The sequence below is a fragment of the Camellia sinensis genome, chromosome 7 (genome assembly GCF_055761805.1).
Source record: "Camellia sinensis isolate YWXY chromosome 7, ASM5576180v1, whole genome shotgun sequence".
Lineage (NCBI taxonomy): Eukaryota > Viridiplantae > Streptophyta > Magnoliopsida > Ericales > Theaceae > Camellia > Camellia sinensis.
The window spans coordinates 49508537-49580625 of NC_138967.1; the positions used below are offsets into that span (position 1 = coordinate 49508537).

At 39.8% G+C, this 72089-nt stretch overlaps 2 protein-coding genes across 2 annotated transcripts; both read left to right on the forward strand.

Moving 5' to 3' along the window:
* Nucleotides 1-30131: 30131 nt before the first annotated feature.
* Nucleotides 30132-32503, forward strand: LOC145795785 (uncharacterized). The gene is made up of 4 exons (XM_082880689.1): nt 30132-30142; nt 31234-31748; nt 31818-32162; nt 32292-32503. Exons 1-4 carry the CDS (start codon nt 30132-30134, stop codon nt 32501-32503), a joined length of 1083 nt encoding a protein of 360 aa, XP_082736815.1.
* Nucleotides 32504-32515: 12 nt separating this feature from the next.
* Nucleotides 32516-33103, forward strand: LOC145795786 (uncharacterized). Its single transcript, XM_082880690.1, has 2 exons — nt 32516-32645; nt 32760-33103. The coding sequence occupies exons 1-2, from the start codon at nt 32516-32518 to the stop codon at nt 33101-33103; spliced, it is 474 nt and encodes a 157-aa protein (XP_082736816.1).
* Nucleotides 33104-72089: the final 38986 nt, after the last annotated feature.

Below are 72089 nucleotides of genomic sequence, written 5' to 3' on the forward strand. Positions count from 1 at the left end.
AAAAGTTTGGATTTGGAGCACGTTGATCTTCGAGTCTTCATCTCCTTTGTGGCTTAAACTTCGAGGTAGGGATACCCTACTCCTCTCTATGGATTTTTTCTTTAAATTTTGGTATTTTGAGATGTTGGGCTTGGTTTGGTAATTTTGTGAAAGTTTGGGGCTTTTGTGTAATTTTACAAAAGTTGGGGTTTTATTCATAATAAACCTGGATGCATGTTTGGCATAGAAAAATGGAATGATTGTTGAATCATTGATGAAAATGGAACCTAAGGGTTGAAATGTTAATTATGGGAATCTACCGAATTACATTGTTTAATTAATTGGGATAATTAATTGAGGAGAATGAAGAAATGAAATGTTGATTGAATATCCATTGTGCATTTATTTTCTGTTTAGAAATAACTGTTTTGGGCTATCGGTGGAGGATAGTCGTGATTGTTGTAGACAATGCATGATGATTAGGCAAACTGAAACTAATCAATGAAATGTGTCATGGAACTTGACGGTTGATAGAATACATTAACTGTATGTATTGGGTGATTGTATATAGAACCAATGTGTTTATATACGTTATGTGTAGAGGAGGAGATAGGGGATGTACTCCGCGGTTTAGGGGAAGATAGGGGATGTACCTCTAAACCGGTTAGTGTTGGGAGAAGATAGGGGATGAACTCCGTAGATACAGCTCATATGCTTGTCTAAAGAAGTGAAGATAGAGCTTATATGCTTATCTTTGTGATGTGTGGATATAGCTTTTATGCTTATCTGTGGATATTGTTGTTATACATATCTGTTATAGAATGTGGATATAGCTTATTTGCTTATCTGAGAATGTGGATATTGTTGTTATACATATCTGTTGAGCATGTGGGTAGTGCTTATATGCCTATCTGTTGAAAAAGGGGAAATGAAAAGTAATTGGGACTTGTAAGTCGTTTGACATAAATATATGATTTATGTGATTGTATCAGTGTTGACCATCTATCAATTGCTAATATTTTAGGCATTGTTCATGGTTGGTTTAGTGTATTTCTACTAGGCTGTGGCTCACCCTATATGGGAATATCATTTTCAGGTGCAGGAAGCATGCCACCTCCAAGGACATAGCTGGAGGCTAGAGGCGGACATACCTTTGTCGCCTAACTTTTGATGTATTACATGTAAATTCAAGCCAAGGGCTTTATGTGAAAACGAGTTAGTACTCTTTTGTTGTAACCAAGTTTTAACTTGGAAAGCTGTAAGCCTGTAAGGCATTTTGTTTTGATGTTAACATGTAATACCTATGTAATGGAACTCTAATGAATAAAAGAATGTGGTTAGTTTATATGTAAATGCATGTCTTATTTGATGGGTTTAATGCTGTTATTTTGAGGGCGTTACATTCATTTTATTTAGGGTTATTCATTGTTGATTTTGCTTGTTTCATAATGTTTTAGTATCACTCTCTGGCATCTAGGGTTAGTGTTTTGGGCTTTTTGTTAGATTTCTTTCTCTGGTTTCAATTGGGGATTTTTGTCTACCTAGATTGCCCTGTGATAATGTGATCTCCTCACTTGCATTGTTAATTGAGTCTCTAATCATGTTGGCTACATGTGTGCTTGATTAATGTTCCCTTAGCCCTGGTTGTCATTACATTTCTCTTATGCTAAGGTTCTTGATGATTTTGATGCTGCCTTGTTTACTATGAATCCTATTTTACTACATTGTTGCATCATCGTCTTATTTCCTTGCCTCATGTTGCTATATAAAACTGTGATACTAATGTTTTGTGTTGTCTCTTTTGGTTTATTTTTGGTCTTGGGTTGGGGGTTGTTTGTTTGTTTTCTGTTTTATCTCTTTGTCTTGGTTTAGTCATGTCCACCTTAAAAAGATGAAAGTCTACTACTCCTCGCCCTACATATAACACTGACCGCTTTCCATCGGCTGAGAAAGCCAAGTTGTACCGAGAGTCTTATCCAGCCTGCTCCATTCATCTTGAACGTAATGTTCAACCCTCCACATTCGAGTCTATCCCTATCCGTTCACCGTTTGATCCCTTGGGTGGGGATAATGTTCTGTTATTTTCTAGTTCTCAAAACCTATCTTGGGTGCGAGAATTCTATTGTAACATGGATAGTCTTGACAATATTGGGCCCTCCTTCAAGACTTGGGTCCGGTCTAAATCCATTACTGTTACCACCGACCTTATTCGAGAGATGTTAGGGATTATGGAAAGATTTCCTATCTACTATCAGTGCGCCCTACTTGTGACTTCGATGAGGTAGCCCATGTCATATGTGGTTTTCCTCGTTCTTGGCCTTTCGGTTCCTTGATCAAACAGAATGAGCTTCTCCCACAGTTTAGGTTGCTCAATCTTATTGTGTGTGCCAATATCATTGTTACCACCCATAGCTCCGAAATTAACCAGGACCAAGGGTTTGTCCTTCAGTGCCTTGCTCAAAATCGTTCCATAGATCTTGCCACATTGATCATTCAAAAGATGGTTGGTGCTTTTGAGCGCAACAATCTTGGTTTACCCTATGGCTGCCTCATAAACCGGCTTCTCGCCAAATTTGAGGTCCTTGCTTTCGATGAGGATGAGTTTGCTTTCCCTTCCCGGCCTTTTACCAAAAAGACTGTCTCCCAGAGTCAGTCTCACATTCGGGGGGTTTCTTTTGGTTCAGGTCGATCTGGTGCAGGTACTAGTGATGCTGCTGCCATGGCGGAAGAGGCTGAGTTTGATGCTGCTGCTGGCGGAGATATTGGTGAGGGGGAGCAGCCTCATCCAGTTTGTACGGTTCGTGGCCAGATACAGTCTTTCGAGCAATCTGTTACCTCCCAGTTTGATCGACTCGAGGGATGGATGGATATATTTGAGGCCCGGCTCACGGATCTGGAGACCACGTCTGATGCTCGATTCAGTGCATTGGGGGCTTCCTCCCAGCGCGTTGAGGCGTCCGTGGCCCAGTCGTCTTCTCAGCTGGATTAGATTTTGTCTATGCTTCAGATGCAGTTTCAGCCACCAGCTCCCTAATCTGTGTTGTTCCATTATGTTTCTCTTATTGTTGATCCCTTCCGGACAAAAAGAGTTGATACACATTTTCAGTTGATAATTCAGTTGATACACATTTTCAGTTGATACACAGTTGGTATAGTTGTTTTTGGTTTACATTGATGGTACAGTAGTTTTACTTTGGTTTATATCCTTCATTGGTACAGTTGGATAGCTGTTTGGTATGGTTGGATATGTTGGATATATATATATTTTTTTGATAACTGTTTTTCTTTTTGATGGATGGATTTATATTGTGTTAATACAGTTCCACTATTTTGGTTGGCTTGTGTGTTTGTGTTTATTTCAGGGTGATTGTTCACAAGCATAGATCTCAATTTTTTAGTGATTGATTATGGTTATTGGTGTTAGTTTTGTTTTGATGATTTTGAGAGGAATATTGTTTTAGAATGGTTTTGTCCGGGATTTGACAAAGGGGGATATTGTTAGGACCCTTAGTTGTCAAATTCCATGGAAAAACCAAGTTTGTAATCAACTTGTAAGTTTTCTATTTTTTTCAGGTTTTTGTCTTCTCGCTCGAGCGAGGAAAGTGACGCTCGAGCGGGGATTGCACTCTCACAGCATCTCTGCTACGCCTGCAAAAAATACTGGATGTGGTGATTCTATGCTCGAGCGTGGAAACTTCTGCTCGAGCGTGGACCTTGTATGAATCACGGAATATGCAGTCTCCGCTCGAGCGGACCACGCGATCTCAGATTCTATATATTCGCGTGCTGGGTTAATTTTAGGATTACTTCTCCTAGATCTTGTTTAAGGTTTTTTAGGGTTTTGTTTGAGGTTTTCTTCTAGAGATTTTTGTGAGTTTTCCTTGATAAAATTGAATGAGTGTTAAACTCATGAATTGAGAAGCACATATCAAGGAGGTAGATCGAATACACACAAGAGTGTTAATCTTCAGTGGATTCTGAAGATTCAAACGTAGAGTTTCAAAGGCATTTGATTCTGTACGTAGTCGTTGATTCGACAAGGGAAGTTGTGGATTCAACTTCAGATTAATCAGTTCCGAGACCAAGGCTTGGTGAAAGAGTTACAAAAGGTTTGAAGACAAATTGACTGAGTTGGGTAATTTGTGTATTATCTTTGTAATCTTTCTTTCTTCAGTAGTGGATTGATTTGTGGCGTTTCGCCCATGGTTTTTTTATTACAATTGAAGGTTCTTCAATTGTGGTTTTTCCACGTAAAAATCGTTTGTGTCGATTTATTGTTTATTCCGAAAAACAACAATCTAAATCACTTTCCTAAGTGCTTGATGATTTAGATTGTGTGTTTTGAATAATTAGGATTTAGAATATTTTAATCTTGATCTAATCACGAATCACTTTGAATTTTCAATGTCAACATTGAGCATATTAGTACCGATATGATGGTTGCAGACCCCATGACCAAAGATTTTCCTGTAAAGGTGTTTTCAAAACACGTTGAGGGCATTTGATTGATTGGTTAGCTCAATAATTTTCTAATTGTTGTTTTATTTTATTTTATTTTGTCATGACATTTTGATTATTATTAATGAAAAGCATCATTTTATGCACCTAAAATGTTTGTGATGCTATGCAATCCATTGAGACTATTGATCCATAGGGATCATTGGACCCAGATTAACTTATTATAATTTATTCATAAAGAATGACACCACATAAAGTTGAGAGTATCATACAATGTAATACATGGAAGGAAATATTCATTTGATATAATATAACCGCTATGATTCATGTATTGTGTCTCTTTGTAACGTTTGGGTATTTTTATTTAGTGGCCATAATCAATTTGTTAGTTACTCGAAAGCCAACAAAATGTGTCATATGTGCCAAGTGGGAGAATGTAAGCATATTCATAAAGTGGCCCATATGACACATGTTTGTTTTATTTATATTATTATATAAATATTATTTATATTTTTAATCAGTAAAATGTGTAACTAATGTGAATCATGTTCACTATCCCACAAAGTGGTTTCATGGGAAGTCTGATGATGGGAAGTTATGAGGAGTTATACTTGGATCATGGGTCCAAGTCTATCTATATATGCTTGTGATAGCTATCAAAACACAGACGTTATTTTTGTGAATAGAATAGGTTTAAAACTCTGTTCCTTCCACTTTTTCATATGGTCCTGTGAAAGTGTTTTGTGAGTGGTTTATTTATATATTCAAGACTTGATCAATCAAGAATAAGATTCAAAGGCTTGAACATCATGACAAGAGGTGTTCTTCTTTCTTATTGAATAATTTTAATTCTTACAAGTTAGACTCAGTCTTGTAAGAATCGTACTATACGAAATGGATATGCATCGTATTGGGTTTTATTTTAGTAGTTAGGTAGCACCATTTTATATGATGTGAGATTACCAGTTCAAAGCTTAATGTGCTTTGCTTTGTGTTGTTCCCTTTCGTTTCTATATCATACAATTTGATATCGTATTATACAATTACTTAATCTTGATCTTATCCTTATAATATATTTATATGTTATATAAAAATGCATCATGTTAGTTATATACCCTTAAAAGAAGGTGTACATATACAAATTATGACCACTCGGCCATCTCTCCTACATAATTTTTCATGATTATGACCCAAAAACCGAGTGAATAGTGGGTCATTCATATTCGATTATTGGATAGGTACAACCAATTAATTTGAGCTATGAAGAAAATTTTCATCAAAGAAAGATATTTTCTTCAGGGACAAAAATAATAATTTTTCTTTGGAAAAACTGAATAGCTAAAAAAAGTCTATGCATATTTGTGAAGACGATGTTTGTCTTAATTACATTTTTCAAATCATAACTAAATAAACAAATAAATAAATAAATCATAATCAAACACTACTGGTTATATCATAAAATATTTGTCCTAGACTATATTTTTACTAACAGCTACATAAAATATAATAAAAAACTTTTAAATGATAACAAAAATAATATCATAACTAACATCATAAGTTATAACTAATACACCATAATAACTCATAATCAAAGATTGCAAAAATCATAAAACATAAAAAGAATGCGTATGATATGTGAAAAACATCATAGAATGCAACACATGATATATATTTATATATATCTATATAATAAGGCAAGAGGCTTTTTGAAAATATCTTAAAATGTATGAGAGATACATTTTAAATCAAGGGTTTAGATCCATTCTAATAAATATCAATGGTTGAGATGTGTGTGATTCCCGCCCAAACCCTCATCTCTCTCTCACTCCCACGTCTGCCCAAACAGACGCCTCTCTTTACACATCTGGCCCTTTCTACACGTTCTCTCTCTACATGTTCGCTCATCGCCGCCATTGAAGGGGAAGATCGAACTTGGCTCATCGACACCTACCCTCCTCGCACTCGCACCCGCTCCCTTCAAACCCATCGTTGATTGAGTTTCGCTCATCGCCGCCATTTAAGATCGACACCTACCCTCCTGGCTGCACCCATCCCTCATTGCTCGGCTCCCCATCATTGCTTCAATTCAAACCCATCGTTCTTCGGTTCAACAGAGGTAAGCTCTTCAGTTCCAGAGGCTTCAATTGTTTATGGGTCAATTACATTGGGCTCCATAGTAAAACCCACAATTTTTTGAATCAACTGATCTGAATTAGTTTACAGAGGTAATTTTTTGAATTAACTAATCTGAATCAACTTATCACAATTTTTATTAGTTTTTGGTTGTGGTGAACATTCTTCTTCCAAGATTTATAGAGAGTGTGTGCTATATATATATAAAATCTGCATGTTGGATAGATTGTAAATTTGTAATTCTTGGTGGCGTGAAGTTCTGGTTTTCTTCCCTTTTGGGGCTGTTGAAATTGAATTCAAACAAAAAGAAAAGGGAAAAGAAAAAGAAAATATCAGAAGAGGTTTCTTGAGAATACCCTTATTTTTTATTTTGTGTTTATTTAAATTATTTATTCAATAGATTATTCACATTGTTTATTCAATAAATGATGCAACACTCCAGTAGGTCATATTTGATGACTCCCAGCTGGAAAAACTACTTCAACAAAACAACTATATTGGATACAATCATGTTGAAATAAGCAAGCATAAGCATATACCATCTAAATCAAATTCAAACATATAATGAGGGTAAATTCATATCCATTCATATCTCATCAAATAAAATTTCAGAAGCATATGAGACAAGGAACATACACTTCTTTGAATTCTTTAAGTTTTTCCTGAGAATGAATATCTTTGGTGAACAAAATGCATGAATCTCCATCTAGTGATTTTCTCTTTGACCCTGAGATGTTGGAGGGGCAGTGAACACCATTCGGCAGTTCATGCCTATTGGCTCCTCTTTCTGTTGTCAACCCATTTCTTCCATGACTATTTTTAGGCATGCCTGCTTCTGCAAATTTAACAGGTGCACTCTGGCTTTTACCATTCCCATTTGCTGAAGGAAATGCATGGCTGTTCTCACCATCAATTGCTTCAACTGTTTTACTTTTTGTAACACCATTTCCATTTACTGATGACATATTCTTCTCACCCTTCTCCATAGAAATTGAGGGTTTTAGATCCCCACTCTTTCCGTTGGATTTTGATTTTATTAACAATTTTTCCATTAACAGTTGTAGGAAACTTTTTGGTAGCAGAATTTCCAAAGCCACTCAAGTTGTCCTATGGACCAAAAAGCACTTTATTGACCTTAGATCTGGTCAAATTATCCTTTACAAAAGAATGATCAACAGTTTGTTTCGTAGACACTACTTTTGTTGAATGAGCTACCTTTTGGCTTTTAGATGCATCACTACCATTGCACTCTTGAGATTTCACACCATTCGAAGCCAATGCAGTGTTGGTAGGTACTGGTCTTTGTTTAGTACGAGAAAAGAAAAGGATGTAAACCTTCTTTGACAAAACTACTCAAGGTAACACATTGTTTCTCTAGAACTGTTTTGTTTCTGTTTTGGGAAATGACAGCCATAAGTTGGTGGATTGCTAAGGAAAACGATCAGATTGAAGAGTTGTTCTTCTTTTCCATACAATGAATTTTGGGTTCAAAACTCAATTCACACAGAAAGCTTTTCTTAATGCTGGACTGAACAATGAAAGAATAAAAAAATCAAATCTCTACTGCTTGGAATTTTTATGTTTCACATCTATTTTTAGTTTCTTCATTGGTTTCTCTCCTATAAGAAACAATGTTTCTTTTCAGTGGTTTAGGCAAAGACGCAAGAAACCTATGCTGGAAGCGCTCGAGAAAATTAAAGCCGGTAACTACATGAGCACTTGATCCTAAGATATAATACTTTAAAAATAGTTATGAAGTTATATGGGTTGTTGGTTTTTGCAATTGATTTTTTTCGTGTGTTTCTCTTATTCTTAGTAAGCTATGTTCTTCTTGATTAATTTTTGCAGAGCTTATGGTTCTTGGATTTATTTCCCTACTCTTGACATTTGGGCAACACTACATTGCCAACATCTGTATTCCCATAAAGCTCGCAGACACAATGTTGCCATGCCCCATGAAACATCCTCCCCAGCACCATGGACCAGAGCTTAATTTGCCTCATGAGCCTGATGAGCTTAATGTGCCTCATGAGCCTAAACATGTGCCTGATGAACATAATTTGCCTTTTGAGCCTAAACATGAGCCTGAACATGTGGCCGAACATCATAGGAGGCTTCTATGGTATGAGCATAGATTTTTAGCTGGTGATAGTCCAGCTTCAGGGTGCAAGAAGGTTAGTGTCCTGTTCAGTAGGTGATTTTTAAATCTCAATTTTGATCTTTTTGGTTTGTTGCAACAAAAAGATTGTATCTTCAAGTATATCTTATGCATATGCACTAAATTTATAGAAAAAAGGGAATTCAAAGGTTCAAGTACTGAACAAATTTCAAGATGAAACTTCTTTGTTTATACAATTTGTGGATAACTTGACGTTGATATATATATGTATATAAAAGACTAATAGAAGAACTACATTACATGTTCTCTTTTCTTTCATCACCCACACATCCCCAGCCATATTTGCTCCATTTTGACCATGCCTCAACATTACCATTTCCTGTAGGCAAATGGTTTAAATTCATTCTATTTTATATAAAGTGAGTGGGGGTAAATGGAGGAGTGTCTTGAGAAGGGGACTTCCTAAAAAAAGTGTATGGGTTGATGGCATTTTAAGTGTGAAATTGGTCCCTCTTTTTTATGAGTTTTATGGGTCTTCTTAAAGTGAAGAGCATGCCCTAGATTTATGTGTTTTTGTAGTTAGTATAGGAAAGGTAAAAAGAAAGTAGAGAAGGATTTGGAGACAAAGGGCATGTGAAATTTTTTTTTGGAAATGTTTATTTTTTTTTTTTGTGGTTAAATGGTATCTTTGTTGCTATTAATAATCTACAATATATTTGGGTTTTGATATATTGCTTACAACTTTTTTAAATCTATATAAGTAACCAAACACCATAGAGAAAGGTTGATCATCATAGGATTTCTGAGAACCTAAGAAAAGGAGAAAAGAAAATGGAGAGAGAGAGAGAGAGAGAGGAAGGTGGGTATGCTTTTGAATACTACTTAAATTGTAGAAACATACATACATCTGTATGTATGTTTTTTTGAATATATTTGGTGTTTGGTTACTTCTATTGAATATTTAGGTTTTGATTTCTATTGAATATATTGTTACAATTTTTATGATTTATTTTTTTTAGAAATTAGAGAGCTTAAAAAAAATGATTTGGAAAAAATATTTGACTACAATATATGGTTGTTAGTTTGTTTTAAGATTTTATGAAAATGATTGAAATTACTTGGTATATGCGAAATACATACATCTCAAGATTAGTTGGGATGTAATTTTGAATATGTTGGTGAGCTAAAAACAAAAAATAAAAAAAATTTGTATTGTCACATTTAATTTATCAGTATTCTATATCTTAACCAGTATTTATATATAAATTCATTCTATTCTATATAAAGTGAGTGGGGGTAGATGGAGGAGTGTCTTGAGAATGGGACTTCCTAAAGAAAGTGTATGGTATAAGTTGATGGCTTTTTAAGTGTAAAATTGGTCCCTCTTTTTTATGGGTTTTATGAGACTTCTTAAAGTGAATAGCATGCCCTATATTTATGTGTTTTTGTAGTTAGTATAGGAAAGGTAAAAAGAAAGTAGGGAAGGATTTGGAGGCAAATGGCATGTGAAATTGTTTTTTGGAAATGTTTTTTTTTTTTTTGGGTGGACAAATTTAAACTCAAAATTTGAATTGAGTTCTGTTAAAAAAAAAATAGTAATCAAAGTAGTTTATGTTTTACTATTAAATGTAATCTTTTCACAAGGTAAGTGAAAAAGAGAGAGAGAGAAGAGAGATAATAGGGGTGATGTTATTTGTTTAAAGACTGCGAAAAGGAATTTTTTTTTTTTTTTAACAAAACTTTGTTATCCATCTCGGTGACAAAGCCCACGGGACATATTCTTACAATAAATTATCTTTTCCAGTTTTTACTTTAATTTTATTGGGGTGCATTTATGGCCTAATAATTTTACAAAATTCATTTAAAAGTTGAAACCAACAATTATATTTTAACCTCAAATTTTTAGCAATGAATTTAATAAATTACATTTTAATTTAATAATTTTATGTTCTGGTTGTGGTTTCCAATTTTCCCTTTTCTCTGCAACAGAAACGGTGGTCTCGCCATTGATCAACATCAAGCTCCGTGACTGTCCACCCTCCCTCGGCTCCCACCCTCCCAATATGAGAGGTATTTTATTTCTTCAGTTCTTCAGTTCTTATGCAAGTGATATACGCAAAAGTTATAAGTTGATGTGAGTCATGATCGATAAAGCATCATACTCCTATTTTTTTATTTTTTATTTTTTTTATGGAATCTGAACAGTGTTGTGGAATTAAAGGTCTAGCAAGAGTTTGAAAAAATAAATTATAAGAAATCAACAGGGCACTAATCGATCCCCAGGAAGGACTAAAGTTTTTGCTAATTTAAGGGAGATTTCTTTTTCTTTTTCTTTTTTTCCTTCAGTTTGTGTATTGGATTGTAAATATTTACTTTTAGATTTGTGGATTATGCTGATTAGGTTATACAACTATTTCTCTTTTGGTCAACAAAACATGCTAATGTGTTTTTATCTTTATTAGTTAAACATGCTGAAAGTCCAATTTTGTCATGGTTTGATTCTAGGCATGTAATTCTTTATCTTTGTGTGGATGTTATGTTATTTTCTTGAGTACAGTAATTCATGGTCTTCTTTGTTTTATTTATTTTATTTTTTTTGTTAAAAGTAAATAAAATAAATAAAATTGACTGACTGAACGGGATTGAGCTTAGGTGTTAATATTATATCGTATGGAGTCAAGACACTTTTTCCATTGATGTAGCAGAACTAGGATTTATTGAATTGTTAAGCTCTTTCGACCTTCATATTTGTTGTTTTGAAATTCTTTCCATGTCCTTAATATATTGCTTTTTAGGATGTTAGTTTTGATGCTCATTTTCTTTGGAAAAATTCACATTGATTGAAGTTTGTAATTTTTTTATTTGCCAGTGTGAACTCTTCCAGATTGAGGCATGAGTTATAGTTATAAAGGTAAATTCATGATTTAATTATTGAGCTTCGTCGGAGGTTTTATTTAATATGATTTGAATTTTCTGGCTAGGGGATCATGTATATTTTTGGATCTGAATCAAAATATTATATTTTTTTTTATTTTTATTCTTATCATTTATATTTATTTTATATTTTTTAACCTTTATAATTAACAATGTTTCCAACTGGTTTGTTTTCTTGATGGGAACTCAAAGCAACATATTCATCCAAAAATGAATATTAAACACAAGGTAAACTTTAATTGCTTTTTGAATTTAATTATGTGTCGGTTTACAATCTTAAAAAATTCTTATCCATTATAACGTTGTTTAATCATGTTTCAATTAATAATGTAACTTTTCTTTTCCATGAAATACATGTCTCGCATTCCTTTTTTTGGGTTTCCATTGAACAATACCCTCAATGAGTTAGAAGAGTGTAGGAATAACCTAAACTCTTACATTAGGAAAAAATACACAAATACTCTCCAGGTTTTGCTTTAAAGTTCATGATTTTGGTGTAAACTATTTTAATTTGTTGGGGTTTGATGGGTTTTGATTGATGAAATTTGAAATGGATTTGATGGGTTTTATTCGCAGAAATCCATAGAAATTCAAAGTTGTTTCGCTTGAGACATCACCCCCAGGAACAAGTTTTCCGGCCTCGGCGCTTTCTGGCACATCCCCGTGAGTTTACTTTCTCTATCTCTCCTAGAAATGTTTATAGATATATGAATATATAAACATGTGAATTTGTGAGCAGAAATGGTATGCTCTCTCTTATTTTGCTTTCTATGGATATCTATGAAAAGCCATGAAATTATTGTTGTATTTTTGTTATCAAAATCAGACCAAATTGAACAAAAGATTCTGCCATGAATACTTAAACTTCCATCAGATTTTAGATTTTAGATTTTTCAAACTTTCCATTGTTTTTTCAATGTGTTAGGTTAGTTTTAGGTTTCTTTATCAGTTCAAATATTTAAAATTTCATCAGATTTTTAAACTTTCATCCCATAAATATGTCGAGTATTCCACCATAAATCGGCCCATAAATCAGTAGTTTCATCATATTTTTATCAACCCATAAATTAGTAGTTTGTACCAAAAAAGTTTGATGGGTTTTATTCGCAGAAATCCGCAGAAATTCGAAGTCGTTTTGCTTGAGACACCATCCCCGGGAACAAGTTTTCCGGCTTTGGTGCTTTCCGGCACATCCCCGTGAGTTTACTCTCTCTATCTCTCCTAGAAATGTGTATAGATATATGAATCTGTAAACATATGAATTTGTGAGCAGAAATGGTATGCTCTCTCTATGTCTCTCTCTTATTTTGCTTTCTATGGATATCTATGAAAAGCCATGAAATTATTGTTGTATTTTTGTTATCAAAATCAGACCAAATTGAATAAAAGATTCTGCCATGAATACTTTCATCCCATGAATACTTAACCTTCCATCAGATTTTAGATTTTTCAAACTTTCCATTGTTTTTTCAATGTGTTGGGTTAGTTTTAGGTTTCTTTATCAGTTCAACTATTTAAAATTTCGTTAGATTTTTAAACTTTCATCCCATAAATATGTCGAAAATCCACCATAAATCGGCCCATAAATCAGTATTTTCATCATACTTTTATCAACCCATAAATCAATAGTTTGTACCAAAAAAATTATATCCTGTTTGATTGGAAAGAAAGTGGGGGAAATGGGTTATGCATTTGATGATGGTTGTGTTCCATTGTATTTTCAATGTGTTGGGTTAATTTTATTTGGGTTAGTTTTATTTAGGTTTTCTATGCCATTTGTGGAATACTTGATAGTTTTACTTGGGTTTTTTCCTTGCTGCACTTCCTTGCTGCACTTGGTGTAGAAACTTTTATCTGATAAAATTTCTGCCATGAACACTTTCATCCCATGAATACCTAAACTTCCATCAGATTTTAGATTTTAAATTTTTCAAACTTTCCATTATTTTTCAATGTGTTAGGTTAGTTTTAGATTTTTTTATCAGTTTAAATATTTGAACTTTCATCAGATTTTCAAGCTTTCATCCCATAAACAAAAAATTTGAATACATTCCTCTATAATATACATTCCTTTATATTTTAATCTCATAATTAATTGTACCGTGCCTTCAGGCACGGGCATACGCTAGTATATATATATATTATATCAAGAAAATGAAGTTTCTAACTCACAAGTCTTGTGAGAACTCAAATATCTCAATCTTAATTTTCAAATATTTTGAGTTAAAAATAAATAAATAAATAACCTCAGCATTTACTGACTTCTCCAAACCTACAAGCCTTTTTGACTTCTCTCATAGTTATTGCAGCATCCTTTTCAACTTCTCCCATACACTATGGTTAGTGATGAGATCGTTAAATTATTTTTATAAAAAATCTAAAAAAAATAATTTGTATATTAAAAAAATATCTAAAACAAAGGGGGTTTCTAACCCACAAGCCTTGTGGGAGATCCAATATCCCAATCTTAAATTTCTAATTTTTTGAGTTAAAAAAAAAATAATCTTAACATTTATTGACTTTTCTCAATCTACAAGCCTTTTTGACTTCTCTCATAGTTACTGCAGCACCTTTTTTCAACTTTTCTCATACATTATTGAGAGCGTAATTTATGTTTGTTCATGGGCTGAGCTAAGACTAGATGGGAAATGGACCGAACTATGGGTTGTGGTGTTGGCTTGTTTAGCCTGGTCCTTATCCCGTCGGTTTTGTCAGAGCTGTTTGCCAGAAGACTATTCTTAGTGTCCTGAACCGAGATATAGAGAGAAGAGAACCGAGCTGAAAGAGGACAAGGCGGAACCGAGCTAGGTGAGCTCGGAGAAATCTATCGTAAGGCATGGTGGTGTTAGCTCGGTTGTTTGCTACCAGACCATGGTAGGACCATCTCACTTGGTTAAGCAGTGAGGAGGGTGTAAAAAGGTAGGCATTATCTTTGTGATTCCTAGGAGGATTCTACTAAAGAGAGTTGGAATCCTACTAGGATTGTGCCAAGCAGAATCTATAAAAGCTCATAGCAAGACCTATGTACAGGTATCACAATTTTGACTCTAAAAAACACAGAGCTTTTTGTCTATTGTCTATTTGCTAACTTAGGCATCGGAGAGGTATCCGGCGCACACCTGCCGAATAGCTCACGTTTGTGTTTTCAGGAAGTAAAGCGACGACATTTGGAGGAGTGAAAATTTGATCAACAAGATTATACGAGAAGATTATTGTGTGCTCGTACAATTGGCGCTATCTGTGGGAAGTGCATAAAGATCAAAACCTTTTGATCGAGTTTTTCTCTCTAGTTAAAATCAATGGCACACAATGAAGACTTGCCGCAATCTGCTATTGATGGGAAAACCCTAGAGGGGGTGGGAGGTGCGAAGGTTTACCTTCTATCCCACCCATGGCAGAATTAGAACCCCAGCGACAGAACTCCTAGAGGGACACACGGGAGAGTCGGGGCACCAGTCCCAGTCGCTCTCAAAGTCCTAAAAGGCAGAGGTGGAAGTTGGATCCTCAAGTTTTGGAGGACCATGTGAGGGAGCAAGACGAGTTAATAAGGAGGATGGCGGCATACATGAAGACAATGAAGCGCCAGATAAAGGAAAAAGGGGTGGCAACGAAAGAGGGGCGCAAAGGCAACACGCCCTCTTACCACTCAGAAGATCGTGACAGATATGTCACACCATCGCAAGCAGAAAGTAGGAGCCTTAGAATAGGCGAGACTCTATCAAGGGCTTCCAGGACTCGTTGCTCTAGGTCTGAGAGAATGAGGACTGAAAGGTCGTATACAGAGGGGAGCAGCTATCGGCCCTCGCATACGCACCAAACGACATCTAGGCACACGGAGCTGCCTAGGTCAGCGAACCTGTGAACAGTGCTCGAGGAGAGGGCCCGATGGAAGGAGGACACTAGGGCTCGTGACTCTCTCAGAGTTTCAGTCGTACAGTGATTGGCCCCTAGGACACACGAGAGTGTTGAGGTAGGGATGCCAATACCGCGCCTTGCTTATGAACCAGCGGATAAAGTATTAGCAGGATTACAGAGTTCGCCGTTCGTTTCGGCAATTGAGAACGCACCTCTACCTTCAGGCTTCCGCCATCCCAAATTCACCACTTATGAGGGGAAGTCAGACCCCTATATGCACTTAAGCCACTTTCGCCAGGTTATGGCAGTATACCGGCGAAACGAGGCCCTAATGTATATCTTGTTTCCATCCAGCCTTGGCAACCTAGGTCTAACCTGCTTCGAAAGGCTGCCAGAAGACAGCATAGCCTCATGGGCACAGTTGGCAGAAGTGTTTGTGACTTAGATTCAGAATGAATACCAAGACACCAGTGGAGACTGACCAGCTACTCTCCATTGACATGGCCAAAAATGAGACATTGAGGTCTTACAACAGTCGATATTGGGAGATTTTCAATCAGATTGGGGATTGCCCTACAAATCTCGCCATCGCACAATACAAACGGGGTTTACCAGTCGATAACAAATTGAGAGACTCAATGACAATGATGCCACCCCTCACGATGGAGGCCCTAATGGAGAGAGTGCATCAACATATCCGAGTAGAGGAAGATAGCACCCGTACTAAAGCAAAACCTAACACAACAACGATGCGAGATAAAAAGACTACAGCAAAAATCAACATGGTAGAACAACCAAGCAAGAATGGGTGAGGCAGGCGAGCCAACATAGAGGACCCAAAAAAAGGAAGTTAAGAGTCTGCACTGCCATTACCACAGTATTCAATAAACCTATCTACCGGATTCTTAACGAGATACGTGATGAACCCTTCGTTCGGCGGCCAGCCAAGTTGGGAGAAGCACAAAGAGGCTATGATGAGAGGTCCTGTTGCACCTTCCATGATGAGAAGGGGCACCGCACTGAAAATTGCACACCATTGAGGCAACATTTGGAGGAGTTACTGGCCACTGGACACTTGGACCAGTATATAGAAGGGGGAACACAGCCAGCCCCCTAGGACCTTAACAGACCAAACGGAATGCCGATCGACGGTCCACTCTAAGGCATAATCAACGTTATACATGGGATCATCGAACTTGAGCGGGTATGTGAGCTCAGGGGGATAATCAAAAAGGCTGAGCACTTGAGAGAGGTATTAAGTGCACAACCTACTGTCAAAAAGGGCAGAACAGAGGCTACGAACGTCATATCCTTTTAAGATAGGGATCTAGCAAGGCTACATTGCCCTTACAATGACGCACTGGTGGTCACTTTGTGCATCAAGAATTTTGACATTAAGCGGATTCTAATTGACTAAGGAAGCTTATGCGAGATAATGTACTACGAGACCTTCAAACAACTGAAATTAGAGGACAAAGACTTGGCACCTGCGATATCTCCCCTTGTCGGTTTCAACTCAATGCCAGAGTGGCCAGTGGGCAAGATAATCCTCCCAGTCAAGGCAGCAACCATGACAAAACAGGTGGAATTCTGGGTATTGAAGGTCCCTTCCACTTACAACATAATCTTGGGAAGGGCACGGCTGCATGCTATGTGCTCAGTGGCGTTAACCTACCATCAGGCATTACGATTCCCTAACGAAACTGGCATGATTGAAGAAGTCTTAGGAGACCAAATCATGTCAAAGTAGTGTTTCGCCACAGTAAACGGCAGCCATGCTGCAAAAGGGTTTGTCCAGATGGTAGAAGAGCTAGAAAGCAACGAACTGTTTGCAGATGTCGGCAAAGCAGCAGAACAGAAGGCAGTGGAAGACTTGGTTGAGGTAAGGATAGATGAAAAGAACCCAGAAAAGTTCTTTTTGCTCAGCTCGTCTTTGTCCAGCACTGAGAGAATAGAGGTCATGGAATTCTTAACCTCTAACATCGAAGTGTTTGCCTGGACACCATACGACATGCCTTGGATTACCCCAAATTTCATCTGCCATCAACTTCATGTCCACCCAACTGCCAGGCCAATTATTCAACGAACTCACCGATCATCACTTCACCACACAAAGATAGTAGCAAAAGAAGTAGGAAACCTGCTGGAGGCAGAAGCCATCAGAGAAGTACACTACCCTAGGTGGATCTCCAACACTGTAGTAGTGCCAAAGAAGAACGGCAAGTGGCGCATTTGTGTGGACTACAAAATGGTCAACAAAGCATGCCTAAAAGACAGTTTTCCCCTACCACGGATAGACCAACTGGTGGACCTGACGGCAGGGCATAATCGACTTAGCTTCCTTGATGCGTATTGAGGTTACCATTAGATCGCTATGTATGAACTAGACCAGGAGGTCACGTCATTTACAACGCCCAGAGGATTGTACTGTTACAAGGTCATGCCTTTTGGCCTAAAAAACACAGGGGCTACATTCCAACGGATGGTCACAAAAATGTTTGAACCATTGTTAGGCAGAATAAGGGAGGCTTACATAGATGACATGGTGGTCAAGAGCAAGGATAAGAAGGGCCATCTCAGGGACCTAGATGAAATGTTTCAGATTTTGAAGTCCCACAAGTTATGTCTAAACGCATCTAAGTGCGTATTCGGCGTAGGATCAGGCAAATTCCTAGGCTTTCTAGTAACCAACCGGGGTATAGAAGCTGATCCCTCTCAGATCAAAGCAATCCAAGATCTTGAGAGGCCCAACACAGTCAAAGAGGTACAATATCGCACTGGCCTAGCAGCCGCGTTCAACCAATTCATAAGTTGGTCGTCAGACAGATGTCGACCATTCTTCCAAGCACTAAAAGCCAAATTTGAGTGGGATGAGGAATGTGACCGCGGCCTAGAAAGCTTAAAAGACTACATGACCTCTCCACCGTTGTTAGTAACCCCGATACTAGGAGAAGAGCTCTTTTTGTACTTAGCAGTTTCACAGCATGTAGTCAGCGCAGTGTTGGTCAGAGCGGAAGGAATCCAACACCTGCCTATCTTTTATGTTAGTAAAACTTTGTTGGGCGCTGAAACAAGGTACCTACCATTGGAAAAGCTGGCATTAGCTTTGATGATGGCCTCAAGAAGGTTGTCACACTATTTCCATGCCCACACCGTGATCGTCTTAACAACTTTTCCATTAAAAGCCTTGTTTGAGAGGGCGGATTTTTCTGGACGAATATTAAAATGGGCAGTGAGTTGGGGCAGTTCGATATCAAGTCTCAACCCAGAATAGCAATAAGAGCCCAAGCTTTAGCAGACTTTGTGGCTGAGTTCACACCAGGAAGTCATCACATCTGCCCGGTCGATTTGACCTACGCAACCGAATTAAGGGGGGAAAGTGCCATAGGAACTGCGCAGTCCCTAATGCAGGATGCCCATCTACATGGCAAGCCATACAGGATTGAGGATAGGAAAGAAGGAACAAACCACACTACTCCTAGTGAGGACTCATCAAAAAGTAAAGACTTGAGGCAGTCAGACAGTGAAGATCAAACCCCAACAACAGGCATGGACTTGGAAGAAAACACCAGCAACACCCATGATCCTAAGACATCATCCAACCCGTCTATCTGCTGGAAGCTATTCGTCGGAGAGATGTAGAAACTCTTCGTGGATGGAGCATCCAATAGGCACAGTGTAGGACTTGGCATAGTCCTCATCTCACCAGATGGCCTAACAATTGAACAGAAAGTCAACCTCGACTTCCCAGCATCCAACAATGAGGCGGAGTATGAAGCACTGTTAGTAGGCTTAAAATCAGCACTTTTTATGAAGGCCACTGAGCTGATGGTATATAGTGACTCCCAACTGGTAGTAAACCAGATTTCAGGAGACTACAAGGCGAAAGATGAGAGGGTGGCTAAGTACTAAGAGTTAGTCAGAAAGGAGATCATGAAGTTCAAAGTAGTTTGGATAGAGAGCAAATCGGCTGAGAAGAAAATAGTAGAGCAGACGAGCTGGCAGTTTTGCTTTAATGGCAGATACATCTATCCTATACCCATTACTGATCGATTTCCTACCTAGACCAAGTATTGAGGAACCTGAAGCAGCGGAGACATGTTGTGCCGAACTAGGCCCATTCTGGATGGATACCATTATAATATTTTTAAAAGATGGCATATTACCTGAAGAAAAGAAAGCGATCAACAAAATTAGGACAAAATCACAACGATTTTGGCTCTCTTCATCACTAGCATTGTACAAAAAATCCTTCATAGGACCTTACTTGAAAGGTGTCCATCCCAACAAGGTTGAGGCATTCTTGTTCGAGATACATGAAGGCGTATGCGGAAGCCACCAAGGGGGAAGATTATTGGCTTACAGGGCAATTTCACAAGGATATTAGTGGCTATACATGCAAGCAGATTTAGAGAAATATGTCAAGAGGTGTGAGAAATGTCAGAAGTTCGCACACCAAATACATCAACTAGCCAGAGAACTCCTACGACTAACTAGTCCGTGGCCCTTCGCAATGTGGGGCCTGGACATAGTGGGACCACTTCCAACGGCACCCGGCAATAGAAAGTTCTTTCTTGCAGCAATGGACTACTTTACAAAGTGGGTTGAGGCAGAAGCACTCGCATCTATAAAGGAGAAAGACATTAAAAAATTTGTCTAGCAGAACATCATTACTCGATTCGGCATACCTAAGGCTTTAATATCCGACAACGGCACTCAGTTCGATGGCAAAATCTTCAGGGGCTTTTGTGAAGAATACAAGATAGAATTTTACAATTCTACACCAGCATACCCTTAAGCAAATGGCCAGGCAGAAGCTTCAAACAAAGTCGTCTTAGATGGTTTGAAGAAAAGGTTGGAGAGAGCAAAAGACAAGTGGGCAGAGGAACTTCCACATGTTTTATGGGCTCGGCGGTCAACTGGAGAAATGCCTTTTTTATTGGCATATGGCATGGAGGCAGTAATCCCACTGGAAGTAGGCCTCCCCACTATTAGAAGTGAAAACTTTGACCCAAATTTGAATGAAGAAGCCATAACCTTGGAACTCGACCTTGCAAAAGAGAGAAGAGAAAGAGCACTAGTTCACATTGCCTCATACCAGCAGGAGTTATCCAGAAAATATAACAAAACAATGCATCCAAGGTAATTCAAGATTGGAGATTGGGCACTGTACAAAGTAATGGGCAACACTTTGGTACCTGGAGATGGAAAGTTAGGACCTAACTGAGAAAGACCATACAAAGTGGTTGATTTAGCAGGAAAATGGGCATATCACTTGGAAGATGGAGACAACAAGGCTATTCCCAGGCTGTGGAACGCTGCCAATCTCAAACTATTTTATATTTAGCTTTTCCTTAAAATAATTTTAATTTTTCCTTTTTCAAATAAAATAAGTAGTTTTTTCAGCATAATTATTTCTACTGTAAAAGTTGTTCTTAGTCATTGCCAGCAAGGGGCAATGAAGAAGGTTGGCAGGTATGACAACATTTTGCTCTTCTTCAGCCGAGATAAGGATCTAGGCTGAAGAAAGTTGGCAGGTATGACTAGTATTTAGCTTTTTTCAACCGAGATAAGGATCTAGGCTGAAGAAAGTTGGTAGGTATGACCAACATTTTCTTTTCTTCGGTCGAGATAAGGATCAGGCTGAAGAAAGTTGGCAGGTATGACCAACATTTATCTCTCTTCAGCTGAGATAAGGATCTAGGCTGAAGAAAATTGGCAGGTATGACCAACATTTAGCTTTCTTCAGTCGAGATAGGGATCTATGCTGAAGAAAGTTGGCAGGTATGACCAACATTTTCTCTTCTTCAGCCGAGATAAGGATCTAGGCTGAAGAAAGTTGGTAGGTATGACCAACATTTAGCTCTCTTCAGCCGAGATAAGGATCTAGGCTGAAGAAGGTTGGCAGGTATGACCAACATTTAGCTCTCTTCAGCCGAGATAAGGATCTAGGCTCAAGAAAGTTGGTAGGTATGACCAATACATAGCTCTTTTCAGCCGAGATAAGGATCTAGGCTGAAAAAAGTTGGCAGGTATGACCAACATTTAGCTCTTTTCAGCCGAGATAAGGATCTAGGCTGAAGAAAGTTGGCAGGTATGACCAACATTTACTTTTCTTTAGCCGGGATAAGGATCAAGGCTGAAGAAAGTTGGCAGGGGTGACCAACATTTACCTCTCTTCAGCCGAGATAAGGATCTAGGCTGAAGAAAGTTGGCAGGTGTGACCAACACATAGTTCTCCTCTTCAGCTGAGATAAGGATCTACTCTGAAGAAGGTTGGCAGGATAGTCTGGCTTGGCATGGTGCAAAAACATTAAACATAGCAACCGAACAAAGAGTTCAAACTTGACGCAATTAAAGTTGAAAGATAATTACAAGTAGGGCATGAACCGAACAAAAAGATTGAAAAATTACAGATTTCATTCCATTCCACTTTTAAATATGCATTACAAGAGGAGGGGCTTAAGACTGGTTACAAATTCTTTGAAAAGTAAACATCAAAAGAAGAAAAACAAGATCAAGCAAATAGATCGTCCAAGTCAGCATCCAGGTCAACCCGAGCTTCGCCACTTGGTAGTTCGGTTCTAGCAAGTAGGTCGATCACAGACGCATCATCAACCATACTTGACACCGGTGGTTCCACTCGAGCTGTCTGACTTGTCTAGAGACTGCGATCATTGGTAGCAGATGGGGCATTGATTGGATCAGGGGATCCTTCTTCCTCCTCCTCCTGTTGGAGAAGCTTCTGCTGGATAGCGTTGGCGTAGTCCGCCATATAGCTTGGGATGAAGTGAGGGAGAGGGTTCTGGAAGACCTCAGTTTCTGGCCCCTGACCGAGCTTCACAACAGCTGCCTTCCATCCACATTTGAAGAAGATGTCTTTCGTAACTTCACACTGCAAGACATAAGCGGCCTCCGCTTTTTTGTAGCCACAGTCTTCAGCGTCTTCCACTTTCTTTTTCAGCTTGGTGATTTCAGCATCTTTCTTCTTCTCGAGCTTGGCCAGTTCACGTAGATACCAGTTTTTTTTCTCGGCTAAAGCCTTTTGCTTATCTGCTTCAGCCGGGTTAATCGGCCCGACCAACCGTGCATTTTCTGATTCTAGCTTGGCTAAAGTGGCCTTCGCCTCTTTTAGCTCGGCTGCTTTCGCATTAGCATCTGCAACGGCCAATCGAGCTGTCTTTTGAAGCTCAAGTACTCGTTTATGAGCCACTTGGCTCTTTTGTAGGGCCTATAAAGCTCAAAGCGGTTAGAAAATCATGCACTGGGACCGTAACAAATGTTACTCAAGTTTTAGGGATTTTTGGGGCTTACCAGTATCATCGATTTAGAGGCCGAGCGAATGGCCTTCAGCTCGGTCAAACCATCATGTCGTTCCATGTTGGCAGGCAGGCAGACACTCTTGGCTAAATTAAAGGCCAGCAGGTGATCGTTCTCGGCGCTGACAGAGTTGCAGGCCGTTATGGCGCGACCCCTGAAGGTGATAGATGGTGCCCACACTGGCAGCATGGAAGGGTTTGAAGGGCTAGGTCGATCATGACCTTGGGTATCAGTTGCTTCTTGGAGCCCGATTTCGGATGGCTCATTATCATCCTCATCCCTCAGGCGTTGTATGCGCGGCCGTTTGCTTGGCCGAGATGACGAAGCTCGAGCTGTAGGGAGGGCTACCACTACCTCATGTGTCTGATTGGCCTGTGGCGCCTCGGTTTGAACCTGAGCAATTGGAGTGGTGGTTTGTTCGGTGATCAGGGCTCAAACAGCTCGGCGCTTGGCCATTTCTTATTCTTCAGTAAGTGAAATGAGGTTGATTTGTGGCAAGTTTGGGTCCGGTTCTAGTGATGGTTTCAGAAGAAAGTCAGTTACCTTGATCTTCCTCCTTCCACTATGCCGGTTGGTCGGCTCCAAGTTAAGCAGCTCGGCCCAACCTCGATGACGGTACCGAAGCGTGGCGCGAAGAGCGTCATGGTTGGCGTATTGGTTTTGTATTTTAGCTGGTTTAAGTCTGCATAATGAGAAAGGCAACAATTAGCATGGTGTAAAATTATAACCTGGAATAGCAAAGCAAAAACAAAATCGGGGTATCCTTACCAACAATCCCCTTATTCCAATTGATGTTATAGCCCGGTATTTGGGCTTCCTAGTCTTCGAAATTGCCCGAAACCCAGAAAAAATCATCGTCATTTAAATCTTTATCCGGTGTATTTTTTATGATTTTCTCTCGGCCTCTCCGTACTCTTAAATAGTACACCCAACCGTCATCATTTTGGCCGAGCAAATATTGGTGAAAAAGCTCGGCCAATCCAAGGTTGAGGCCAAGCCGGCGGTTTAGCTTGGCGATGCCATTTATTATTCTGTAAGTATTGGTGCTGAGTTAGGTTGGGCATAGTCTTGTCTGCCTGAGGAACTCGCATATCTGTGGCTGTACAGGGAATCGGAGACCGGCCTCTACTATTGATATTACAGTGAAAGGAACAAAGCTCGATTTTCCCTAGGGCGTGGTAGTTCGACTAATGCGAGGTGGATGTCGTCAGGTATTTGGTAGTCCTTCCGGAACTTGGCTATTGCCCCAGGGGAGTCAACTAGAAATCGATATTTACCCATGTTAACTTAAAAAGTTTTAAATGGAGTTCACAAGTTGCCTAGCTCGACGTGGTTGAGGCTTTGGTCAGCTAGGTTAAGCAAAGCCGCGTAGGGGCAGGTTACAAAGGTGTGCCTGACCAACCTAGTCAAGTCCGCAAAGGGGAAATAAGAAGTGTTATGCCCAAACAACTGGACCGGGCTAAGTAAATAGTCAATTTACAGAAGAATAGTAAAAGCTTAGCTCGGCTACATCTGGGTGACAGGGAGCTCTTAGATCGGTCATGAAGAAGGGCCAACTCAGGGCCTCTAGCTCGGTTAAAGGTTAGTATGCAAGGTTATAACCGATTTCTTAGTTCGGTCGTGTTTAAGCCTAAAAGTTGCCTAAACAAATACCTAGTTCGGTTACAGCACGACTTTGGATTAAATATCATGTTTTTTAAAAAACTAGTTGGTGTGCTTCTGAGCTTGATCATAAAAGTTTTGGGTTTATGGTATTTGCTCAAACGCTCTAGTGTATATAAACACGCATATATCGAGATTCAGGATTGAACGTATAGAAATAAATGAAAAGGAAACATTAGAAAGAGGAACTAAAAAAACTTACCAGTCTGAGCGTGTGAAAACCCACCAGCAATGGAGCAAATGTTGCGTTAAAAGCTGAAGCACAAAGGGATACAGAAGCAGGGGTAGGTCTCAGAAGCACAAAAACGAAGAAGATGAACAGTGGGAGTGAGATTCAGAAAATGGGTTTTGAATTGGCGTAAAAACGGCGGGACTTTTCAAACGTTTTTTGATAAGCGTCGGACGGCTGTCGCAATTTGAAGAATCAATAGACATGTGCCACGTGTCACAGACAGGACATGGTGTCAGGTATGTGAAGCAACGGGTCGTGGTAGGTACAGAGCTGAAGACCGAGCTTATCCATCTCGGTGGGGTTAAGTATTTTAATCCCGGTGGAGTTACTTATTTTAGTTTGGTTGACTTGGATGTTTTAGCTCGGCTGGAGAAGAATAATCCCAAATCACGCATTGCAGATGTAATTAAGGGGCAATTGAGAGGGTAATTTAAGTTTGTACATGGGCCGAGCTAGGACCAGATGGGAAATGGATCGAGCTATGGGTTGTGGTGTTGGCTTGTTTAGCCCGGTTCTTATCCCGTCAGTTTTGTCAGAGCTGCTTGCCAGAAGACTGTTCTTAGTGTCCTGAACCGAGATATAGAGAGAAGAGAACCGAGCTGAATGAGGACAAGGCAGAATCGAGCTAGGTGAGATCGGAGAAATCTGTCGTAAGGCGTGGTGGTGTTAGCTCGGTTGTTTGCTACCAGACCATGGTATGACCATCTCACTTGGTTAAGCAGTGAGAAGGGTGTAAAAAGGTAGGCATTATCGTTGTGATTCCTAGGACGATTCTACTAAAGAGAGTTGGAATCCTACTAGGATTGTGCCAAGCAGAATCTATAAAAGCTCATAGCAAGACCCATGTATAGGTATCACAATTTTGACTCTAAAAAACACAGAGCTTTTTGTCTATTGTCTATTTGCTGACTTAGGCATCGGAGAGGTATCTGGCGCACACCCGCCGGCTAGCTCACGTTTGTGTTTTCAGGAAGTAAAGCGACGACGTTTGGAGGAGTGCAAACTTGATCAACAGGATTATACGAGAAGATTATTTCGTGCTTGTACAATTATGGTTAGTGATATAGTGATCCCGGTTTTCCCCATTGCTTATAGTATTCCGGACTTAGGTTCCATGGTTGAGTATTTTTGTATATATCTCTTTTCCATCCTTTAATTCCTTGTATTTGAGTTTTGGGATGTGTTGGGTAAGTTTGAAACAGGTTGGTTGTGAGTTGAAACAAATGGTTGCTACCCAGGTTTTTCCTTCTTCGCTCGAGCGAGCCTTGGATGTTTGCTTCTTCAGTCGAGCGAGGGTTTGTGCGCTCGAGCGAGTATTGTGGGTCTTCAGGTTTCTTTTTCAGGTGCAGCTTCCGCTCGAGCGAGCTTTCTTGCGCTCGAGCGAGCCTTGTGTTTTGTGTCTCTTTGCTCAAGCGAGCAGTCTTGCGCTCGAGCATGCGTATGCGTCTTTTTTAGACTTGAAGGTTGGTATTCTTCGCTTGAGCGAGCCTTCTTGTGCTCGAGCGAGCGAGCCCTATGTTTGGTATTCCTTCGCTCGAGCGAGAACTCTTGCGCTCGAGCGTGCGTTTAGGTTGCAGACCTGAAGCTTCGCATTGTTCACTCGAGCGACGCTTCTTGCGCTCGAGCGAGGGTTTATTGTGTTTGGTCGCTCAAGTGACCACTTCTTCGCTCGCGCGAGCCTTGAATATATCAGTTGGCAGTAGCGTGATATTCATCACTTTTTCATCCAAACCCTAACACGGTTGTCTCTCTCTCTAAAGTATCCCCTTCTTTCTACAAAAGGTCTTGATCTAGAGTGTCTCAACCTTACTTCCTTTGTTAAAAAGGTAGAGTTTCGTGTGGGCTATCATTTGATTCGAAAAAGTTGGACTTTGGAGCATCTTGAATTTTTCTCCTCTTCTCCTTTGAGCTTCTCCATTTAAGGTAGGGATAAACTACTCCTTTTTATGAGTTTTAACATAAATATTAGTCATTTTGTTTAAATGGAGAGATTGGGAGATTTTGGGAAGTTAGGGTTTGAAATTTGAAATGTTTGAAAGAGGGGTTTTCTATGTTTGGGTTTCTTTGTGTGTGTGAGGCCTTGAGATGGGGTTTATTTGTGTATAATTGATGAAATTGAGCCTTAAGGTTGGAGTTTGAAAAAAATGAGGAAAATGCCCTAATTGTATTTAAATAATTAATTTGTATAATTAATTTGATAAATTGTGGGAATATGAAATTGGGTTGAAAATCTTGAAATTGTGATTGAATAGTGTAGTTGGCTTGCTAAATCACTTACCGATGGAAAATGTAATAAATTATCTGTTTGATATATTTATTTATCTGTTTAGAAATAACGGCTTTGGGCTATCGGTGGAGGATAGTCCTGATTGTTGTAGACACTGCATGATGATCAGGTAAACTAAAACTAATCAATTGGATTATGTCATTGAATGTGACGGTGGAATTAACACATTGAATATGTGAATTGTTGGGTCATTGTATATAACTATGTGTTTAAATACATTGTATATGTATATTGTGTGGGAGGATATAGGAGATGTACTCCATTTGTTTGGGAGAAGATAGGGGATGGACTCCATTGATAATTAAGTTGGCCAGAGTGTCCTGGGTGAAAGTCCCGAAATCTTATTTGTTTGGGTGCCGGTTCCCTCGGACGTAGTTCCGTAAAATGGCAAGAAAATGGAAGTGTTGAATGTTGTTGATTATTGAAGTGTTGATATATGAGTTGTAGTCTCATTTTAAATTGTTTGGGATAATGTTGGATAATATAAGTGGATTGATTTGGTTAAATGAAAGGAAGTGGTTGTAAATGTTGATTGATTATGAAAAGAATGCAAGTTGGTTTATAAGTGTTAAACATTTATCAAATGCTACTGTTTAGTTAATTCTCATATTTGGTTTAGCATATCTCTATTGGGCTTTGGCTCACCCTATTTGGGACACCATTTTCAGGTACAGGTGACATGCAGCCTCCAAGGTCTTAGCTTGAGAGGTTTAGGAGTTGAAGACTCCCTTTTTGGTTATTTTGTTTTGATGATTACATGTATACTCAAGCCAAGGGCTATCTATGTATAGAGTTAGGACTCTTCTTTTGTTGTAACCAAGTGATAACTTGGAAAGCTGTAAGCCCGTTGGGCATTCACTTTGTTGATTAACATGTAATACTTTTTGTAAAGAAGACTCTGATGTATGAGAATGTATTATTTCTTTATGTTCATGAGACTTGTGAATGTATGATGTATGTCTTAAATTGAGGGCATTACAAGTGATGAGATTGTTAAATTCATTTTATAAAAAATCTAAAAAAAATAATTCGTATATTAAAAAAATATCTAAAACAAATTTAAATATCTATATCTGTTTATATATTATATAAGGAAAATGCGATTTCTAATGAGAAGTCTCTTAAGAGCTCTAAACTCTCAATCTAAAATTATTGATTTTTCAATTTATAAAATAGATTAAAAAAACTTATTGGTTGATTTATTTATTTAATTATTTTAGAAATAATAATTATCATTAATTTATGGATTTTAAATGGGAAGATAACAAAAATATTTAATAATCTCCCTATCATAATCTCTCTCGCCAATTTTCAAAAAAAAAAATATTAAAACTTGCATTCTTTTTCTCTCCTCAAAAAAATCAAATAACATAACATAACAAACAAAAAATTAAAATAAGATATACAAATAGATAAAATTAATAAATTTGATTTTTAATTATTCAGTTAAAATATTTCTTTTACCTCGTAATATCGAATTTTAAATTTTAAAAATCTTTAAAATTTTTCAAAAACAAATCTAATTTGTTCTCTCCCATTTCCATAAACTAATAAATAAACTGCTTATTTTCTTGGAAATTAGAGTCAATTTTGGAGTTTCCAAAATTAACCCTTCCCTCCTAAGCCTATAAATAGAGGCTCTCACCATGAGGATAGGGAGACATTTTTTTGGCTAATGGTCTTGCAAGCTCCAATGCAGTCTCGAGACTCAGCCAAATTCGTTTCTTAAAATTCTCTCTAAAGTTCTTCAAACTTAAAAGAAAGGATTATCAAGCACTCTAAACCTGTGCCAATCCTTTCAAGTTACAAATACGAATTTGTTCTCTCTTTTCAAAGGGGATCGTTTCAAGACTCGCTCGAGAGCAAGCCGTTTAGGCCTTCGATCAAGCCTATTTTCTCCAAGTTTCTCCTTTAGAAGACTTGAAGAAATCCATCAACTTGTTCGATTCAACAACAAGCTTTTATAGCCGTTGGATTGAAGCCCATTTCAGAGATCGAATAAGAGAATTTGTTCTTTTTATAATAGAGCAAACCACAGAGGCTTGTACCCATTTATTATAATCAAAATAAAATTAATTATTTGTGGATTTATTTTGCGTCTTAATTGCAGGATACGAAATTTGTGTTTACAAATGTAATAAAACATCTCCATTGGTTAAACTATTAAAATGGCACATTAGGGTATTAAAGTTGGCCAATTCTATTTACTTATCAAATTAAGTTTTCTATTTATATAAATATAGCCAATTTTAAAGGACCTTACAATTTTCCTAATCTAACCATCTATTAAACTAAAATTATTTAATTCTGTTAATAAGAATAGCCAATCTTCGAGTCTCAATGTTTGATCGCATTGAAGCTCCTACACCTCAAACCTCAATTTTTAATAGGTTGGGCACTGTTGATAAGACAGATGAAGGTACAACTTCTCAACTTTCAGGTTTTAATAGAATGGGCACTTCCTGGTCACGAAAGTCCGTTTTTGCTCGACTTGGTGACATGAATACATCACCTAGAAAATGCAAGAACAAGAGAAACATATCAACAATTAAGTTGAATTCTACAAAGAATGATGATGAGACTTGAAGTTTGATTTCTTCTCGCATGAAAAGCATGACGTCACTTGAAGTTAGTATTGAAGGCCCACTCAAGGTCAAAAGGCACACTATCATACTAACTGGAGAAATTAAGACTCATGCAGAAAGTAAAAGAGAAGAAGAAATTGAACATGTTGCTTCTCACCATGTAATAGTTAAAGAATATTCTAGCTCAGATTCGGAGGATGATGATCTCCAAGAAGCTCCTTTAGAACTTGAAGATGGGGGACAATCAACTGTTGATAATTTGAAAGAACTCAACTTGGGAACTCTTGATGAACCTTGACCAATCTTTGTGGAAAGACTCTTAACGTCCGAGGAAGAAAAGGCATTTTTCGTACTGCTCCTCGAATATAAAGATGTCTTTGCATGGACGTACAAGGAGATGCCCGGTTTAAGTCCAAAAGTTGCTGTCCATCACCTTGGGATCAAACATGGTATGTGACCAATAAAGCAAGCTCATCGATACATCAAACCTAAGCGCATCCTCAAAGTGGACGAAAATGTCAACAAGTTGATCGAAGTTGGGTTCAAATGTAAAGTAAAATATCCGACATGGATATCAAGTATGGTCCCAGTAGTCAAGAAGAATGGATAAATTAGAATATGTGTCAACTTTCAAAATTTGAACGAAGCATGTCCCAAGGATGACTTTCCGCTTCCTATTATGGAATTAATGATAAACACCACTACCGGACACAAGTTCCGCTTCCTTCATGGATGGGTGTTCAAGATACAACCAAATATGGACGGCACCTAAAGATGAAGAGTTAATTGCATTTCGTACCACAAAAGACATTTATTGTTATGAAGTGCTGCCTTTCGGACTCAAGAATGTCGGTGCCACCTATCAACGTGCCATGCAAAAGATCTTCGATGGCATGCTCTATAAATTTTTTGAGTGCTACGTTGATGATTTTGTGATCAAAACTAAGAAAAGGGAAAATCACCTAGAGGACCTTCGCACAGACTTCAATCGGCTAAGAAAGTATGACTTTAAGATGAATCCACTCAAATGCGCATTTGGAGTCACGTCTGGAAAGTTCCTTAGCTTTATTGTTCGATAGAGAGGCATTGAGGTTGATCAGTCCAAAATCGATATTGTACAAAAGATGCCACCACCAAAAAACCTGAAGGAGCTTAGAAGCCTCCAAGGTCACTTGGTATATATCCGCAGATTCATTTCAAACTTGGCAGGTCGTTGTCAACCTTTCAGTCGACTGATGAAAATGGAGGCTCCATTTTCTTGGGATCAAGCATATCAAAATGCTTTCGACAATATTAAGAGATACTTGCTTCATCCACCAGTAATATGAGCTTTTATTCAAGGGAAACCATTGATACTTTACATTGCTGCTCAAGAAGAGTCTCTTGGAACAATGCTGGCCCAAAATAACAAAGAAAATAAAGAGCAAGCATTCTATCACTTGAGTTGCAGATTAACTGAAAATGAACTCAAGTACTCATCTATTGAGAAGATGTGTTTGGTGCTTGTTTTTGCCACTCAAAAATTGAGACATTATTTCCAAGCCCATACAGTGCATCTCATTGCAAGAGCTGACCTAATAAAGTATGTTATGTCTAAGCCCATCCTCTTAGGATGCTTAGCAAAATAGTCTCTCATTTTTAATGAATTTGAGATAATTTATGTGCCAAGAAAAGCGGTGAAATGGCAGGCCCTTGCAGACTACTTGGCCGACCATCCCATCCCTGCTGATTGGGAAATTTCTGAGGAGTTTCTTGACGAGGATGTATTGTTCATAGAAGTCCTACAACCTTGGATGATGTTCTTTGATGGGGCTGTAAGGAAGGAAGGGGTAGGAGCAGGTGTCATTTTTGTTTCACCACAGAGACGCATTTTGCCTTACTCATTTATTCTTGGCGAAAATTGCTCAAACAATGTTGCTGAGTACCAGGCCTTGATCATTGGTTTACAAATGGCAGCAGAGCTAAAAATTGTTGACCTAGATGTCTATGGGGATTCTAAGTTAATAATTAATCAACTTTGGGGGGACTATGAAGTCAAGAAAGACAACTTAGTCCCATATTTTCAGTATGCAACTCATTTTATTAAAAAATTTGAGGGGGTCGTATTCAAACATGTTCCAAGGAAAGAGAATCGCATGGCTGATGCACTTGCCAATCTAGCAACTACACTTGCATTGTTAGAAGGTGAACAAGTTAGTGTCCTTGTATGCCAACGATGGGTATTTCCATAATTGTTGAAATGTCACCTTGTAGAAACAAACGCAAGTTCAGTATTAGCTGTCAAAGTCGATGATTGGAGAATGCCAATTATTTACTACCTTGAACAGAGGAAGCTCCCTGATGATTCTCGCCATAAAACTGAAATAAGACGTCGAGCTCGTCAATTCATCTACTACAAGGGAACTTTATTCCGACGATCATTTGAAGGATTTTTTCTTCGTTGCCTAGAGGATGACGAAGCTCAACAAGCCATGGAAGAAGCCCATTCCGGGATATGTGGAGCGCATCAGTCTGGTTCTAAACTTCACTTTCAAGTAAAAATGATGGGTTACTATTGGCCTATGATGGCTAAAGATTGCTTGGACTACTCAAGAAAGTGTTAACCTTGCCAGTTTCATGCAAACTTTATCCATCGACCACCAAAACCTTTACACCCGACAATTGCTTCTTGGCCATTTCATGCATGGGGTCTAGATGTAGTTGACCCATTGACCAAGTCTTTTGCAGGCCACTTATATATCTTGGTCGCCACATATTACTTTTCCAAGTGGGCTGAAGCCGTCCCACTTAAAGAAGTCAAGAAAGAAATTGTTGTCAACTTCATCAAATCCCATATTATTTATCGGTATGGTGTACCTTACTACATCATCATTGATAATGGAAAGCCTTTCTACAACAGTCTAATGGACAAACTCTGTGAAAGATTTGGATTTAAGTAACGCAATTCCTCAATGTACAATGCACTTGCCAATGGTCTGGCAGAGGTGTTTAACAAAACTTTGGGCAACCAATTGAAAAAGGTAGCTGCTAAATCAAAGCGGGATTGGCATGAAAGAATTGGAGAAGCACTCTGGGCATACCGTATGACACATCGAACCCTAACACAAGCCACCCCATACTCCCTTGTGTATGGTGTTGAAACGGTTCTTCCTTTGGAACAACAAATTCCTTCATTAAGGATAGCTATATAAGAAGGTCTCACTGATGATGAGAATGCAAAATTATGCCTTGTTGAGTTAGAAGCATTAGATGAGAAGAGATTGGAAGCACAACAAAAACTTGAGTGTTACCAAGCTCAGCTCTCTAGAGCTTTCAATAAGAAGGTTAGACCCCGGTCTTTTCAAGTTGGAGAATTGGTGTTGGTTGTTCGAAGACTTATCATCACTACCCACCTAATCGACAACAAGTTCTTGTCCAAGTGGGATGGTCTATACATGGTGACTGAAGTCTACACTAACGGAGCATACAAGATTGTTGATGAAGAAGGTATAAGACTTGGCCCAATCAATGGCAAGTTCCTAAAGTGCTACTATCCATGAGAATGTAACGCTCCTAATTGCATGAGCATAAACTGCATGATGCACTTTTCCCATATGAAATAAAGTTATCAAAAAAAAAAAAAAAATGTACTACTCTTGGCCCGCATGAGTATAAACTGTGAACGACTAATAAATCAATAAACCAAACGTGTTTTACAATAAGAGTATTTTGCTTCAAACTATAATATTTATTTCATAAATAAAGTGTTTGCTAGAGCAATTATTTATAATGAAGTATTTGGTTTCGAGCTACATTTCATTAAATATAAAAATGAAATAAAATAATAATAAATAAATAAATAAATCATGGCAACCATGATAAACTCTAGAGCTCGCCTTGTTTAACCTTCAAAAGCTGCTCCAACTTGTTGGCGACTTCGATATCCTTGTTTCTTATCACCTCAGCTGCTTCTATTGTAGCTTGTTCATCCTTTAAAGTGGAAACAATGGCTTGCCTTTGAACTACTTCAACTTCAACAACACTAATTGTAGTCTCTAGTTATTGTGATTGTTCATCTAAATGCTCCAACAACTTTAATAATTTGCCTTCTTTGCTGCAAAGCTACCCAAATTAGACTTCAACAAGTGAACCAGCTCAATTCCTTCATTTCAAGAGCTAGAGCATGAGCAACACGTTGATTGACATCCGCCAAACACTAATCCTGTAGTTCTGAAGTCATTCCTTGAGCAAACACTGATTTCATAGAGATGTACATAGTAGCATTTTGTACGTACTTCTCATTCTGGCTCTGCAATGGAAAATAGTCTATTTGAAGCTTTGAGAGCTCATCATAAAGCTCTTGGAACTTTGGGCCCAATGTTGGAACTTTTTAAATAGGAGTTTTGCTTAATAAGCCTTTAATATGGTTATCAAGTATTGAAGCTACTGAGCGACGAGCATTAAGGATCATGCTTCTTGTATCAATGGTAGTAGCCACAGAAGGCGGAACTTGACTCAATGTAGGAGCAGTAGGTAAGAAAGAAGTTTGGACAATTGAAGTTAGGTCAACTGAGAGACAACTCTTACAACCAATCACTAAATCAAAGGCTAATGGCCCATAAACTGATTCTTCATTATTTAACAACTCATCAAGAAGTCTCATGTCCTCATTGCTAGACGCCAAATCAAAGTCATCATTTGGCAACTATCAAAACGAATTAAAGATGAGTCATTAAAAAAAAAAGAAAAAGAAAAAGAAAAAGGCACAATAAATTGAAATTACAAATATAGATTTTATCATTACCGGTACAACACTAGGAGCCATTGGTTGAGAAGTGTTAGGAACGCTGATAAAAAATGACTCCATATCATTTAAAGTAGTGATGTTCCTTCCAATGGTGCCAATACCAGATTTTCTCCTTAAGTGACACCAATTACGATCACCGTTACTATGGTCCTCGTCTGTTACTCCACCAAAAGTCCCATCAACACTTCCTTGAAACATTTCTTTAGTCTTAAGATTAGAATTTTTCTTAGCAATTGCATTTTTCTTTGCTTTAACCATCTCTTGATTCGGTGAAGCAGAGGTTTACTCCTTGGGATAGAATTTTCTTCATTGGTGAAATAGCCTACATAAAGCTGGGACCACCACTCCAAATAAGCCTCTGTAGTGGAACAAGATGGGAAATCAAAATGCGCTGGTAACCTCAATACAAAATGAGTACCATCACAAACACAAGAATCCCAATGCTGAATAATGTTCTGTAAACTACCATTCTGAAGATCAACCTTAAGTTTACCAGGGATGGCTTGAATAAAACCAAATTGCCTACTAAACCTGTGAGGACTGTATGGCTCAATGACCATAGTGGATGAACTTCGCCAAGTCAAATAGCTCGAGCAGGTACTGATGAAATACTCCAAAACTGAGTTAGAAAGATGACCGTCATCAATCAATCCCTTGGGATTTCCCTCGCTATACGCCAAACGATGCAAGGTCATATCTTTGCATCATTTAAATAAGTCATAGGCTTCTAACTCCTCAAAATGTTTGGCCGTCCTTTCACCATCATATCTCGTCATTCGGGGCTTCAGAGCAGAATCAATATTAAAGTGTGTGTTAAAATACTCTGCTAACCAAGCATAAACATAATGGATAGGGAAGTTGGCATCTCACTTTCTAGGATCAGAAGAAGAAGCAATTCTATTCAACCCTTTGTAGATGCTAGCAAGTACAGGAATGGCAAGGCTGGATGAACGACCATGAGCCATCATACTAGCAACCTTAAACACCCTAGGTCTAATCAAATCACCATCCCCACGGTGTAGAACAAATTTGCACAACCAACAGACAAGGAAAGCTGACAAATAAGTCTCACCTTTTGCTGCACCAGCAATCCCCAAGTCACTGAAGACTTTGTCCCCTTGCACAGTTCGAGACTGAGTTGTGCATTGAGTCTTGTTCCTCGAAGCCTGGTTTGTTGATTTATGATACCTGACTTCCTCTTTGAACGAAAATTGTATCCAGCTAGTAATCCTCACCACATTCTTCTTCGACTCCTTACAATGCCAATGGTAAACAAGGAATAAATTACTGCAACTAACAGGAAGAAGGAAATTCTTATCCCTCATATTGCTGGCCAATTCTTGGGCATTTGGCACCACTTCATCATATATTGCACCCCTAATAGGAAGACCACCAAGCTGACATAAATCCCATAGCGAGATAGACATTTCGCCTATGAAAGTGTGAAGGGTATTAGTGGACGGACACCAAAGCTCACAAAAGGCCCGCATAACACCATGTAGTTGGTCATACGAGAACAATGAGGCATAAATTGCATCATAAATGCCCGCCTGATGTAGTACCTCTCGATGTTGCCCCAGTGCATCCTCCAACCACTCCTAATATCTTTCACAAAAAGAAGGTTCTGCTATGGCCTTGAAAATAGTGCCCCATGCCACCTTATGAGCCCGAACCGCACTCCCAAGGATAGGAAATGAGCTAAGATCCTCAATTTCTTCATGGTTAGATGACTTTAATAATAAAACCCTAGAATGTGATAGGCCTTCAACCAATTGACTTGAAGTCTCACGAGCCCATTGTGCCAAATGAAAAGAACCATCAAGAGGCTCGAACTTTAAGCCCCAAGCACCAAGAAAAGGAGGGTGAATTGGAAGAGTAGTCCCCTCCTCAATAGCATCACTAGAGTCCTTGAGAATGATTAAGTATCCCTTCTTGAAAGTCTTGAATTACACCATCACTGAGTGACAAAGCCAAACAATTAAAAAAAGAAAGAAAGCATGTGTTGTGGTGAGACATATATATGATCATGACATGAGTCAAAACAATCATCTATGGTCAAATGGGTGGTGGTGGAAGTGTCTACTTCACTAGCCCAATATCCAGGCAGCCAGCTCGATAGGTGCATTCCTCCACATAAGTCATACTAATCACCTATGGTCAAATGGGTGGTGGTGGAAGTGTCTACTTCACTAGCCTAACATTAAGGCGACTAGCTCGATAGGCGCATTCCCTCATATAAGTCAAACTAATCACCTATGGTCGAATGGGTGGTGGTGGAAGTGTCTACATCACTAGCCTAACATTTATGTGGCTAGCTCTATAGGCGCATTCCTTTACATTAGTCAAACTAATCACCTATGGTTGAATGGGTGGTGGTGGAAGTGTCTACTTCATTAGCCCAACATCAAGGCAACTGGCTCGATAAGCGCATTCCCCCATATGAGTCAAACTAATCACCTATGGTCGAATGGGTGGTGGTGGTCTAAGTGTCTACTTCACTGGCCTAATATTTAGGCAGCTAGTTTGATAGGTGAATTCCCCCGCATAAGTCAAACTAATCACCTATGGTCGAATGGGTGGTGGTGGAAGTGTCTACTTCACTAGCTTAATATCTAGGCGGCTAGCTCGGTAGGCGAATCCCCTACATAAGTCAAAACAACCAATTTTGGTGAAAGGGTAATAGAGTATATTACTCAATTATTCTTACAAAATCATTATTCTTATGGGCAATAATAAAATGCAATTTGCAAAGAAGGTTTTAAAAAAGAAAAAAAGAAAAAAAAGACATTTGGTGCATAGGTTGATGACGTAGTGCAGATAGTAAAGAAAAATGTTCAAGACATGTGAAATTTATGGTGACATCACACCAAGGTGACATCATACCCAAAAAAAAAAAATGTTTGTGTTGTTGAAGCAGGCTCACATCAATGAGTTTTGGGCATAATAAATATTATATACATAAATATATAAAAGTCTTACCTTCTTGTCAAGCAGAAGGAAATAGTTCATAGTCTCTAGCTCATCGATGTGGCTGGAGGGTCCATGGACAGAACAACAGCACAGACTTAGCTAGGCATAAAGCAACCCATCATCAATCATTTATAGAGAGAAGTAATACATATTGGGCGGCGAAAGGAAAAGCTAAAACCCTAGTTGTGCTAAAACCCTTCGCAATTAAATCCTTACATTGTGAACATGACCAAGCTACTTCAAACCTCACCTTTGATGCTAGCAAGCAAGCATCAAACCAGAATCTTGAAGTGGGGGCAATTTGTAGACACTTAAATTTTCACGTGTCTTGATCACCGTCTGATTAATCAAGGAAAATAAATTTTCTTGATTGGTCAAAATTAAGATGGTCAAAATTTTCAAATGGATATGGATCCTACTAAAATTATGGATCTTAACCCATTTTAATTTATGGGTCACACCAAAAGAAAAGTAAATTTATTTTGACAATTGGGTCACACCAAAAGAAAAGTATGGGGCCCACCAAAAGTATGGGGCCCATGAAGACATTTTGCCAAAAAAATTAGTGGAATAATTCAAAATTTGAATGCAAATTGTTTCCATAAAGTAATAAATAAATTGCTATTTTTCTTAGAAATTAGAGTCAATTTTGGAGTTTCCAAAATTAACCCTTCCCTCCTAAGCCTATAAATAGATGCTCTCACCATGAGGATAGGGAGACATTTTTTTGGCTAATGGTCTTACAAGCTCCTAAGCAATCTCGAGACTCTGCCAAATTCTCTTCTTAAAATTCTTTCTAAAATTCCTCAAACTTAAAAGAAAGGATTATCAAGCACTCCAAACTTGTGTCAATCCTTTCAAGTTACAAATACAAATTTGGTCTCTCTTTTCAAAGGGGGTCATTTCAAGACTCGCTCAAGATCAATTCGTTCAAGCCCTCGATGAAGTCTCTTTTCTCCAAGTTTCTCCTTTAGAAGACTTGAAGAAATCCATCAACTTGTTCGATTCAACAACAAGCTTCTATAGCTATTGGATTACAACCCATTTTAGAGATCGACTCAAGGGATTTATTATTTTATAATAGAGCATACCACAGAGGATTGTACCTATTTATTATAATCAAAATAAAATTAATTATTTGTTCATTTATTTCGCGTCTTAATTGCAAGATACGAAATTTGTGTTTACAAATATAATAAAACATCTCCATTGGTTATACTTTTAAAATGGCACGTTAGGGTATTAAAGTTGGCCAATTCTATTTACTCATCAAATTAAGTTTTCTATTTATATAAATATAGCCAATTTTAAAGTACCTTAAAATTTTCCTAATCTAACCATCTATTAAACTAAAATTATGTAATTCTGTTAATAAGTTTTCATTCTCATATACTGAAGCTTTTTTTTTCCATGTATATTTAATGCTTTGTTTAAACATTAATTTTATGAACTAATTAATTGCAAGTTAATAAAACTTACAATGTTATAATTTAATATTATATAAAGTTATCATATCTATTCATTTTAATTACGTTTTCTATAGCATAATGTGTAAGAATTTTCTTTTGAACTATACGAATGTCACAATATATTTTTTATTCAACTTGTTATAGATAAAAGATTATTCTACTACATTGTATAGGTCGCAACATAATTTTCAAATAATTTTAATTAAAATTATTAATATATTCTTTTAATTTAGACTTTCATAGTTGTTTGCACCATATTTTATTTTTCTGTCGATTATGGCTTGATTGATTATGGCCAAGTTTGATTATGGTCTGTCGATTAAGACCATAGACTATTTTTAAGAATAACCTTGGCTACACTTGTTTTTATTATTTCTGTTGACAAGTATGCTGACATGGCGTGACAAGTATGCTAGTAATGTGGCATAGAAGAGATGATGATGTGGCTTGAAAAGATTAAATAAAGCCAATAAAGATATTTGTTAAAATCAATTAGAAACCATATGCTAAAATCGAGGGGGATCAACATTAAGTCAAAACACAAAATCTACGAGTAGTTCCTATGAAGATATGGGATATGGTTGAGTGGTGCAAAGATCAAGGAAGATCATGAATTGATAGCTACGACATGAGGTGGCCAAGCAAGTATAAAAGGACTTGAAGAATGAAAAAGATATCAATCAACAACCACCAATCACACTCGCAAAGAGTTTATCTAGGAGTAGTTTAACTTAACATTTTAGGAATAGTTTTAAACCAGTAGCTTTTTTCAAACCCCCACTTCTTTTCCTTCTGTCGATTGTTGTATTTCTTCAATTTTTTGTTCTTGTAACTAGTGACAAGTGAAAATTTATTCGAATTAATACATATGTTTTTCTGCTCTATCTCTTCTTTGCCTAATTACCTTTAAGGAAGTCCTTAATCTGTTTAAGACATAGAACTCAACCACAAAGCTTGATTTTTATTTGTGTTTACTTAAAGATTGGTTTAAGTCTGTCGACCAAATCATTGTCGATTAGGCTTGAATTAGATTTTTACCAACGATAGTATAATAGAGTTAAAATTAGATTAATGATTCGCCCACACAATTTTCTCTCGCAAATCCCCCCAGAATGTGTTTTTGACCAGTAAAAAAATGACTTGGTGAGAAAATTTCATATTCGGAAGGGATTGAAAAGAAGTAATTGTGTGGTTATCATATTTTTGTTAAAATTATTCTTTTATGTTGCATATTTCACAAATAATTAAACACTATATATATATATAAGATCATTGTGCAATACAACCCGTCATAAATAACAAGTCGAAATGACAGTGATCTTATATATTTAGGTATACGTGGTGAAAGCTTATTTAGTCACACATTTTTATGCATTGCCTATTTTTATTGTTAACTTGGTTTTTCATACATTGTGTTTGACAATTTGGAGTCTTCTACCTACGCCACACGAACGAACCAGAAGATAATAAAGTGGAGGCTTTATGTTCAATATATTATCGTTTAATAATTTAAGTCAGTTGATTCTTTGGAAGATTCGAAGCGCTATGGGTTCACACTAACCTGAACTAGACCTCTGTGGTACTGCCCCAATGTTGTATTGCTCTTGAGTAGTTTATTTCTTGACTTTCAAATATATATGTGTTAGTAAAAATTATGTTGGGCTTAGATCGATAGTAATCAAATAATAATTCAAACTGAACAACTTAAATAAGAATAATCAAGCAATTGTGGTTTTGGTTCTAATGTTTCAAGAGAATGAAAACTTTTTTGGATCAACTGATGACAACAAAGTAAACAAGAGGAAAACAAACTGTTTTATATCAACTGACGGTAACAAAGTAGATTAAACAAACAAAAAACAACTTTAGATTGAAATCACCTATGTTCATTCAACAAGTACGAATTACAGTGGAATAAATTACTCGTAAGTTACAACCTGAACTACTCCTAAGTCTAAAAGCTAAGTTGTTTTGTTGTTGTTGATGTCCCTTCCTTCTGCAAACTTGTGGCCTCTTATAGTTCTTCTTTCCCATGGCCCCATGATCTCCTCAATTTGCAACTGCTGCTGTGTAACTGCCACAACTGCACTGTCACTTCCCAGTCTTCAAACCACATCACGCCTTCACTTCCACCTGTCGAACTTCATTCCTTTTAAGTTAACACATGTCCCTGAGTTCTTTTATCCCTCCTTCGAAAAAAGAAAACTCCCACTTTGTTCATGCTTTCTCTTGAAAGCAAGCCACTAAGTCCATGACCACATTGCCAGTAATTGCTCTACCTTCCAAGCTAGCCCCACATGCAAACCTCACTTCTAGTTGATGGCCCTTGTCTTCTGATGCTAAACATTTACTTTGGACTTCGCCACGTGTCCCTAATTGATTAGAACACCTTGAAGTTTGTTGGCCAATCATTTCCAAATTGTTACAACTGCTTCTCCATCTTCCTCCAACACTTCACACAAACCTACCACATGTCCCCTATGATTTCTAGCACTACCTTAGAACGAGGAAAACATTTTACTAAGGCCCATAATTGCTGGTAACCTCCTTTGTTTCTTTAAGCTTTTTATCATAACTCCACTTTTAAACCTCTAGCCACATCATCACACAATTTCCCTTCAATTAATGAGCATGATCAACAGAGAAAAACTTTCCAATTTGCAAATATGGTCCCCTATAAATCAGTCCACCAAGCCAATTAACCAATTGATAACTAGCTCATGACCCTCTCAGCCAATTGATGCACATAATCAAGTCCTTCACACCATGTAGCCCATTGATTGCTAAAATACTTTATTTTGACTTCTCTGTCACATGTCATAAGAAAACATTTCATTCCCTGTTAACAGAAGAGTTACAAAAATGGGTGCAAACAATATGCGATGAACTCTCATAGTTTTGGATTAAATTGCAAATCATAACTCTCTTAAAACTAACATAAAAAATGACAATTGTACCATCATTTAAATATTTAACTTTTAGTAGCCATTTTTTTCCCCATTATTTTCTCCACTTGGTGTTCTACTGATCAAAATTTGGAAAAAATCTAAGGGTTCCAAAAGCGAATTGATTTTGAGTAATATAGCCAAGATCACCACAGAGGTTTGGTAATAGTGAAATCTCATCAGTGGTGATTACAATCTCTAAAATATTAAAGGGAAAAGGTAAAAAAATTGAATGGTTATTTTTTATCTAGGTTTTGCATTTGCTGTGTGCATGGTTATCAGAATCTTAATCCGGATCGTAGGATCTTACGATTCTACAATTTCAATTGGGTCAAACGATTCGGATCACACTAGGATCTTAAATTTAGTACAATCTTAAAGTGACGACGATCTTATTCATAAAATTGTGTAAAATCACATAAGATTCCGATTCCATTACAATCCTGATCCTATACATTTTTTTGTTATTATTTGTTTCTTATATATATGTATGTATATGTGTGTGTATATATATATATATATATAAATTGACTATAAACTCTTTTTTCAAGCGTCCTTTCTAAATTATGTTAACTTAAAAAATGCATTATATCAAATTTATCATTTTTCTTTAATCTTTTGAATATAACATAATCGAGGCGCATAAAGCTAACTCGACCTATGGGGCTACCATACAGAGTTCAAGTTGGGGTGGTTTTGAAGCAATCTCCACACCCTTGGGTATTTAAACCAGACTGTAGTCTCGGAAATTCCAAACCTTTGTGTTCTAGGCTTTGCCATTCGAACTCTAGTTTCCACCGTCTCAGTTGGTCTCCTAGGAACTCACTACAAACACGGTTAGGTGGCTATACCAGACCGTCAGATGTCGTTCGGGCACGGCTAACACCAGAGGAATTACACCTTTAGAGGATTTAAAGTCTCCTAGACGCAAATAAAGCACAACAAGAACAAAGAAAAATAGAATAGAATAGAAGGGAAAGAAAAAAGAACAAGAAATCAATCTATCAATCATAGTAAAAAGGGTTCATCAAAGCAATGGACTCAGTCATTTCCCCATTCCCAATCCCTTCTATATACGGCTTCAGTTTTTGGCCATTCACTTTGAAAGTGTGGCCAGTCTTCAGATCTTGCACCTCAACAGCGCCATGAATAAATGCCTCAACAACCACAAAAGGACCATCCCATCTTGATCTAAGCTTACCCAGAATGAGTCTTAATTTTGAGTTAAAAGCCACACTTTTTGGCCAGGTTCAAAGGATTTTCTATTAATGTGCTTGTCATGGAATTCTTTAGTCCGAGCTTTAAAAATTCTCGAACTCTCATATGCATCATTTCGGATTTCCTCCAACTCATTGAGTTGCAATTTCTGATTGAGCCCAGTCGCGGCCATATCAAAGTTAAACTTCTTTATGGCCCACAATGCTTGGTGCTCAAGTTCAACCGGGAGATGGCAAGCTTTGCCAAACACCGCCCTATATGGTGACATCCCAATGGGTGTCTTATAAGAAGTGTGGTAGGCCCATAATGCATCAATCAACCGTTGTGACCAATCTTTCCTATCTGGCCTCACCGTTTTCTCTATTTTGTGCTTTACCTCCCTATTCGAGACTTCCACTTGGCCACTAGTTTGAGGGTGGTATGGAATGCCAACTTTATGGGTGATAGAATATTTCTTAACTACTGACTCAAAGAACCGGTTACAAAAATGCGTACCCTGATAACTTATTATGGCTTAAGGAAACCCAAAACGACTAAAGATGTTTTTATGCAAAAATTTGATTACAACTCCATGATCGTTCGTTCGGGTAGCTATCGCCTCCACCCACTTAGACACATAATCCACTGCCAAGAGAATATTCTCAAACCCGAACGATGACGGGAAAGGACCCATAAAATCAATCCCCCAACCATCAAAGATCTCTACCACAAGAATAGGGGACATTGGCATCATGTCATGCCGAGATATCGAACCCATTTGCTAACAGCGCAAACAAGTTCTACAAAATTGATGGGCTTCTTTAAAAATTGTGGGCCAATAAAACTCGCTTTGTAAAATCTTGGCGGTCGTTTTATGCCCACTAAAATGACCGCCACATGTAGAAAAATGACAAAAAGTAAGAATGCTATGCACCTCACTCTCTGGCACACACCGTCGGATCATTTGGTCGGAGCAATATTTAAACAACTCCGGATCCTCTCGAAAATAATACCTGACCTACGAAAAGAATCGGTCTTTGTCATGCTTAGACCAATTTTGTAGAATTTGCCCAATGGCCAAGTAATTCACAATATATGCAAACCAGGGGGGCTCGCTCATGACAGCTCAAGGAGTTGTTCATCTGGAAATGAATCATGCAAAATAAGAGTGTCACTAGTATACTCAACGAGGATTCGAGAGATGTGATCTGCCACCACATTCTCAGACCCTTTCTTATCTCGGATCTCTAGGTCAAATTCCTGAAGCAACAAAATCCATCTAATTAACCTAGGTTTGGTCTCTTTCTTTGATAGTAAGTACCGTAAAGCGGCATGATCAGTGAAGACTATGACCTTGGAACTTAGGAGATAGGACCAGAATTTATCTAAGGCAAAGACCACAGCTAGTAACTCTTTCTGGGTGGGAGTGTAATTCAATTGTGCATCCGAGAGAGGGCAACTAGCATAGTATATAGAAAATAGTGCCTTGTTGACTCTTTGGCCCAACACTGCCCCGACAGCATAATCGGAGGCATCACACATAATTTCAAAGGGAAGCGACCAATATGGTGATTTCATGATTGGGGCTGTGGTCAGGGCCATTCTCAGTGTTTCAAATGCCTTCAAGCATGCCTCATCAAAGACAAAAGGCTCGTCCTTAACAAGTAAACTACACAAAGGACGTGATATTTTACTAAAGTCTTTGATGAACCTACGGTAAAAACTTGCATACCCTAGGAAAGACCTAATTTGACTCACAGAATTGGGTAGAGAAAGGCCTGCAATGAGGTCAACCTTAGCCTTGTCTACCTCTATACCTCGAGGGGACACAATGTGTCCCAACACTATACCCTCACGAACCATAAAATGGCTCTTTTCCCAACTTAAGATTAGGTTTGCCTCAGTACATCGTTCCAACACTCTAGTCAAGTTCCTAAGGCATTCCTCAAAAGACGGTCCAAACACCGAAAAATCATCGATGAAAACCTCTAAGACTTTCTCCACCATATCGGAGAAAATGGCCATCATACACCGTTGAAAAGTTGTCGGTGCATTACATAGCCCAAAAGGCATGCGCCTGTAAACAAAAGTGCCAAAAGGGCATGTGAATGTGGTCTTTTCCTGGTCAATGGGGTACACTGGGACTTGATCCACCCCCACCGTCACCATCTTCTTCTTCCTTCTTCTTCCTTCTCAACCCTCCTTCCTTCTTCCTCACCATCATCTCACCGCCGGCATCACTATTTCCTCTCCGTCCGTCGAATCCCCAGTGACCACCATTTTTTTCGGCGAATCATCCTTCTTTTTCCCTTTTTCCACTCTTTTAAGGTAACTTCTCTTCTTTTTTTTTTTTTTTTTTGTGTAGATTTGTGGGTGTAGGAGTAAATTTGTAGGGTTTTTGTTTTTGTTTGTTGTTAATCTATGGTTTTTTATTTTCCATCAAAAAAAAAAAATTTCTGGGTAGCAAGAAGATGACAGCCGCACGTGCGGCCCAATCCGGCGCACGTGCGGTACCTTTGCATTCAAAAAAAAAAGAAAAATAAAAAAGAAGTTTAGTTTAGTTTATTTTATAGTTTTGTTATTTTATAGTTTAGTTTAGTTTATTTTGTTTTATAGTTTAGTTTATCTTATTTTTCTGTTATTTTATTTTCTTACTTCATTCTTTACTTGATACTTTAGGTTATTTAAATAGATTAGTTCTGTTAGTTTAATTATTTAGCCATTATAGTTATTTCAAAAAAAAATTGTACTGTTGTTCAGTAGTTAATATCATTTAATGTCATTTTTGTTCATTTATTTAAAATACAAAAAACAAGAAAAAATAAAAATAAAACAAAAATCTAATACCTAGTTTTTTTTTTTAATTCATTCTATTTTCCATCTATTTACTTGTTTAGATATATTCTATTATTTTAGTTTAATTGAAAAAAAAAAAAAAACACAACTGGAAATTGCATGGGGTATATTAGTGGGCAAACTTGTGCTTTCATATTTTGCTTTATTCTCATGATTGGTTTAACGGGTTTGTGTGTATTTGCTTTTGGTGTGTACAGGATATGAGTAGATGGCTATCCACCTGGGCCTCCAAAAAGGCCAGAGTTTCCACCTCCTCGGTGCCACCGCCGCCACCGTCACCACCATTGTCACCACCACTATCGGGTGACTTACCACAGCCAGAGTGGGCTTCACGGTCGCTTCACAAGCTCACGCAGTTCAACATTGCATATTTTTAGCATGATCTGGCCACTTCTTGGGCTATTGAGTAGCTCCAACTCCGGCTGTAGTTAGGCCTTTGTGCGGTTATTGCGCCTACTTATCCTCGTCTGGTATGACTATTCTACCAAAACCTATATGAGTCACTCACAGAGGACGGATTGCTGTCCATTATTGATGGTCATCTCGTTTGCGTCACCGAATCCATGATTGCCAACGTGTTAGGGTTCTTTTCCAAGACGAAACACCAGCCCTTCCCGGGAGTTGAAGACCAACAACTCATACACAGCCTCATCCGAGAGTACTTCCTGGGAGCCCACGGTGACGCAAGTTATACATGCTTGCATTGGAGCAAGCTGCCTGGTCGCTTGTTATTCATTGATTCAGTGGTACATAAGAATGCCCTTCCATTGGGGCATAAAACTGAGCGCCATTTGGAGTTTGTTCAGGTCTTACATGGGTATCAACATGGCTATCAGGTCTCGTTTGCGCACATCATCTGGATACATATGTGCAAATTTGTACGAGAGGCAGTTTGGCCTCAACCTATACAGAACCTGACTTGGCCCCTGCCATTTGCCAACATGCTCACACTTGTCTTCGAGCTGAACGGCCTCCCCATTGCTTCGACTGAGGAGATTGATCGAGCTTATCTGACTTTCGGGCAGCGGGAATGGTAGCATAGCATATCTCGCTTTTTGCAGTAGGTTGGTGTCTCGGATGATGAGGCCTAGGACCCCGTCCCCGACCAACCACCTCATCCTGCCCTCCTTGTGCCTCCCCAAGGGGACCCATTCTACATGACTCGTGAGAAGTACTTACAGCTTCAGCACTCTATGGATCAGGTCCATAGTACTCTTCATGATCATCACCAGAGTCTCATGGGGTTGCGCATGAATTTTCATGCGCATCGAGACTATTCTAAGGCGACCTTCGACCAGCTACACGCCCACCAGCTCAACATTCAACAGTCAGTTGCATCACTGCAAACTGACTTTTATACATATCTGTAGACACCTCATTTTTGACAGTCCTCAAGACTTGGACGTCACCGTTTGAACACCCGGTGATCATCCATATTTGTGTTCGTTTGGAGTTCCCGGAGGTCTCGGCTACGTGCCTTGCCTCAGGATCTCCGAACTCGACCGTTTAGTGTCTGGTTTTGCACCAAACACTTGCATTTTGCCTTGGAGGGGCAGGGAATGCCTTGTGAGGCATCCCCCCACACCACCGGCCATGGCCAGAGGCCACCGGCTGGTTTTCGCTGGGTCGGCACTATTTGTTGCCGGTCGGCACTCAATTTTGCCAAAATGGCATCTTTGGCCAGCCGACTACTGTGCATCTGCTTTTGCAGATATTTTGTCACAGCTGTCTTGCATTTGGCTCCCCTCCATACACGTGTATGGAGGGATCTCCCTCTTTAGAAGCTTGTCTTGTAAGCTTTACAAGACAAGGGGCTCTATAAGAGGAGCCCTTGTCTCCTTTGTTTAAGGTTAGAGACTTTAGACATTTTTGGGAAGAGAAACACAGAGAGAAGCTCTGGTTTTAGGGTTAGGGTTCATACATATCTCCTATCTCTCTTTTTCTCTCTTTGTGTTCTAGGTGTTTTAGTCCATACTATTGCACACAAACACCTAGTGTTTCACCTTCCTTTGGCTACTGAGGTTCTAAGGGGCTGGTTTTGGTGTTTTGGAGTTGGATTCAAGCCAAGGAGGGCTGTTGGAACATCATTTGTGAAGGTGGTCTACAAGGGTGAGAAACTTCCCTTTTATTCCCCATTTTTGCATTACTTTTCTACCTATCTTAAAACTGTTTTTGTGCTTAGTGTATAATACAAAAAAGTTCTGTTTTTTAGCCCTCTTGATTGTTTATTAAGAGTGTTTTGTGGTTTGGATTTGTTTGACCCCTCTTAGGCCTTGAAAGGCCCCATTTTGAGCCATTTTGAGTGAGTTTCAAGACTTTGGTGTTTGGGCCTCTTCACCACTAAAATCTTGAGGGATTTCAGTAGCGGAGATGGTGCCTTGAAGTCTCCAAAAGGGGAGGGCCACCCCCTCTCCTTGTTGTCCTTGAAAGGGACCCCTTTTGGCCTCTTGAGGGAGCACCATGTTAGAATGTGTATTGATCATGTCTTGGCTACTTTCCATGCTTATTATGCCATGATATAATCTTGTTGTGTGTTGGTTTTGGTACACCATGCATGCTTAGCATACCTACCATGTAATGCCTTGTTATTGCCTTAATATGCCTTAGGTTGTTAGCCTTTGTTCAAGCATGTTTTAGGCTTAGTCTTGTGAAGCTTTTGTGCATATTTTGCCATGTTTAAGGTCTGTCCTAGGTTGTTTGGGTCGGATTTGGCATGCTTAGTATAGTCCCTTTGCATTCCGGCTTGTTGGCCTTAAGTGTGTGAATGTATAGGATGACATTTTTGCATTGATTTGGTGATTTGGAACCATCCATCATGTCATTTCAGTCCCCTTTGCATGCCTATATGTTTGCCTCGGAAGCCTCTTTAATGCTTTGAAAGCTTGTGTAGTATGCTCCATGTTTTGGCCATCGCACATGCCTCTGAATTTGAGCCACTTAGATGCCATCTAGGAATCCCCTTTGCGTGGTCTAGGTCTGTCTTGAACCTATTTTAAGTCCTCTTAGCCTTGTGAGGCTTGGTTGGCTTAGCCATGGTTCAAGTCCCTTTGACTTGCTTCAAGTACTTGGGCCATTCATTGCATGCTTGGTCTATTTTGTTTGTTTGGTTTGACACCATCCTAACATGATTTTCAATGCTTACCTTGCATGCCATATGTCCATGATTGCCTCATCTAAATGTGCTTGAGAGTTGCCTCATTTTTGCCTAAGCATTGGCCATTTAACATGTGCATGTGTGTATGTGTATTTAGTCCTTTATTTTGGTCACTCTGGCCACTGTTTTAGGCCTATTTAGAGTTGCCTAAATCATGTATAAGTCCACCTTTTCATAAGTTTGCATTGCCTCATGTTTGCTTGTATGCTTGCATAAGTGTCTTGTCATGCCATGTTGCATCCTTAGCTTGCATGCCTAGGTTGCGTTGCATCTTACATGCATGCCCTATTCCTTGACTTGGTGATAGGAATTGGGCCTTGGCTCGTTTGTTTGGTTTGCATTTCATTTGACATGAAAGTTGCACACTTGATTCTTTGGGCCATCATGCATGGAAATGCGTGATTGATGGCCTGAGAACCGAGGAGCATGTTCCTTTGAGTCATTACTAGGATAAGGGACATGATTGGTGCATATATGCTTGAATTGTATTGCCATGCAAGTTCTGTCCTCTGCTGCTGTGAGTTGAAGGTTCTGCAGGCATTCTTTGCCGACCGGCAGTAAATCACCAGCCGATGGATTCATTTTGTGCCGGTGACTACACCACACTGCCGGTGGCAATCCTATTCAGCCGGTGGCACTCCTCAATGTCCAGAGAAGCAGTCCTGAGACTTTGGAAGTCTCCAGAGGAGTGTATCAAGAAAAACAGAGGCAGCCTATGCATGGCGGTGCACTTCCGAGCAGGACCGAGCATGCGCTGCATCTGGCTCTCCTCCCAAGGCGGTTTACTGTTTTTCCTAGCTTAATTAGTTTGTTAACCATTTAGGCAATTTGTAATATTTAATTAGCTTGCGCAGTTAATTAATTTGTATTATTTATTTGGTCCCTCCGGGCGAGGGCAAATCTGTAATAAGTGTGTGTGAGTGGTGTGTATGTCTTCCAATCCACATTTCTTTCTTCCCTTTTACTTACCTGCTTATGATGGTAGACTAGGGCATTTTTAAAAATTAGCATACCTTATGCTATGCATGCGTGCATTCATGCATTCGTATTACATGCACCGGGCTCGGTACATCATGCTAACTGCATTCGAACTTCAATTCCAAATTGAATATGTGCATCAAATTGATCGCATTTCACATACCATGCTTAGGTTAGCCGAGCCTACTTCGATTGCATCCTGTATGTGTTGCATTAGGCAATTTAACATGAGCTAGGACATGCATGTTTGCTAACTAGTTTATTGTTTTGGCACGAAGTACGATGTAAGTATTTATGCTTTAGCATCCCGCATGCGTGTGAGTGTCGCCATAACAGTATGCTTTCCATGCGGCTAAATATTTATGTGATAAACTGTTTGGATGCCTGTGGGTGAAGGTTGGATTGTTTGAGTTGGAAAAACTCATTGAAATCCGTGTTTTAGCCTACTTGCGAGTAGTAAATTCCAAAGCGCTTTTCAAAACAAACGGATGTGCAATGCTTGTTTCCAAATTAGGCAATCTAGTCTATACTTGTTTGCTGTGCGCATAACATAGTAATTCTAGGCTAATAACTGGAATAAGAACACATAACGTTTTCAAAACCAGATATCACGGTTAGTAGAGGCCGGTCTTCGGACCGGGCGAAAGGGGGTGCTCATAGCTGACCTTCCCCGATCGTACCCAATCTCCCGAGCCGAGACAACTCCGGTGATGACGGACATGTGGCCTTCGGCACCGAATCAGGGTTTCTTAAATTTTCCCATTAAAAAATATTTAGGTGGCGACTCTATATCTGGCAAAGCAGTCCATGTTTGGCACTTCTTTTCAAAAAAATCTTTTTCTCAAAACGATTTGCCGGATTCGGACTCTTTGGTTTAGATTAGGAACCGTGAAACAAAATCGAGTCCGAACTGTAGCATGAGGCCCACGGGCGCGTCTACAGTTTCTGGCGACTCTGCTGGGAATTTTAGAGAGCTTGACTCGAACTCGTGATATCCTATTTTTGATTTCGCTTATGTGTTTCTTTGCATTGCACGTGCATTGGTGCGCCTAGGAACACAGTGTTTGCCATCTGCCATTCCTGAATGGTTTGCTGGAGGCTTGTCTTGTCAAGGCATGACCATAAGGCTGACCGGTTATGGGCTCTGACAGTATGGGAACACAAACCCTGGTTTTACTGGGGCACCCTTTTTGACCATTCGACCTAGTGCATGTTCGGATCCATAGTGACCATCCCAAGCTAGGACAGGTTACTTACCCGATAATAGGTTATTTGAAAACCGCTGCGTGCGTAGTGAAACCCTAGCTCCTGACAAAATAGGACAGGGAAACCCTACCCCAACATAGGGGTGTTTTGCTTCTCTTTACTTTCTATGTGCTTTTAGAGTGTATCTCTACAGGGAACGTACATATCAGTTTGCAAGTTTGAGTATCAGGCCCGAGGGCATCAGTATCAGTACTGTTGAGAACCAGTTATCTGCGAGTATCAGTTCAGTTTTGGGACAGTGATCCTGGGGAACAGTTATCAGTAATAGAGTGCAGTTATTCGGCTATACCTGTGGATGGTCTGTTTGGGCTAAAATGCTGTTTGTTTTTCCTTTCAGTTCAGAGGGTCGGAGAGTTGATACAGAATAGCCAGTGTTCCCCCTTTGCTGAGGCAGGACTTATGACGACGCAGAATTCAGAAGAGTTCATGGTTATGACGACTGCATTAGATCAAGGGATCACTCTGCAAAGTGAGACCAACATGGATATGCCACATCCACCCAGGTCGCCTGTTGTGCACCCGGTCTGGGCCCCCCAGTTGTATCAGGCTCGTGAGCCCACCACCTTTGAACTAATGGGGATGATAGGTGATCTCCAGAGGTCTATGGCGGATCTCGCCTACGGAATGTCAGCTTCACCTCCAGTCGCACCATATGCCGGGAGTTTTGTACCCCAGGAGCCCCCGCTGTTGGGGCGAATTGTGATTGAACTTAGCCAACCAGAGATGGCTTCCAGCTATGGCAATGACATGCCAACATCGACCCAAATCCTCGATCAGGCTGAGGCCACAGGAAAAGACAAAGCAAAGGTAGACGCCGATCCCATCGAACAACTGCTGTGGGCAGTCGAGGCTTTGAAAGCCGGGGGGATGAACAAGCAACAGATATCCGCAGTTGTGGCAAAAACTGTGGAGGATGCTTTCCCCACTCCACCTGAGGGTAGCTCAAGTCAGTCGGAAAATCGGGATAGGCCCCGTCATGCCAGAACAGTTCCTCCTATTCCCAGCCCTGCACCCGGGAAAGATCAGAAAGCCAAGGTGGCGTCTGCCGACCCTTTCGCTTGTGCATCCAGTAAGAGCGCTCAGACTTCAAAATACCTGCCCCGAGGGCGCAGGACCTTTCATGCTCTCTACATGCCTCTGTCCAAGGCACTTCAGATCCTTGCCGAGAAGGGGCACCTTAAACCCTTGGAGCCTCCTCCTCTCCCGAAGAATCTCCCTGCTACGCATGATGCTGCTCAGTACTGCGCGTACCACCAGCAGACAGGCCATGCTACTGACAATTGTTTCCGCCTCCGTCATGAGGTGCAAGATTTGATCGACAACGAGGTTATCCTCCCGCCCACCTCAGCCAAGTCCGTTACCACCCAGTTATTGGATTTTGAGGATGCAGATACTGCAAGTATGTAATCAGAAAGTGAACCACCTACGGGCGGCATTCGGTATATTTTGGATGTAGCGTCAGGCACGCATTTTTGCGCATCGGTGAAACCGAGTTTTGTAAATCCTGGCTTGGGTATCGAGTCAGTCTTTTGTTTTGAGTCTGTCTCTTTGTCTTGAGTCAGTCTTTTTGCTTAAGGGTCTGTCTTGTTATATCGAGCCAGTCCTCTCTGTATAGAATACCGGGTGATTCTGGGGTTGTTGCCTTGAACGCCGTTTTGTCTTGTAATTACCCGTTTTTGTTTTTGAGCCTGTTTCTGTCTTGGGGCCAGTTACAAAAACAAATTTGAATGAAACAGCTGTTGCTATCTCACTTTCGCGCTTGCTTTCAGTATAAGTGCCAGAGGATTTGAATGGGCTGACAGTACATCTCGCCTACTCTCCTGCGCGCCAAACTCATTGCTTTAGCCTAAGTTTTTCAAAAACCCCTTTTGAACACTGCGGTGATAAAAACGAAGAGGAAGGAATTCCTCGGGTTTTGCAAAACTTTGATAATTTTGAGAGAAAGAGAGGCGTGCCAGGCCTTTTAATGAATGAAACCATGCTTGTCGGCGTGAGTACTGGGAAGGACCCGGGCTTGATCCAGATTGGTTCCACACTATCTTCGGCACGAGCGATTCGTCGCTTTCTGAAAAACTTTCAAAAACAAATGTTTTACACGGCCCTGTGAAGACCTGTGTGGAACCGCTCTTGAGATTGTGCATCCTAGGATCGCTCTCAGCCTCAAGATTCAACCCGTCCGTTTCGAACCTTGAACCCGTTCAGAAAGTTCAACGGTCAAACGCTATGTAAGGTCTGTATGGCCAGATTAGAAGCAGCCCTCGAACAAGAGGCACCGAAGTCGAATCAAAAAGAGTAGATCTCACCAGAAGAAGCTCGTGGAGCAATCGGGATGGATTCTTCTGCAAATCATTGCAACAGCCATTCTCCTAGACAGAGAGAGGGTTCAATTTCAAAAACCATTTGGCATGGACTTGTTACACTTTTACCCTTTGAGAGGTTCGCTGGGCCGAAAATCCGGAAGGGCGACCCAGGCAAAAGTTAGAGCAAGAGAAAAATACAAAAAAGCAAAAAATACAAAAAAGAAGAAGCAAAAAGAGAAGAAAAGAAAAGAAAAGAAAAAAATGCAATACAAAAAAAAAAGAAAAGAAAAAGAAATGAACAAAAGAAAATGAAAAGAAGCTCGCAAGGTCGAAAACCCGCATCGGGCACCTTGGCAAAAGTTAGAGCCTGAAAAGTGAACGTTAAAATACCCGAGTGTACCTTAACCGGAACTACGTAAGGCTTGATTCCCATGTTTGGGATACGTAGGCAACTTCATCCTGAAGTCCAGCCCCCAACGCTTTCATAGCGTCTCGGTCCATGCAATGGTTTCGATTTCATCCCAAAGTCTAGTCGCCAACACCTTCCAAGGTGATTGTGTCCATATATTTGTTATGACCATCCTCGTCATCTTTGTGCCCAAGAGTTCGACCAGCATCAATGAAGACTATTTGCGGACTGCTGCGGCACCATCCAAACAAGGGGCAACTTTCAGTTGCCACGAGTCGTCCTGAGCCGCCATTCAAACCAGGGGCAACTTTCCGTTGCCGTGCGGTGTTCTTCAAGCCAGGGGCAATTTTCCATTGCCTCCGATCCGAGGTCGCGCATCTCAAAGAGTAAGTTTCATGCTCGTTGAGCGTCAGCCATTTGCAAAAATAGTTTTTGAAAATTTTACTGAAGTTGACTATTTTCTCGAAAACTATCTCGTTTTCCAAAACTGGACCATTTTCTTGGACCCAAAAAGGAAAATTTTCAGTGCTTGCAGCCTGACTTGCATGGTTTTCGAATCAAAAATTGAACGAGTACGTTAATTCGGCTCTCATCTTGATCAAAACTGTTTTTAGTGGAAAACCAAAACGAAAAATGGTCAAAATGATGAACTACGGGCACAGTTGAGTCAGGTGTTCTGTCTTTCCCCCGTCGTCAACATACTCGCCAGGAGGGCACTCTACCCGCCAGAAGAAGTGGCTGTGAGCTAACGGCATCGGGCGTGAACCCGCAACTTCCTATTTATTCATTAATCACCTTGGGGAGGGACTAAAAATGAGAGAATAAAGAATAGAGAGGTGTAAGTTGAGAGAAAAAGTGAGCCAGAGGGTTTTGAGAGAAAAACCGAGCTTGAGTGCCAGAGTGATGCGAGAATCACATATTAGAAAGGGTGGAAAACAATGCCCAGAGAAACTGGCCCCTCGTGATCTGAGGTCCCCCGTCTTCGTTGACGCGTCTGTGTGTCGTGTCTTTTGTTTTGTTTACCACAACCTTTGTTCTAGGTTTCTCTCGAGCGTGTCTCGTTGTGTTTTAGGTCGTGTACCCTTTTGTTTGAATCCTCCCCACTGTGTTCAGTTGTAGGCTCGATGCCCCAGTTTGAAAAACCCTTATTTATTTACAAAAATCGTTTACGCTCAGAATGTTGTGCCATTCTCTATATTCGATTATGTTTCAACTCCAGTTGGTTTCACCTCCGTAGTCCGTCTTGTTAGATTGGGCTGTTTGTTCGGGATTTGCTGTGTGCAGAATGAACTGAATGCTGTGTTATGGGCTGTATGCAGATTAATCCCCAACAGAGTAAGGGCTGTGTGTCCAGAATCAGGCAGTGGGTTGCTTGGGTTATTTTGCTGTTGGCTGTTTAGTTACCTAATTATTACAGTGCAAGTGTTCAATTTTCAGACAACCAATCAATTTTATTTACATTGAGGTGTAATATGGTGTGATGCGATGCAAAGTATGAAATGTAAAGATATACGGATGTAAACACTTTTTCAGATAAAAAGCCTGTTTCATTTCATCATCTTTTCAAATACACAAGTTTTGGAAACAAAAATCTGCCTGAGGCAGTACAAAGTATCCTAACTACCAAAAAGGGAAAAGTACAAGAAAGCAGAAAAATAACAAAAATCTGTATCCATGTCAAGCACTCCGAAGGCTATCAGTCTGTCCTAGTCCTCTTCCTGGACGAAGGTCCAGGAGCATCATCAGCATCGTTGTTAGAGCCCGAGCTAGTGCCGCCTCCGGTCTCCTCCTCCGATGACTCCGCCTCCGACTCTGCCTCCGCCTCCGGCTCGTCATCCTCATCGTCGTCATCATCAGGGACTGGAGCTCGCGAGCTACTCCCGATATGAGTGCACCCCGCCTTGGTGCAGGGGAATGCTCTGCCCTCCTCATCTCTCCCTCGAACGGGGACGGAAGGTCTAGCTGGAGCACCTCCTGCCATAGGAATCTGGAAGGGAGGCTGAAAAAGTACATAAAAGACAAATGCATCAGTATGTTGTGAACAGTTTATCAGTGCAGAATGCAGTGTCTGAGTACAATGTATGTATGCTGTGAACAGTTTATCAGTGCAGAATGCAGTGTATGAGTACAGTGTGTGAATAATGTGAGCAGTTTATCAGCGCAGAAGGCAGTGTATGAGTACAGTGTGTGAATGCCGTGAGCAGTTTATCAGTGTAGAGTACAGTGCAGAATGCAGTGTATGCAGTGTATCAGATGCTGTGAGATTAGTGTATCAGGTGTTGTGCCGTGCATCAGATTATGTGAAGCAGCGTATGAATGGTTTGAGGCCAGTGTCAGAAGAACATACCGGAATGCTGTAGAGGGCCAAGAGATCAAAGGTCCGCTGTAGCATCCCCATCATGGAGGCATTCATCTCCAATGACTGACGGGTGTACTCAGAAGAAGCCTGCAAAAGTATCAGATGCATCAATATTCTGTGGAATATCAAATAAACTGAAATGAAATGACTGTACAAAAATGCAGTAAAACATACTGGAGGCAAGTCGGGGACACCGACAAACTCGTGATCAGCCGGCGGAGGGGCGAAGGGGATCTGATAGGTCGCCCCACCTTGCCTTCGGAAAGTTAGTGCAGCAGGCAGGGCGGGCCAGCCAGCCCCCCGTCCTCCCTGAACTCCGCCCCTGCCACGAATTCAAGCCCTCCTCGAAGCTCCCGCTCCAGCTCCCGCTCCTGCCCCAACTGCTGGCGCCACGGACCTGGCTCCCTCCGCTCGACGGCTGCCGCTCAGAGGTTGCATAAGGTACGTCTGCACGTACTCTCTGTAGTCGCCGATGCCTCTGAAGCGGGTCGCCTCCCAGCCGATAGTATAATCGGCCATCTGCTGGGTGGTGAGCCTCTCGGTCTCCCTCATATGCTCAGGAGGGTAAACCGGGACTATCTGCTCCGGTAACCCTAGGGTCTGGCGTAGGAAATGCTCACCCAGGTACCAAGCCCGACAGACCGGGCCCTCCAGTAAGATTCGGAAACGCGAGGTCTCTTCAGCACCGGCAAATCGGTCCCGCATCGTCGCCGGCAATGGAGCCCAAGGCTGCCACGTGACCTGAAAGTGACATACAGTTTGTTACCTATCGCTATTGAAATATGCAGTGGAAAAGCGAAGCTTAAATGAACTGCAAGTGAAACATACCTCGGCAGGGGTAATGGTGTCGAAGTAGCGGCGGAAGAAGCTGAAAGTCTCTCGCGGCCTCCGGGTGCATCTCCCGTCAAAGCGACGCGAAAAAGGGACGACCAGAGGAGTCTTCGTGACTGGAACGGGAGCAAGCCTAGGAAAGTAGGAATAAACCCACAACTTCAAGATAAATACCAGTGCATTTATCAGATAAAGTAGAATACAGAATAAAGCAGAAATGGCAGAGCCGTGTGTTGTGCAGTGTATTGTGTACAGTGTGCAGTGTGAGCAGTGTACAGTAAGTGTAAAGCAGAATGTATGTGTGTGCCGGGTGTATAGTATACAGCAAGTATAAATCAGACTACAGTGTGTGCAGTGTACAGAGTACAGAAAATATAGAGCAGAAATGAAAAGCGGAGAAGAAATGTACCTCCCAAACCCGCCAGTAGCCTCCGAGCAACTGTCCGCTGCCGCGGGAAGCTGAGCTCATATACCCATAGAGAGTGGCCAGAGCGGCGCCACCCCAGTCGTAATGCAGATGTCCCTGACGTCCACCAGTGCGCTGAGTATGCAGAGAGGCACGGTGTTCGCCCGGTCGGCGAAGATGGTCGTCCCGAACAAGAACATGAGGAAGCCGCGTGCGTACCTCTCCACGGCCTCCGGAGTCATCGGGGCTGCATCAACAAGGGTGGGCTGGACCCTGAACTGCACCTCGAACCAGGAATATCGGACAATGCCTGGACGAGCGAGAGGTGGCGCCTCACCCAGCAGATGGACCTGAGCGGCAGTCCACTCGTCCATGTCAACATCAAAGGGGATCGAATCACCCCCTACCCCGATGCCTGTGAGCATCGAGAAATCGTAAGGGGTCATCGTCATGTCCCCTTCCGTGGAGAAATGAAATGAATCGGTGGTGTCCCACCACCTCTCCACCAGAGCGGCGAGGAGAGGTCTGCATGTAGTGAGCCTGGAGAGTCCTTTGCAGAAGGCGCCGAAGCCCGCCTGGTCCACTATGCGACGGACCGCATCAGGAAGCTCGTCGTACCACTCCCGAGCACCGGTGTTCCCATACCCACGGATGGTATGGGAATCTCCCTGTAATCAAAAACAACAATCGCAAGGCAATATTCAAAATACAGTTCTAAGAAGCATACAGATGTAGCACGTGTGCAAGTTTGACAGATTTGAACAAATATCGGGTGCCGGTGTGCTTACAGTGAAATACGTGTGATGCGTCAGCGTGTTCGGGAGGTTCAGTACAGTATAGCATGTGTGCATAGTTTGACAGATTCAAGCAAACGCTGGGTACCAGTGTGTATGCAGTGAAATACAGTGTGTTTGGGTGATTCGGGGCTAGTGCAGTGTGTGTGCATGTGTCAGTTTCAAACAGATATCAGTTGTATGTATGTTTACGATCAACTACAGTATACAGGGTATCTGAGCTAAAGCAGTTAAAGAGCACAAATAAACTACGACAGTTTTGTGTCCTACATTACAGAAAGTAAAGCAGAGAAAAGAGAGTTACCTCGGAAGCGCCGAAGGACAGGTGGGAGGTAGGCTCACGCAGTAATAGCTCAGGTGGCACGTGCCTCTCGAACCTCCGAAACTGGCGAAGTCCGTCAGGGGGCAGAACATGAATCGCCGGCCGGTAGGTCGCCGAGTCGAACGAGCGCTCGCTCAAAGGTAGGAGCTCGACCCCGGGATTCATCTCGTGATCCGGGGGAGTCCTGCCGCGTGGAATGTCATCCGCCATGTCAAGAGTGATGAGAAAATAGCCGGAGGAAGGAAAACCGGACTAGAATACAGAAAGTCAACCGAAAAGTCAACTCCCGAGAAGGTCGAAAATGGCCAGAAAGGCCGGGATGTGAAAATGGTACGAAAATCGAGAGGAAAGCGAGGGGAACAAACCCCAAAAAGGTGGGAACGGCAAACGAGGCACCGAAACAAAGATTTGTTCGGTTGAAAATGTCCGAAACGCGAAGAGAATCGCGAATCCGACGACGAAACGGGCGTAGAACGCGAAGAAACGGGCAAAAGAGGAGAGGAAAACGCTCTAGAGAGAGAGAGTGTGAGATTTCGGCGGAAGAGGAAGTAAGAAATAGGGTTTGGAAACCCTATTTTAAAACACCCATGGTGAAAAGTCGAATCTGCCCCGACTCAGGAACTTTTTTCCGGTCGACAACATTTTGTGCTGGCCGGCAGAATATTGTGCCGATGGAATTATTTTGCAGCCGGTGGACAGCCGGTGGCTTCCCCTCTCGGCCGGTGGTGTTCCCACAACCTTGTTTAGGCCATTTGAGTAGTTTTTGGTCTTCGTAGCTCAAGAAAGTGCAAGAAAGTGTATCTCCGACGCTCAACCGGCCTCCGTTTTGACCTCGGACCGAGTCTTCCGCGCGTAGCACTCCAACTCATACAATGTTGTATCCTTTGGTATCCTTTTTCCCTCTTACAAGATCCAAAAGTTACCCCATGTGCGTTGCACGCGTTCATCGCACTATTTTGGTGCATTATATCACGCTACCATGCGCCTCACAATGGCATTGTTATGTACATACTACATGCGTTGTAACACGCACCCCTTGCATTATCATGCACATCTCTCATGCATTGTCATTGCATTTTTATTACAAGCATTGTCATGAATTTCAATACGTACCCCGCCTCGCGCATCGTTCGCATTGTCATGCATTCCGAAACACGTGCGTCATTACGCATTTAAGTCCGTTCGCATCATTTTACATTCCGTGTGGCATGCGTGTCACACTTGGCATCATTTTACATTCCGTGTGGCATGCGTGTCACACTTCACATCATTTTGCATCTTATGAGGCATGCGTGTCTCATCTGTATCATTTTGCATCTTATGAGGCATGCGTGTCTCATTTGTATCATTTGGCATCCTATGGGGCATGCGTGTCTCATTTGTATCATTTTCATCGGCACGTGCACCTCATTTGCATAGAACATGCATTCACTCGCACTATCTTGTGCACTTACACTTTGTATCTCACTAGCACTGTCTTGTGCGTTTCAAAATCAATCGCGCTGTTTATCGTATCGCACTGTCTTGTGCATTTCAAAATCACTCGCGCTTTCTTGCGCATCGCACTATTTTGTGCAGTTTATCATTCACGCTATTTTGCGCATCGCATTGTTTTGTGCAGTTTATCATTCGCACTATTTTGCGCATCGCACTGTTTTGTGCAGTTTATCATTCGCGCTATTTTGCGCATCACACTGTTTTGTGCAGTTTACATTCACGCTATTTTGCGCATCGCATTTTTTTGTGCAGTTTATCACATCGCGCTATTTTGCGCACCTCTCTACACTTGTTAGTGCATTGCATCGCGCTATCTTGCGTACCTTATCTGTATCGCACTGTTTTGTGCATTTCAAATCAATCGCACTGTTTTGTGCATTTCAAAAGTCCATCGCACTGTTTTGTTCATTGCATGTCGATCGCGCTGTTTAGCGTATCGCACTGTTTTGTGCATTGCATTCCATCGCGCTATTTTGCGCATCTCATTTGCATAGAACATGCATCCCATCGCACTGTCTTGTGCACTCGCGCTATTTTGCGCATCGCACTATTTTGTGCATCTGTTTGAGCACTGTTTTGTGCATTCACTCTGCATCGCACTGTCTTGTGCACTTTATGGTCTGGCGAGACCTTAAATACGCACGGTCTAGGAGACCCAAAATCCTCTGAAGGTGTAAGTCCTTCGGTGTTTGTCGTGCCCGAACGATTGTTGATAAGTTGCGTCATCTTAAGCCGCGTGTTGTCGCGCACTCCCTGCAACATGCATTTTATACATCATTTGCATAACAAAAACAAAAACAAAAAAAAAACACGCATTGTCATGCATTATCGTAAATAGTTGCATTGTCATGCATCATTGGAACATAGTGCATATTGCATTGTTATTTGCATGCATTCATTGCATCACCTTCCAGCTATGGCTTGCGCCTTTCCAGGTTGAGCTTGGTCTGGTATGTGCCCTTACTTTTCACGTTAAAGCACAATTCTGCATGTGTACGCGCCTATTCCACGTTGGTATGTTGGTTTGAGGGTTGCGGCACCTTTTCTGTGTTAGCCATGGCTTGTTTGTGTACATGCCTTTCCTAGGCAAAGATTTGGTTTGGCCCGCGTGCCATATCCATTGCATTGTAGATTGCTTCCATTCATTGCATCACTTCCATCTATGGCTTGCGCCTTTCCATGATTGAGCTTGGTCTGGTATGTGCCCGTACTTCTCGTGTCGAAGCATAGTTCAGTGGACCGTTCTATGTTAAACATGGCTTGTATGCGTACATGCCTTTCCTAGGCAAGATTTGGTTTGGCCCGCGTGCCATATCCGTTGCCATTTCCCCAGCATTTTCATCATATATTACATTGTAGTGTAATTGTTGCATCCGGCATTAGGATCGTAGTCCTCTCCCCAGCGGGTCGTTTCCCCACTTATGTCATTCCCCCCCAAATACTTGTTCTTGCGTCCGTCTACATTACTCATAGTTCAGTTGACCGTTCTATGGTAGACGGACTTGTTACCTCCATCAATCTATTTGACATTGGTGTGGTTTTGAACCGCTCGTGATCGGATCATGATTCAATTGTTTTGCATATAGTTTGCATTGTTTCAATTACATTGCATCTTCATTTGCATTGTTCATACATTGTTTTGTATATATTGCATATCATTTTGCATCCACTTTTGCACTACTATGCAAGTTGTTAACAATATTGTACCTGTTAAGTTTGTTTTCTTTGCAGGCACGATATTGTATGTACGGTTCATTTGAGGTTGGTGCAACCAGACGAACCGCACAGGTATTATATCCTCTGAGTGAGACGTATCGAGAATTACATAATTCTCTTACATCCTTTCTGTATTGTAGTGTAGTTTGGTGTATGCTAGCTTAAAATTGTCGCATGTGTGCTACGTTACAGCTTCCTTTGCATGATCATAAGTTATGCTCGGCTTCGTGCATTGTCTTGCATTTTGCCCCTGCCTTCGGGCGCATACCTTGTTTGTCTTGCATGTTTGTCTAAGTCTTCGGCCTTGTCAAAAATGGGTCGTCTCTGGGCTTTGACATTCACTCCCATCATTGTTATGACTTTCGAGTTCTGTCAAAGAGGGGTAACTGTAGACACCCCATTTTTAACCGTCCTCAAGACTTGGACGTTACCGTTTGAACACCCGATGATCATCCATATTTGTGTTCGTTTGGAGTTCCCGGAGGTCTCGGCTACGTGCCTTGCCTCAAGATCTCCGAACTCGACCGTTTAGTGTCTGGTTTTGCACCAAACACTTGCATTTTGCCTTGGAGGGGCAGGGAATGCCTTGTGAGCCATCCCCACACACCACCGGCCATGGCCAGAGGCCACCGGCTGGTTTTTGCTGCCACCAGCAATATATATTGCCGGTCGGCACTATTTGTTGCCGGTCGGCACTCAATTTTGCCAAAATGGCATCTTTGGCCAGCCGACTACTGTGCATCTGCTTTTACAGATATTTTGTCACAGCTGTCTTGCATTTGGCTCCCCTCCATATAGTGTATGGAGGGATCTCCCTCTTTAGAAGCTTGTCTTGTAAGCTTTACAAGACAAGGGGCTCTATAAGAGGAGCCCTTGTCTCCTTTGTTTAAGGTTAGAGACTTTAGACATTTTTGGGGAGAGAAACACAGAGAGAAGCTCTGGTTTTAGGGTTAGGGTTCATACATATCTCCTACCTCTCTTTTTCTCTCTTTGTGTTCTAGGTGTTTTAGTCCATACTATTGCACACAAACACCTAGTGTTTCACCTTCCTTTGGCTACTGAGGTTCTAAGGGGCTGGTTTTGGTGTTTTGGAGTTGGATTCAAGCCAAGGAGGGCTGTTGGAACATCATTTGTGAAGGTGGTCTACAAGGGTGAGAAACTTCCCTTTTATTCCCCATTTTTGTATTGCTTTTCTACCTATCTTAGAACTATTTTTGTGCTTAGTGTATAATACAAAAAAGTTCTGTTTTTTAGCCCTCTTGATTGTTTATTAAGAGTGTTTTGTGGTTTGGGTTTGTTTGACCCCTCTTAGGCCTTGAAAGGCCCCGTTTTGAGCCATTTTGAGTGAGTTTCGAGACTTTGGTGTTTGGGCCTCTTCACCACTGAAATCTTGAGGGATTTCAGTGGCGGAGATGGTGCCTTGAAGTCTCCAAAAGGGGAGGGCCACCCCCTCTCCTTGTTTTCCTTGAAAGGGACCCCTTTTGGGCTCTTGAGGGAGCACCATGTTAGAATGTGTATTGATCATGTCTTGGCTACTTTCCATGCTTACTATGCCATGATATAATCTTGTTGTGTGTTGGTTTTGGTACACCATGCATGCTTAGCATACCTACCATGTAATGCCTTGTTATTGCCTTAATATGCCTTAGGTTGTTAGCCTTTGTTCAAGCATGTTTTAGGCTTAGTCTTGTGAAGCTTTTGTGCATATTTTGCCATGTTTAAGGTCTGTCCTAGGATGTTTGGGTCGGATTTGGCATGCTTAGTATAGTCCCTTTGCATTCCGGCTTGTTGGCCTTAAGTGTGTGAATGTATAGGATGACATTTTTGCATTGATTTGGTGATTTGGAACCATCCATCATGTCATTTCAGTCCCCTTTGCATGCCTATATGTTTTCCTCGGATGCCTCTTTAATGCTTTGAAAGCTTGTGTAGTATGCTCCATGTTTTGGCCATCGCACATGCCTCTGAATTTGAGCCACTTAGATGCCATCTAGGAATCCCCTTTGCGTGGTCTAGGTCTGTCTTGAACCTATTTTAAGTCCTCTTAGCCTTGTGAGGCTTGGTTGGCTTAGCCATGGTTCAAGTCCCTTTGACTTGCTTCAAGTACTTGGGCCATTCATTGCATGCTTGGTCTATTTTGTTTGTTTGGTTTGACACCATCCTAACATGATTTTCAATGCTTACCTTGCATGCCATATGTCCATGATTGCCTCATCTAAATGTGCTTGAGAGTTGCCTCATTTGTGCCTAAGCATTGGCCCTTTAACATGTGCATGTGTGTATGTGTATTTAGTCCTTTATTTTGGTCACTCTGGCCACTGTTTTAGGCCTATTTAGAGTTGCCTAAATCATGTATAAGTCCACCTTTTCATAAGTTTGCATTGCCGCATGTTTTCTTGTATGCTTGCATAAGTGTCTTGCCATGCCATGTTGCATCCTTAGCTTGCATGCCTAGGTTACGTTGCATCTTACATGCATGCCCTATTCCTTGACTTGGTGATAGGAATTGGGCCTTGGCTCGTTTGTTTGGTTTGCATTTCATTTGACATGAAAGTTGCACACTTGATTCTTTGGGCCATCATGCATGGAAATGTGTGATTGATGGCCCGAGAACCGAGGAGCATGTTCCTTTGAGTCATTACCAGGATCAGGGACATGATTGGTGCATATATGCTTGAATTGTATTGCCATGCAAGTTCTGTCCTTTGTTGCTGTGAGTTGCAGGTTCTGCAAGCATTCTTTGCCGACCGGCAGTATATATTGCCGACCGGCAGTAAATCACCAGCCGATGGATTCATTTTGTGTCGGTGACTACACCACACTACCGGTGGCAATCCTATTCAGCCGGTGGCACTCCTCAATGTCCAGAGAAGCAGTCCTGAGACTTTGGAAGTCTCCAGAGGAGTGTATCAAGAAAAACAGAGGCAGCCTATGCATGGCGGTGCACTTCCGAGCAGGACCGAGCATGCGCTGCATCTGGCTCTCCTCCCAAGGCGCTTTACTGTTTTTCCTAGCTTAATTAGTTTGTTAACCATTTAGGCAATTTGTAATATTTAATTAGCTTGCGCAGTTAATTAATTTGTATTATTTATTTGGTCCCTCCGGGCGAGGGCAAATCTGTAATAAGTGTGTGTGAGTGGTGTGTATGTCTTCCAATCCCCACTTATTTCTTCCCTTTTACTTACCTGCTTATGATTGTAGACTGGGGCATTTTTAAAAATTAGCATACCTTATGCTATGCATGCGTGCATTCATGCATTCGTATTACATGCACCGGGCTCGGTACATCATGCTAACTGCATTCGAACTTCAATTCCAAATTGAATATGTGCATCAAATTGATCGCATTTCACATACCATGCTTAGGTTAGCCGAGCCAACTTCGATTGCATCCTGTATGTGTTGCATTAGGCAATTTAACATGAGCTAGGACATGCATGTTTGCTAACTAGTTTATTGTTTTGGCACGGAGTACGATGTAAGTATTTATGCTTTAGCATCCCGCATGCGTGTGAGTGTCGCCATGACAGTATGCTTGCCATGCGGCTAAATATTTATGTGATAAACTGTTTGGATGCCTGTGGGTAAAGGTTGGATTGTTTGAGTTGGAAAAACTCGTTGAAATCCGTGTTTTAGCCTACTTGCGAGTAGCAAATTCCAAAGCGCTTTTCAAAACAAACGGATGTGCAATGCTTGTTTCCAAATTAGGCAATCTAGTCTATACTTGTTTGCTGTGCGCATAACATAGTAATTCTAGGCTAATAACCAGAATAAGAACACATAACGTTTTCAAAACCAGATATCATGGTTAGTAGAGGCCGGTCTTCGGACCGGGCGAAAGGGGGTGCTCATAGCTGACCTTCCCCGATCGTACCCAAGCTCCCGAGCCGAGACAACTCCGGTGATGACAGACATGTGGCCTTCGGCACCGAGTCAGGGTTTCCTAAATTTTCCCATTAAAAAATATTTAGGTGGTGACTCTATATCTGGCAAAGCAGTCCATGTTTGGCACTTCTTTTCAAAAAAAATATGTTTCTCAAAACGATTTGCCGGATTCGGACTCTTTGGTTCAGATTAGGAACCGTGAAACAAAATCGAGTCCGAACTGTAGCGTGAGGCCCACGGGCGCGTCTACAATATCGAGAGTCGAGCCAGCAGCGTTTCAATCAGCTCGGTCAATGGGTTCAAGATGAAGCCATTGAGACGCGATCTTTGATGAACGCCTTATTTGCCCAGCATTTCCCACCAACACCGCCACCGGATTCTCCTTAGTCCCGGCCTATATTTGTTTCTTTTGTTTTTATTTTTCTTTTTCTTTTTAGTTATTTCTTCTTTTCAAAAAAAAAAAAAAGGTGTGTGAAGTGTGTGTCTGTTACTCTATGCCTACCTGGATGTGCACCTACAATTTTTGGTAATATTCTCTTATTTCTCCTTACTTTTCCATTGAGAACAATGTCATATTCAAGTTGGGGGATGAGGGTTATATTTTCTTTTGTGCATTTCCATTTGGATCATAATTCATGCTTATACCTGTTTCACTTGATTGCATTACTTCACTTAATGTGACTTGTTGCTAGTAGGGTGATGATATTTATATATGTTAATTGGGGAGCATAGTAGACTTGTATGAAAAGAGTTTATTGAGTAGATACTGGTATGTGATGTTTGCACTAGGAGAGTTGTTTGTGTTTGTGGTATTATTACACTTGTCAGAAGTATGCCTTAATTCACATGAACACACTATCATAGCGGTGACCTCTTTATTATAATCGTTGGTGTACATCATTGATAATGACTAGGGTTGCAGAAAATAATAAATGAGGAGCCAGGATTTTTTAAAAAAAAAATTAAATAAAAATAAATAAAAACACTTGATTTGTTTGGGTTCGTAACCTTTTTAACTCGAGTTATTAAGCTCGTAGGGGCGTCTCTACATCTAGTGCCCTAAAACCTTCTGGTTTGGGAGTCATTGGCCCAATACTTGCTACATGGGTTAATTAGAAAGCTTAAGGGACTTAGACATTACACAGTTAAGGAAAAATAAGGAGAATGACTTGTTCGGATTTGTAACCTTTTCAACTTGAGTTATTAAGCCCGTAGGGGTGTCTTCACATCTAGTGCCCTAAAATCATCTAGTTTGGGAGTCATTGGCCCAATGCTTGTTATGTGGGTTGATTAGAAAGTTTAATGGATGAGGACATTGCACAATCATCTAAAAAAATAATAATACAAAAAAAAAAAAAAAACTTTTGAGAATCTTGGCTGCAACAGGTTAGTTTTTTTTGTATATGTTGGGTGTTATTATGAGTTACACTGGGCTATTATAGTAGACAATTAACTAATATGGAGATTGCACTTTACACTGAGGGTACTGATGATTTGTCTATTGGCATGCACAAGTACAGGGGACTTTACTTTTGTATTAACTGAATTGTGGTTTTGACTCAATAAATTCCTTCATGCTTGTCCACTGTGCCTTTAATAACTCATTATGTCTTAATATCACACTGTAGTGGCACATAAGTTGATCGTTAGGTGGAGTAGTGTGGTCAATTGTTGTTGAGTATATATGAATATGTTAATGTTTGTGGGTATCATTTCTGGAAACCCTCACTAGACTTTACTTGTCCACTTGGGATAACTTTTTTCGGTTTAAAGGCTTGTTGCATATGCTAAATGCAGCCGTTTTCCCACGAAAGAGGAAATAGCCAGATTTTGCTTAATTTTATTTTATTTTTATTACTTGCTTGAGGACTGGCAAGTTGTAAGTTGGGGGATGTGATTAAGGCCGAATTGTGCAACATTGAGGCCGTTAATTAGGATCTCTTAACTTTACTTGCTTGTCAAACTGTATATTTTATGTGTGTTTAATGTTAATCAGGTTGTACATAGTCGGAGCATAAAATGGGCGAAAAGACAGAATTTGGAGAGAAAACAAATTCCCGCATGTGCATTGACTTTCACGCATGTGCGTTGACTTTTCTGGAAAAACGAGCCCGATATTTTAAACCTGTTTGGAAGACATCAGAAGTATAAATAGGTAAGAAAAGGGTTGGATTAGGGTTCTGAAATTGTTTTTGCAAGGAAAGAGAGGCTAGGGTTCCAAGAGGTGATTTTCTCGAAAAAGCTTGAAGGACACGTCCATGGGGTCTTCTTCCTTATCTTCTTCCTCTTCCCACTCCTCCATGAGTGGCTAGTCTTCTTTTCTAGGGTTTTGATGAAACCCTAGCCATGTAATTAGTTTTTGTTTTTGATTTTCAATTATGTAAAGGTTTGAACAATTGTATGGTGTTTTAGAAGTTATATATATATATTTTTCATTATTTCTTCAAGTATTCGGCTTTCTGTGATTGTTGAATGTTTTCCATACAAGAGTTTTCTATTCTTTCACATTCAAGGTATGAGACGAACCATACTACGAGGGACGAGTTGTGTCACTACCCTAGTTTAGAGTGAACGATTCGTACTATTTGAGATGGTTCGTGCTCGCACATTGAATGTGATGATTTTCTTGTTAAATGCTTTGAACTTGTAGTTGCAAAGCATTATCCCGTTCGAACCATAACATAATTGATTTTAATTGGAAACCCTATTTACGTGACTAGTGGTGGACTCTTTGCCCTATGTTTTTCCCCAATTCAGTAAATCCAATTTTATTTATAATTGATAATTTAATTACTAGTTTAATTTATTTGTTATTAAATTAGGTTATGAACAATCAATCTTTGTGTCACACCCCAAACCAGAGTATGGTCGATCGTGGCCCATAGGGCCTTAGCCCAAGGCACACGTAAGCCTAAACACAAATCTATAATCACATTGAACAACTAAACAATAGTCCAACAATAAATAACCAAAACTCAATCCATTGACATGCCACAATTATAATCGGGAAAATCAATCGTAATCAAAACCATCCAAACTTATGCAATATAAGCCGCCCACATATCAAAATAATCCTAAATGAACCCCAATAAAAATAAAAAAATAAATATGCACAAACTTGACATAACACTCTAAAATAAATGAATGTCCTAGAGGTCCATGCAATCGAGTCCCCGCTATGCCATGAGTGCACTCTAAGTCCTTCTAACACCTGGAAATGGTAAACAACTAAGTCAGCTGATAGCTCAGTGAGTAGCAACATGGATAATATATACAGTTTTGAAAACAGGGTTCAATTCTAAAATAAGATATATATCACAGAAACTAGATTGACATACAGTTTGGTAAAGAGAATCTGTTTCAAAAAGAAGGTTCCACAATTCAATAGTTAAATACTCATGTCTCTCAAAAACATGATAAATGACATTTTCCACTTAAAACAGATTACGACATGAACACCAATAATTTTCTAGGTACCAAGAAATAACAAGTAACATAACACACATTTCTCAAGGCTATAATCCCCGTTAGATCCAATACCGATCTAAGAGTCATCCTCATGGTGGCAACCCGGGCCTTTTCTCTAAGACGATCCAATTGAGGGTCACCTAGCTTAATCTAGGTCTTTTCTTTACAATCGTTGAGCATTGGAGTCATCATGGCCCAAGCCGGATCTATTCCCTAGTGGCCAGAGTCACCACACACAGTGGAATAATTTCCCTAGACTATACAGATGGTCCCAATAATCAATACATATCAATTTCGCAAAACATGGTAGTTCACCATTATAAACATGAGACCAAAACAAATAGTTTACAGTATGCCAAGTTCACACATGTTTTAGAAATAATTTGATTCCATTGATAATATAATAATTTATCAAAATAGTTTAGTCCTGAAACAACAATTTAATTTTCCAACAGTTCAGGGTAGGGGTACATTTATAAAAATATGTAGCATGAAACTACTCACTTGAAAATGAAATAATATAATCCTCGAATAGAGTATGAAAGTCCAACTAGTGCCCTGAACCAAGTATGAAAACTACACGTCATTACTAATTTAAAAATACTAAAGAATAAGAACTAAGTAACCCCAAACTAAAGTGCACTAACACGGCTCAACCCAACTCACCGTCATTCTTAAATATTATCTAAGTTCATGTTCTTCAAGGTCTAAAATCACCCAAGACATGGGTTCAAATCGAAACTTAATTAAAAGTAACTTTAAGATAAAACAGAGTTTCAAACAATTTTTCCCAATCTATTCGCTAACTTTGAAAATTAAAAACCCACTCCATGCTGTTTGAAAAATTCCAAAACCCTCCAGATATCAACTAATATATCCTAAGTTTCAAACCCAATTGGTTTTACTTGATTTTCTTATCAAAATAATTATCTACAATTAATTATATCTAAACAGGTTGTTTTCTGCAACACTTTAAAGAAATTAATGGTTCTCTTAGTATACATGAGCAATCATTGCAAGGCCACAAATGTACAAAACTAGACTCGTAACCGGTTTTAATGATACTGATTTGATAATTTTTAGATTTATACCCAAAGAAAACAACACTCCCGAACTTACTGTTTTAAACCAGTTTCTGGACAGATTTGAATGCACCAGTTAATATAGATTTTGACTCCCAAAAATATGAGAAACTTCAGATATGAAATTCAATATGTAATTAATCTATTGTAAAAATTTCAGTTTAAAATTCATTTGTTTGATATGATTTCTTGATTTTTAAAGTTTGTGATTCTGTACAGAATTTTTGGACTAAGAATTACACTATTCATTATACATGAATTTAACTCCTCAGATTTCTTAACAGTATATATATACACAAATTACATACTACTACAACCTCCCCATCAATTAATTAAATAATAAAATAGAATAAGGATAAAGAACAAATATAAAATAAAGAGGAAAGTTAGAACCTTACCACACACTCAAAAGTTCTTTGATTGGAACTTTTTTTTTTTTTTCTTCTCTCAAAGTTTCTCCCGTGGCTGCTGTGTTGTTGCCCTATGTGGTGAACAAATAATAGAGTATGGTTTGTATTTATTTTATTTTATACTAGTGGTTGGATACACCTAAAGCATGTGTAGGTCAAATATATAAATAAATATACAAAACATATATATAATTTATATGCAACTCAAATGGTAAGAGTCTTATATATTAACCTTGTGGTTTAGAGTTTAAGTCACACACTCTTCTCTAATTTTTTTTATAATAAATCTTGCCTCTAAATTAAAGACTTTCATCATAAATTTATTTTAGGTTTAGGTTTAAAATTAATTAAAAGATCATCAAATAATAACTAATTTGCACTTTAGGATTCACCATCAAAATATTTGAGATTGTGAAATTATTATTATTTATTTTTTACTTGATTTGTATATTCGGGTTCTCACACTTTTCATCAAAATTAATTTAAAAATTTAACAATTAAATTAGTTCAATTTCACAATTGTTCCTGTGGATCGATACCTGAACTTGCCATTATTCTAAAAGAACTTGCCATCAAAGTCTGGCTAGAGAAAATCACAAGAGAGTATGTGATTTGGCTAGAGAAAATGAACAAATTTCTCTGACCATCACACAGTGAAAATTAACACAGAAAGTTAACAATCACAATTTTCTCTAGTTTGGTTAAAATAGAGAGAAAATTATGGTCAAATTAGATAAAATTAGTCAATTTTATCTAAGTTCATTTCTTCTTCACAACAACACAGAGAAAATTACCCGAAGAAATTGAAATTTCTCTGAGTTCAAACTAGAGAAAATTGAATGCTTTGAATTTTCTCTGGTTTGAACCCAGAGAAATTCTTTGGGAAGTCTAGAATTTCTCTAGGAGGAATTTCTCTGTATTGAAATTTCTCTAGATCAATGTTGAGAGATCTTAGACATCATAAAATTATTGAATGTTCTTTATGTTATAAAATTTTAATATCAGAGACCCTAAAAAAAAAATCCTAAAAAATATTATAAATTATCACATCTCTTTTTTTTACTTTTTAAAATATTATAAAATCTTAATATCAGAGACCCTAAAAAAAAATCCTAAAAAATCTTTAAGTTATAACATGTTTGTTACGGAACTGTAGCAGCTCTCAAATTTGATAAAAGGACTTTTATTAATATTAAATTAAATCCTCCATTTGGAGAATCTTAGCTTCCAAACTAACCCAGATTGGTCGATGAACCTTTATGTCTAGGTGCTTGTAGGGCGATTTTGGATGGATGTGAATTTTTGAATTGCATATATTTGACATTAAGGTCACGTTTGGGAATTTAGCTTTCAGTATAATTTAAAAAAAAATAAAAAAAAGGTCAAAAAATCAAAAGTTAGACCTTACATGGAACTTACCTTCTA

Coding starts and splice junctions, on each gene's coding strand:
- LOC145795785 (XM_082880689.1), top strand. Junction 31,749..31,817: donor TACACTTGCATTGTTAGAAG/GTGAACAAGTTA, acceptor GTCACCTTGTAG/AAACAAACGCAAGTTCAGTA. Junction 32,163..32,291: donor CTTGGACTACTCAAGAAAGT/GTTAACCTTGCC, acceptor AGTCTTTTGCAG/GCCACTTATATATCTTGGTC.
- LOC145795786 (XM_082880690.1), top strand. CDS start 32,516: ATGTACAATGCACTTGCCAATGGTCTGGCAGAGGTGTTTAACAAAACT. Junction 32,646..32,759: donor AGAAGCACTCTGGGCATACC/GTATGACACATC, acceptor CTATATAAGAAG/GTCTCACTGATGATGAGAAT.